Below are 72,089 nucleotides of genomic sequence, written 5' to 3'. Positions count from 1 at the left end.
ACTTAAAAGTAATCAAAATTCTAAGATAGTGAACAAAATAAATTCAATTAGTTTTCACACACTCACTTTCCTTTTCCCCGTCTTGTGTGTATCAATTTGTCGACGGTTTCTACTGTTCCTATCATCTACATCGTCGTCAACATCCACAAGAATAACACCATCTGTATAATCATCATCATTAAATTCCATATCTATATCATCCTCACCCTCGAAATTGTCATCATCATAATCATCCATATCCTCTTCATTTTCATCATCTGTACCAGCACCCGTGGTATGGAACTCGGGAGGTGGAGGACAATCCTCTGTTTCTGCCTTGTCCCGCTTCATCACAAGATGTCGAATGACTCTCTCATCTTTGTCAAGCATGCTCTTGAAATCATTAATCCATTTGGCTTCCAACTCAAAATTCATCAAAATGTAATGAGCTCGTGATGCTTTCTGAATCTTATATGCCAGTCTACGCATACCCCAATCACTGAATCTCCACAACCTCCCTTTCTTCTCTTTCAAAAATTCTGCATTTACAAATAAAAATTCACAAATTTCACGGTTATTTAGCCACCATATAGAAATAGAAATGTAAATCACCGTGAGAAAGTGCTGGTGATTGGTAAACCAAAAGCGCCTCCATTGGGAGGATTAATGGGGAGTAAGGGAGCAGAACTGTGGTTGCTACATCCTATCTTGCTCGGACTCTTCAAATATCTAGACAGGTGCGTGTTGGATACTCCGGAAGTAGTGCATTTTGAAGAACCCAACACGGGTGGGGCAAAATTTTTGGAGAGTCCAAGCAACATAGGCTACATCGTCCAGCAGATTGGAACCACTTCTGAGATACTAGATTCTGACATCATTTCACCATTCTCAGCTCTTCCGAAAAGGGCATGAGGTGTCATACAACAATAAACCCAGTGTAATCCCACAAGTGGGGAGCTTAAAAAAAAGACTTGGTAAACTCATTTGACAGCACACAGCAAAAAAACCGGATGTTTGATATATGAAAAGGGAAAGCTAACCTTGAACATTAGCATTCACACTCTCAACCTCATCTTCACGATCCTCATGAATCAGATACACCACTTCATAGTGTCGCACTGTACACAGAAGGAAGCCAATAAATAGTATAAACTATTAACCGAAACGAAAACAACAAGATCCATAACAATACTATTCTTCCTGCACTTTCAATTCCATTTAGTGAGTAAATCATCCTGTATAAGCAATATTAGCAAGAACTAATGAGACAAGGCATGCTACTTTAGTCAAAAACAATCTTAGCTCACGAATAGACACAAAATTTTCCTTAGTTCAATAAAACACAATCTAAACCTTTCCTTTGGCTTACTGCTAAGCCACACAGATGTTATTGTACAGATGACATGTTGCACAAAATCCGAAATACTAATTCACAACACATTTTTTATCCACTAGGAAATTTATGAGAATTCCAACATAATTATTTCAATCAACTAATCAACTACTTTTTTTTATGATCGTGCGGTACACGCCAGCTTTCGCACGCCTCGACTAATTCCACGGGATAACTGCCACCTCTCACCACTATATACCAAGTAGACCTCATGACTCTCAACCTCTTCATTGACCATTAGGCCATAACCTTAAGTGCTCAAGTACTTGGGATTAGTAATATAAGTCCTCTATGTTTGGGCACGTTTCATACAGATACTGGTCTTTGAAACTAGAAGGTTCTCCAAATCACACAGTTATCTCTACCAAAACCTAATGTAAGTATAACCATAACATTATTACAACTATTTGTTATCGCCTATATGAACCCTTTGATCCCACCATCCATTTTAGAAAAAGTAATATGCACAAAAAAAAAAGACAACATATCCAGCTACCATGTATAAAGTTTAGGGTTTCTCTATTCAAGATATGAAGCTCATAACATGATCCGTACTTACTCTGTTCCACATTCAGATCACTTTCCAACTGCAGATTTAGAGCCTCAAACAGTTCCTCTGCAAATTAGACTCAAAACGTTTAGTGACCTCAGCCTCTAAAGAATCCACGGAAAGTAAGACAGTATTGAGCAAATAATGGCTTACCCTCTTCAGCATCTGCAAACTCAGGTACAAGTCTACCATCTTCTTGGACCTTCCTCTGCAGAATTTAAACAGCAACTTGTCAAAGTAAAAAGTGTTCAAATTAAATCAGAACTCACACAAAAAATCAAAAGAAAATTGGACTTAAGAATGAAGAGCCTCAGAGATTGTTCAGAATTGGGGATAAACAAACAAAAATTACAAAATGGGTGTAAGCAAAAAGTACCTCTCTAAGGAGCACAGCTTCGGGAAAAGGACCAGTGGCTTCATCAGGTTTAGGAATAAAGCTGTGGGAGTCAGATTTCTTCTTCTTCTTGTTTGATGCTGAAACAATAACAGAGGGAATTCGGTTGTTCTTGTGGGGAAAATATAGGAAGAAAGAAGGGTGCCCACTTGCTGAAACTGAAGGATAACATTTACAAGAAGAGGAGGAAGAGGAGCTGAGCAACTTCCCGATATCAGGTGAAGAGGTAAGAAGGAGGGACTCCATTTTTGGTGAAGGAGCAGAGGGGATAGGATTTTGATTTTTGAGCTAAACTCTTACAAGGGTTTTTCCTCTCATTTATATCTATTTCATATTTCTATATTCACTTCCTTTCTTCTTTCTTTTTTTATTAAATCATTTTTTCTTTTAGGAGATTATGAAAATCAGTATGAATTAGGGTGTGTTTGGCGGGTAGGAAAATGTTTTTTATGGAAAATGAATGGATTTTAACTTATTTTCTTATATTTGATTGGTGAGTAGAAAATATTTTTTGCAAATTATTTTTTAGTGTTTGGTTTGTGAAAGAAAAACATTATAAAAAGAATATCTTTTTTTAGAAAGTTAAAAAAATATTTTTGACCCGAAACTAACCTCGATAATTGATCTATTACATGACCCGACAAGCGAACTATGACACACCCCTGACTACATGTCTGAAATTCGACCTTCGAGATATGATCATGACTTCGACCTAAGACACGACAATCAGATTGGGTCGGATATCTAATTCAAAACCTGACCTCAACATTCGACCTTAACACGATCTATCAATTTAATTCGACTTCAACACTCGATTCGAGACCAAAGATTTAACTTTCAAGTCAGAATTTCGACCCCAATTTTTGAATCTGGATCAAATCATACTCGACTCAGGCCCTAATTTTCACGCGTTCGTTGACAAAACCGCCGTAGGAATTCCTACTTTTCAATAGAGCGGAGGCGAACTGATCAACGAGAAAGAGGCCCTACTCACTACAAACGAATACACCACAAGATTGAACTGCACTCAAACTCAGATTAAAATTTTATGGGAAAAAAGATATATATACCCCCGAACTATCGAAAATGGTAAGTATATATCCTTCGTTATATTTTTAGTACATCAGTTCCCTTACTGTTCAAATTTTAGAACGTATATACCCTTTATAATAACGATAGTACACATGTCTTAATCCTATGAACCCGCTATTTATTATTTTTTTTCAAAATTTAAAAGCCCCACCCAACTTAATTTTAGAAGGGCTGACCCATCAGTGTCCTCCTAAACTTGGCACGATATTTCACTTAGATACCTTAACTAAAGAATTTTTATTTTTTGTATGTGTCACTTTAACACTTTTTGCACAACTAGAGTGTCGCGTAATTTTCACTGATTCAAAGCGTGTAACATCAAATTTCGTTTGATGTGGCGTCATCAACGGTAATATTACTCCACATCATCTATTTATATTGATTTTACCCCAATTGTACCCCAATTTCTCTGATCTTTTCCAATTTCTACCTTCTTTTTCAATTTCTCTCCTCTTCAGACTTTCTTTAATTCTTGGCCCATTAATACTTTCATGTCGAGCTTCTTCAATTCTTCCATCACATCTGTGTATGAAGATCGACATTGTAGGTGTGGTAATGAAGCACTATTAATGACTTCATGGACCCAATTAAATGCAGGGCGTAGAATTTTTATTTGTAGAATTTCAAAGGTAAAATTCTTGTTTTCGTTACTTTTTTAAAGTCAATTAGATGATTAATTGTGTTTGTCTAATTTTTTTTAATTTTTTTTTTATAGAAAATGAGTGGTTGTGACTATTTTCTTTGATATGAAGATCGACACCCTCCACAAGCAAACAGGGTAATGTTGGGATTGTTGAAGAAAGTCAATGCTTTTGATGAAAAATTAAAGCGAGTAAGAAATATATTTATTGTTGGTGTCGTTGCTACCGGGTTGCTAATGTTTGGACTATGAAAATTGAAGGTTAATTGTTACTGTTCTAGAGGTGTTCGGTCTAGTAGTATTTTGATATTGTATTTGGTGTTCGATCTAGTAGTATTTTGATGTTGTTGTTGCTATAAATTTTTGATTAATTGTGCATTTTGGATTCCATGTTCTAGTAGTATTTTGATGTTGTTGTTGCTGTAAAAATTGATTTTTGACTATATACAAATCTCATATTCGTTCTCACAATCTAACACTAAAAACAAATAACCAAATTACACAATTGATCATATTCCTCACAATGTAACACCCAAATTACACAATACGTCTAATGAGCTCAAAGTTAGCATTATCCTACATACCATTCAAGGCTACAACCTTTATAAAATTGTATCAAAATAACGTTCAAAAATAAATCTAGCATAAACAAAAGCTACATAAAACCTTCACAAAAGTATTTACTAATACCAAAACAAAGCTAGCATACTCCAAAAACATATAACAACATAATAAGGGCCCAAAATCAACCTATTCTAAGTTGGTTTTACTTCTTTTTGTTTGCCATTTGCTGCAATTGGAAAGTGGTGACAATATCCTAATTTTTCCATCTCAAGCCTCTAGGCTTAAAACTAGTGTCTATACCCGTTAAATTTGCATCCTTATGTCTTGAACCTGTTGGTAGAATCCTTTGACTTGAAGTCACAAACTATTTTTTTGAAGAAAACAATCAAACTTAATATATAAAGTTTCATTCATTTAAGAGATAATTAGTGACAAACTTACGTTTAGTATTTAGGTTTCACTTGCACTTGTGTAGATACCAAATCCAACATTACTTGCTCCACCTTTAGTTTGCCTCTTGGGTCCCCCTCTTGCAGAATCTTCTTTAGTTGCAACTTTTCCTCTTTTTTGTCCAACAATTTATCTTGTCCTTAGAGGTAGTTGTCTGATTATTCCTCTTGTAACATGATACTTGCATCCGCAACTAGTGGTGGTTGGCTTATTTTTGTCGTTTCCCTTGTCTTTTTAACTCTACTGGTATCATCATAAACTGTTGTTGAAGAAACATGATTGCTTGATGTTGTGCAGGTTAGTTGAATCTTGTTGGTCCAGGTTGGTAGGAGCTTGTCAGTTCAGGATGGCTACTTCCTAGTGAACTTTGACCAGCAGTAAATTGTGAATTGTGGCTAGTTGGTTGTGAAGTATGGACACAACCTAAATATCAACATAAATTTTGTTCATAACAATTCAACAAGAATTAAAAAAAACACAAACAAATAATAAATTATTTTACATTGCAATATTTCTTGTTGTGGCCTGGTTGTTTACACTTGGAACAAATATTTTTCACCCCTTGTTTGGACATCTTTCCATACTTCTTTCTTGGTTCATCTTTACTTTTTCTTTCATTTCTTGGAGGTCTACCAAACATTTATTTAGTTTAAGGAGACTCAATCCTTAGATTGTTAGTTTCAGACCACATCTTCATATTTGGAATTGGTTGAATGAAATGACTATAAGCCTTTAAGAAGGTATCCTTCTTATATCAATACTCCACAAGTGGTTCATGTTCCTGTTCAATATGGTACAAAGCAGAAATAACATGTTGGCATGGAATGCCTCTCAAATGATAAGTTCTACACCTAAAAACTCTATTAGTCAAGTTGACTATATGCCTATACTGCCCTTCTCCAATCTCAAACCCAACATCAGCATTCCAAAGCACAATGCATGCCCTAGATTTTTTCTTTATTCTTCTCCAACATAAGTTTAACCATAGGTGCAATATCAAATATCCAGGTGTCAGCAAACTTAACCATATCCACAGTTCTAGTCATTATCTCCTAATTTCTTCCAACATGGTTATTATAGATTTGTGTCTACATCATAAGATCCATGGTTAAAGGTTTTTCATATGTTATTTTCAACTGCATTGTATTTGGAATGTTCTTAAATAAATGCTCTAACCAATGATACTCTTGTATAATGCAATAAATATTCATTAATGCTTTCATTGCCAAGTTTTCTCATTTTATAAAGCTCCTCATTGTACTTCACTTCAAAAGTTTCCTTGGAAGATCTCCAAAATTATTTTCTCCTTTCCTCTCCCTTCCATGTTTTACTCCAATTAGACCTGATGTGTCTATGCACATTCTAACTACAGTATTTGGTTGCAGTTCAACAACAACTCCTTGAAGAACCTATAATAAAATACAATTATACACAATTCAAGCAAGAAAATACAGTTTACATATCTACAATAATTAAAGTAATAGACAATTAGTTACCTGTTGCATATTAGACATTACAGTATGACCCTGTCCAGTACCCAACTGCAGGTCCTCTTTCAAGTAGTTGATAAAGAAACTCCAGCTATGTTAAGTCTCTTTGTCCACAACTACCCAGGCTATAAAAAACATCTGATTGTTTCCATTCCTTTCAATTGCTACAATAAGTTAACCCTTACAAGCACCCTTTAAGAAAAACCCATCAAATCCTATTATTCTTCTACATCTTTCCTTCCACCCCTTATTCAATGCATCCAAGCATACATAGAAGTACACAAACAAATTCTTTCCAGGTACAATTTCTCTATCCATTCTTACCCAAACAGAACTACAAGGATTGGTTTGTTTTACAACTTCAGCATAATCACATAACCTTGCAAATTTCATATTCCAGTCGCCCATGTTTTCTCTAAGAATCATCATCTTTGCCTGTAACAAATTGTTCTACCCATATGCAGTCCTACCTCTTCCCTGCACAATTCTTGTATTTCCCAAAATCCTCAAAGATAGTTGTTTAGTTATTTTATTCTTAAATCTACTTGCTAGGAATTTTGTTGTATACATTTTGTTCTTATTAGATGGTAAATACTTGTGTATAGGGTGGTAATTCTTAATCATAAAGTTACCGGAATCCTATCAATAACACCATAGCACAACCATTTGCATTTTTCTTGGAATGTATATTTAGCTCTCACTCTATGAGCTTCATTAAGCCTTAACTTAATCTGATATTATTTTTTGTAAATTATCTTCCACACATTAAGCCTTAACTTAATTTGATATTTTTTTTCAACAACATGTTTAGCCAAAACATTTCTAAATTCCTTCGCTTTTTTAAAATCACTCCAAGTTCAAAAATAGCAACACAACATTCATCATTATACCTGACCTTTTTGCTCTTTCTTATGCCTGGTAGATCAACACCTTCAACAGCTTCTGCATCTAGCATATCACTGCTATCATCACTATCACACTTTGAGCTATCAATATACTTCTCATCTCTTCCCAATCTGTCAACATATCTATCCTTCTTATTTATTCCAATATCTTCAAAGCCTGTGTCCACACCAGTCTCACCTATTAGTACTTCTTCAGTTACTTTTTCTTCCTAAGATTAGGATTTCTTTTGTTTCTGCTTTAAACCCTAAGGAACTCAATTCTTGATCAACATCTGAAGCATCTTTATCAAGAATGTCATCTACATCTGAGTCACTACTAGGCAGATCCAATTCAGCTCTATTCTGATTTATATCACCTCCATTTAAATATGATTCATTTCCACACTTTTCTCAGTATTTATACCGACAGATTCTTTAACGGGGTTAGACCATGGTAAAACAGCAGATGGAGCAGGCAATTCTTCCAATTCATCAACTTCATGTACCACATACACATGAAACTCAACACTTGGTAAGTTTTGACAATTGAGTATTAGAAGTAAGTTGGACTAATTCATCACCATCTTCATAGTAAAATCCATTTACATTTGTATACCCAAGGTCTTTGGTGTAGGAAATAAACTCGACAAGACGAAAATGATCTTTATGTATGCCGACACCATGTACATCTACTTCTGGTTGGTAAGTGGGTTTAGGGTTAGAAACAACACCCCCCATGATGAAAACAGGTTAAAATATAGTTGTCCATATCTCGATATATAGGAGACCCCCAACAAAAGGAAATGCCCAAAAAGTCCCTTACTTTATCAGCACTAGTTAGGCTAAAACCTAGATTGATAATGAAAATAATGTGGAATCAACAAAAAAATACACCTTTTTCAAGAAAACAAAGGTAGAAAACAAAATATACCTTATTCAATTTCTCCAACATCGCACAGCTCGATACCTCGTCAATACAACCTTAAACCTGAAAATGGCAACACAAAATACAACAATGGTTATTACTAACAACGAAAGAAATGAAAAACAAAGAAATCCACGTGAAGGAAAGAGACACCTAGGGTTTTCATCGGAGAAGAAAGGCAGAATCTTATGAAAGAACGAAGATGAAAGAAAAAAGTGGAAGTATAATCAATTTAATTTGCATTTTACCCACATTTTAATTTATCTAATATTTTGAATAAAAATGACGTGTAAATAGGTTTTAGAGTTGGCATTATATAATTGATGAGTTAATCCATGAGTCTACAGGAGTCTGTGCAAAAAGCGTTGAAGTGACACATATAGTGTCATATCCTGAGAGTACCCCCCAGATGTAACCGGCGTGGGCGTCCTCGAAGAGGACTTAGACAAGCCCTTAGCGTTCATCATAACATATCATAGGTTAAATAATGCGGAAAATCAAAAACTTTTGCATATACTAAGTGAAGTATACTTGGACTTCTCACTTAGATGCTTACTTAGAATTCTCTCTTAGCAACATGATCAACATACATGCGATAATCTAATAAAACTGTCTCACATGAAAACCATCTAAAGAGTACGAATCTTGAACTTAGTCAATACAATGTCAATATGCCATTGTATCTCTAGAATCTACTACAATCTTCATAGATAGAATAATGAAAAGATAGCATCCCCAAACGTGAGGACCTACCAACACTTGAAGAAATAATTCAAAGCTTCTTCAATTGACCTTCTTAAACTTCAATGGCCATACGCTACGTAGATATATGAAGGATATGGGTTAGTACGCCACTTGTACTAAGTATGAGTATATGCACATAAAACATTCAAGACATGCATGAAAAAGGTCATTTCTTTATAAAGCATGCTAAGTCACATGAAATACTTTAATGCACATACAATAGAGCATATACAAGATAATGATCACAACAACATAAAGCATGATCATAACCAAAGACACATCATCATAAAGTCATATAAGCATTTCCTGTTCAATAGTTCATATCAACATAACATACACCACTTACCCGTAATATCATCCCAAGCCTACAAGTGCAATGCTCATGTGAAGCCCCATAACCCCACATAAACAAGTAAACAAGATAGGAGACCATGAGTAATATTTTGCTTCATACAACTTATGTCATAAGTAGTCATCATCACATTAGCAATATAGACCAACACATTTTCATTAACATAACCAACATCATATAAGAGCAACATCAAATAAGAGAAATATCATATATCATAAGAATAATCTCCTAGGACTTTCCTTAAAGTCAATTTATGAAATGTCTAGGTAGAGTCCCATACACCTACCTCTACTAAGTAGACTTCTCAAGTCACCCTAGTCAATATCCATTTACTTTAGTCTTTCATTTTACTTGAGGGAACAATCTCCTTAACTGACATTAGACCATGTGAGCTAAACATAGAATCCGGTGTCACGAAACCCCATACAGAAAAAAGGTGATCTACTTGCCAAGGTAGAACAAAAAACATGAACATAGCATTCTAGGTGGATCCACTAGCTAGTATTCCTATGGTGGAAACATAGTTAAGGAACTAGGAGATATTTTTTTTTGGTTACTGTAATTGTATTACCAAATTTTAAGATATGTACAAACTTGAAGCTTAGGACATGGACATACTCCCCAGTCTCAAAGCCCATCACCTTGTTCAGGTTCTATGCTAGAATTTCTACTAAGGATAAAAGTTTAGTTTATGCATTACACTAGCCAGACTAGGATTCATGCTACTTCTAATATGAATTTCCTAAATGATTTTTTTATAATTTCCACTATGCTCCTCTCCCTTTGCTGAAAAATTCTCTGATTCCTGCAGCTACTGTCATTCTATATATGTCATCTTGCATTGATTTCCTATTAGCATGCCTTGTAGCCCATTCTAACTCTTCATTCCACCCCACACTCCCTCTGGTAATGGACAACCATTGAATTAATCTTTGCCATATCATATTTGTCATATTGCATGCAAAAAATAGATGATGGTGTGTTTTAGATTTTGCTTTTCGCAAAGAACAAATTGTATCAGTGTTTATCCCCCATTTGTCTAGTTTGTCTTTTGTGTACAATCTCCTTTGTATAGATAAAATATAGGAGATATATTAGAGACCAATAATTTTGTATTGCATGGCATCCTCTATCTCATGAGATTCATTGTGAACCTACCTTCCAACTTGGGAAGGGACGCGTCTCATATCTAGTTCACTCGGTGCTAAGCTAAAGTCCCATTTTGAATAACCTTTAAGTTGTCATTTATCATCAATTTTATCATAGGCCATGAGAATAACTCTTTGTATAAAAATTATCATTATATCTTTAGGTTTTGGATGAGAATTTCTGTTCATCAATACCCTTCATTAGTCAGATTAACATATCATAGTCATATTGTGTAAGGCATACAAGAGAAACATCATCAACCTTGCATTATCATACCTTTACCATGATCTCACATTCAACATATACATAGCCCATCATATATGCATAGCAACATAATACATAGCCTATCATATATGCATAGCAACATAATACATACCTCAAATTCATAACAACATCAATTATGGGCCAACATCAGCATAATGGAGTAATCAAAACTTTAGAAGACTTACCTATTGCTTCAAGAATCTTCATCAAGAACTTACTCTCAATTCACCACAATTATCCAATAATGTAGTAAAATACACAATCATAACCAATTCCAACCATTCTAGTCATATACAAGACATATTCATAGCTAGGGTTAAGGGAAAGGGGTTCATTTGTGAGTTCAATCAAGCAATAGTTTCAATCTCAACATTACATGACATTAAATGAATGATATAACATAATAAAGTCCATTATTTAAGGAAAGAAAATGCTTACGAAATCCAACAATTCCATATAAATTTTTCAACAATACATACTTAATTAGTCATAGAAAATCATAATCTATCATAATTAGTCATAAACTTAGAGTTTGGAAGAAAACCCATTGGTAGAGTAAAAACCCTAGAAATTGAATTGTTTAGAAATAACTTTGAAAGAACCTCTAGGGAAAGGAATACCAAGAGTGAAGAATCCATACCTTAGTGAGGAATTGAAATGGAGTTCATATCCGGTAATAAGTCAATGTCAAAGTCAATTTCCCATTCAGGAGGAACACCAAGAAGGTCATCAAGATAAACCTCCGGAAACTTCCTCACTACGGGGACATACTCAATAGTAGGAGTTTCACATTCTAGATCTTTAACCCTCACCACACAACATAAACAACCCTTGGCTATAATCTTACAAGCCTTGAAGCAAGAAATGATTTTACCCCTTGGCATAGAATTTCCCATCGTTCACTCTAAAATAGGTTAATTTCGAAATTGAAACTTCACTACCCTCATTCTACAATCTATGGAAGAAAAACAAACATGAAGTCAATTTATACCCAAAATTATTTCAAAACCAAATATGTCAAGTTCTACCAAATCAACAAGAGTAACTCTATTATGCATAATTACAGGACATTTCCTATAGACTCTCTTTGCAATAACCGTGTCACCCATTGGGGTACAAACCGAAAAGGTTTCAATCAAAACATTAGGAAGTATATCAAACTTCCTAGATACCAAAGGTTTAACAAAATAAAGGGTAGAACCAAGATCATGTAAAGCATAAACATTAATAGAGAAGACTTGTAACATACCGGTAACTACATTGGGAGAGGTCTCTTGTTCACCCCTAGCCTTGAGTGCATAAAAGTGGTTCCTTTTTGGAGCTTCAAATCTACGACTGCTTGATTGAACTTGGCTATTCCCCTTTCCTTGAATTTTCACACAAGGACAATCTTTCACCATATGTCCACTTTTGCCACTCTCATAAAAACTATTCGTTCCAAGAAGGCATTCACCCACCACACTTTCCACAAATTAGTCTTTTTCTTGGTGAATCAACATTTCTCCCCTTTTGAGATTTATGATTAGACACTCTATAATTGCGAGTCCTGGAGAAATTTGAAGGAACTTGGTTTGAAAACCTCTTCTTGAACTTAGGCTTGTCTTTAATGTCAATCCTACTCTTAGAAGAACCACTTTCAAAAGAGCTTGCCTTCTTAGATTTTTTATTCTTCTTCCTTAGATGACTCTCCTCTACTTGTTGTGCATGAACCATCAACATAGAAAGATCCATGTTGTCATGAAGCATAACCAGATGACATTCTTCTTCAAGCTCTTCAGACACGACCGTTATATAACGACTCATTTCATCCCTATCAATTGAAACCAAAGTGGAAGCATCTTTGGACAACATAATGAACTTTAAGGAGTATATTATTTTGGAGAAAAAAATATTTCCTCTTTAGCTCAGCTTTAAAAATTAAATATTTATCTCAACTTTAGAACAATAATGTTGTTTCTCTATCTTCCATTTCATTTCATTTAAAATATAACTACCTATTTTACTCTCTAAATTAAGAACCTTTGTCTTCTTTTTATTTCTTTCTAATATTACAATTTTTCTTTTCTAATATATTTTTGTTGTATTGATATTTTTATTTTGTGTAACGACTGTTTTAATGGAATTGTGTCTCTATCTGAATGTTTTTATTTAACAATTCTATTATATTTTTTGTTCAGCCTTTGTATAGTACATCCACCTCGTATTCTACTTTTTTTTAATGTTATTATTCAAATTGTTGATGTTTGATATTATGTAACGACTGAAAACAATACAATCTATTCAAACATTTGTACTCATTACAACAATACAAAATGATACAATACATATACATTATGAAACGATATATAATAACCGTGGAAATCTCATGTAAGTATAAAGAAATGAAGGATGTATTGATGCAAAAAATGTTGAGTTACAAGCTCCTTATATAAGGAGAGAATTGTAAGATCCTAAATTAACTATACTTAGAGTCCTACTACAATACCTATTACTAATATAATAATAATAATAATAATAATAATAATAATAATAATAATAATAATAATAATAATAATAATGTAATTATAAATAATCTAATCCTAGTTATAATATAATTCTAGTCATAATCTAATCATAATCATAATCTAATCCTAGTCATAATATAATCATAATTAAATATAGCAGTCTAGTTCTAGTGCGACTTTAATTCTACAGAAATGCTATAAACTTGTCACACAGTTTCGTAGGACCTGTTCCGTTGAGATGTTCCAATTGTCAGCTTCCTTCTTCATCAAAACTTGTTGACACATCAGTCAGCTTTGTTGGACCTGTTCCTTTGACTTGTCCAATCGTCAGCTTCCTTCTTCTTCAACACTTCCCCTCAAGCTAGTGAGTAGAGGAACATTTACTCCTAGATTGCTTCGAATATCTAGCAAAAAAAACTATGAATACCCAAAAAATACTTAATTTTTTCAATGCTTCAATATGAATGTGATGTGAAGTCGTTGCTTGTGTAGTTTATCGGCATATTTATACGAGTAATTCCACCAGTAAAAACACTTAAGAACGATTTGATTATTCCTACCACAGATTTTACATGACTCAATATTATTCCTCTCCTTACTTTCACTTCGGGTAACTTTTACTTTTCAGAAAACGTTATCTATATTGAAAATTGTGGGACCCCTATTCCTGTCCAACAAGCTTGAAACCCGTTATTCTGAAGTTGATGTTATTGTTTCTTCCCTTGCCTTTTTGGGCAGATAAAACAATGTTATAGTTTTGTTGTGACATTTTATCTTCCTCTTTCCTTATATCAAAACTCGTGAGAAGACTAATAAATTGAATAAGGGTGGGATATGGTGTCTTACCTAAACCTCTAGAAAACTTAATTACATTCTTTACTTGAATATAAGCTCTTTCCAAGTATTATCACGTCTCCTTGGTAGTTGAGCAAGCCACAATTAGTTACATGATTTCTTCGGTCAAGATGTCTGAGATTCAACTCCTTTGCAACATATCTTTATCCTTCTAATCATCAATGGTGTCACTATATTTTGCATCCTTCTCTACCGCTATGAATTTCCCAGCAGTCTGTCCAGTGGAACAACTACTTTTACTTGGTTCATTCTCTGTGATCTTTATGAAGTAGTTTGATGAAATAAGTTTAATGGAGCAAGCGACAATGAGTTGGTGAGGCAAGGAGCTCGGCATATTTTTCGTAGAAGTTTTCACTACAACATTTTTTTTATCAACACTTAGAGTGCAGAAAGGCTTTAACCTCTGGTACCATGTAAATATCTCACGTATGTTTGGAGAAATCAAGGATGTATTGATGAAAATAATATTGAGTTACAAACTCCTTATATAAGGAGAGAATTGTAGAGTCCTAAGTTAACTATATTGAGTCCAATCGTCAGCTTTTTTCTCCATCAACACTTATTGTGGACACGCAGTTAGCTTCGTTGGACCTTTTCCTTTGATTTTTTTCAATTGTCAGCTTCCTCTTCTTCAATAACAACCATTAAAGAAGTGTTATTATATCCGAGTTCTTACTGTTAGTTTGTCATCCATCGTCACTTTGGAAGGGGTACTAAATTCTCTGTCTTTGAAATGATAAATAATGTTAACAACTTAGATGATAGAGTTCGAAACCTAACTCTTCGAGAATGATCGTGATAAATATTCTAAGATATTTAATTGTACTATAATTCCTTTACCTTATTCTCTACTAGCGAAGTAAACCGTGCTTCGCGCGATAAAATAGCATATATACTTTATAATAATTGAATTATATTCTTATGAATATATTTGGGTTTGATCAACATTAGTGATATTAATATAATTGATATTGTTTTTAGACATTCATGATGGAATGATGGAATATATTTCAATTTTTTCTATATAAGCACATGATAATTAATTTATTTAGAAATAGTTAGTAGATGAAGTACATATTTCATTAGCATATTCTTTTAGAATGGATAGATTAAAAGCATATACGCAAGAACTAAAATACATGAATCTCATAATGTAAATTAAAGAATTTTAATACTGATAAAAATAAATAAAAAAGAATCACATTTCCATTAAGACTCTCCTCCTTTTAAGTTTAATGCATTAAAAATAAACGTAGTCAATCAATCAAAAGAGACATCTATAATATCAGTAAGTAATGCTACCAATTAGAACAACTTAGCAACTAATTAATAAGATGACACTTAGAAATGTGAAAACTTATACTCTGAGTCACCGAATTTTATAAATAAACAAGGATGGGAAAAAGGTCATATTGATAATAGAATATATATATATATATAATATTATTGCTGTTTGTGAAATATTAGCAATATAAATAATATAAGACAACACATATATAGACAAGATATATGAGAGAGAATGCTTGCTTATATTTTTATTTTGTACTTTTTGATTGTACCTTAAATGAAATAATCATCACTATTTATAGTATAAAATGTATTTGAAAGTTACATGAATTAAATAGAGTTCATTTGGTTTGTACATGAACTTCACAAAAGGGTTATGAAAGACATCCACATCAATGCATTTATAACATTCCCCTTGAATATCCATAGATAATGTGTCTCATTAAAACCTTACTAGGAAATATCTAATGGGAAATGTCTTAATGAAGAAAAAAAGTACACGTATCTGGTAATGGCGCTGCCTCATTAAAAATCTTACTAGGAAAACCAAATGAGACAAAACTTTGGTTAAGGGAAAAAGAGTACAACACATATATTACTCCTCCTCATAAAAAATTTATTTGATTTCTTGGAGATGACACATTCCAATCATATATCTTAACTTCTCAAATGTTGATATTGACAATGTCTTAGTGAATAAATCTGCATGATTATTACTCGAATTAATCCGCTGAACATTTATCTCACTATTTTATTGAAGACCATGTGTCAGAAGAACTTAGGTGAAATATGTTTTTTCGGACTCCTTTGATATATCCTCTCTTTAATTGAGCTATGCAAGCGACATTATCTTCACACAATATTGCTGCAATCTTTGTATCACATAATTGCAATATGTGTTGAGTCATTGTTCTCAATCATACACACTCTCGATTGGCTTCATGAATGACTATTATCTGTACATGATTTGAAGAAGTAACAACTATTGTTTGCGTCATTGAATGTCATGATATAGTTGTACCTCCATATGTAAATAAATAACATATCTGAGATCTGACTTTATGTGGGTCAGACAAATAGTCAGCATTTGCATAACCAATCAATTTTGACTTGGATGTATTAGAATACAACAATCACATATCAATTGTTTCTTGAAGATATCTGAATATATGCTTAACACCTTTCCAATGTATTCTTGTTGCACATGAGTTATTCTCAGCAATAAACTTACTGCGGAACATATATCTACTCGGGTATTATTGGCAATGTACAGTAGTGCCCCAATTGCACTGAGATATGATGTTTCATCACCAAGAATGTAGCGATTCTTTCGGAGAGATGCTACCCCTTAACAAGAAAACTAATTTAATACTTACGACATTTAAATGAGATTAATGTGGGCATACTGATTATAATCTAGTTGAGGATTAGGTTCATAAAGAGTAATTTAGTTAAGGATGTGCATCTTGCCCACTAAATATTAATTGGATGTCAAAATTGATATGGTGCGGAATTCAACTTATGGTGGTACAACCCTTCCAAAATAATCTAAGCGAACAACTTACTAGATTTTCATGCATATATTATCCTCACATTGCAAAAGTGATATAAAAAGAATATTACCAACTTCCGAGTACCCAAATTAGGTAGTTCATGTTTCACCCAACCATTCCAAAAAAGTAGTAAATTTAATACATTACAAGACTTGAGTTTACATACCCCCAAAATGATCAAAACGTATAAGCATACTTATATTACAACCCATGGTGACATGATTAAATCATCCCTCAAAATTTCATATAAATATTCAACACATAGATCATGTACAAGTCTCAAGGTTTATACAAAATATACATGCCTATATGAAAATGTGATTTTCCTTAAGTCTCTCGGATCTCCATCTCTAACGGCTAGCTTCATGCATCCTCTCGAACATTTTCTACGATAAAAACAACTATCTCTAAGAAATAGTGGTACAAAAACTATAGGTTCGGAGCCCTCAAATTCACCAAGATACCTTACTTAAGCCATGGACAACATAATTGAACATAATAAATAACTCAATTAGACAATATATAAAGAGTATCAAAATCGATATTTAAAGATCCAAATATCAAGAACGCTCATAGCACCATTTCTCAAGAGATTCAATAGCAAGGCTTTCCAAATATATACATCGTGTCGTCACACCTAGAACAAACAAGTATCAAGAAGGGTTGATTCCCTATATCAAGTAGGTTCAAAAATCAATAATCAAGAGAACCAAGGTCCATATTAAAAATGACTTTCTAGTTCTTACTTAACATGAACAACTTCCATTCTTAAGATGGACTAAATATCCAGCATCAAGATGACAAATGATCTGAATCAAAAGGTATTTCAATAATGACAAAGTCACAACCACAAGAAAGACAAGGTCTCAACAAGTATGCAAAGTAATCAAACAATTCGTACAAGTGGGTGAGTTACACAACTGACTTTAATGTCTTAAAGGATAACAACACGACAATACAAAGTGACAAGAGGTAACCAAGGTACCAAGATATACTTTCAGGTATACCAGGAGGTAAAAATCGTACAAGTTTATACACAAACCCTAGTGTTTTAGCAAAGTAACAGTCTAACACCACATTAAGAGTTCAAACCGTTGACAAACCAATGTATGGTAAAACTTTGTAGCTCCAGTATGCATTGCATATGGTGAAGTATGAGATTCATTTTATATTTCTCTTTTCAACTTTTCATCATTTCGGACGAATAAACTATTTTAATACAGTAAACCACCATCCTCGATTAATGTAAAATCTAGATTTTCCCCATTTTAAACTTCCCTGGTCAATTTTTACCAGTTCCTCATCTTACTTTTGTGCTTCTTTCACTTGTTTAATTAGTATTGGATTTACTTGCAAATTAGCAATAACTAAACCATTTGAATGAAGTGTAAAACAAACTTTCATGGCTCTTAACTCAAGATACAAGGTCAAAGGACTCAAAGGAACTCTTGCAAATGATTTTCCACTTAAGGCATCATCAACCACATTAGCTTTACCTGGAAGATAATAAATCGTGCAGTCATAATCCTTGATGAGTTAAAGCCATATACGTTGTCTTAGGTTTAGCCCCTTCTGAGTACCCGAGTTCTTTAAGCTCTTGTGATCAATGAATATATGACATTTCTCTCCATACAAATAATGTCTCCATATTTTTAAAGCAAACAATACAACTGCAAGTTCAAGATCAGTTGTAGTATAATTCAATTCATATGGTTTTAATTTCCGAGAAGCATAAGAAATAAGCTTCCCTTCTTGCATCAACACACATCTTAGACCACTATGAGAAGTTTCACTATATACTACATATTTTTTCCCTTCAATTGGTAGAGTAAGTATATTCGCTTGAGTCAACAAGGATTTGAGAGCTTCCTAGCTTTCTTGGGATTTGTCATCCCATATAAACTTTACTTCCTTCTGCAAGAGCTTAGTCAAATGGGAGACGATAATGAAGAAACCTTTCACATATTTTCTATAGTATCCTGCTAATCCCACAAAAACTTCTTACCTCAGTTGGGATTTTTGGAGGTCTCCATTCAACAACTGCTTGTATCTTACTAGGATCCACCTTCACGCCTTCAATTGATATAACATGTCCCAGAAAATCAACTTTATCCAGCAAAAATTCACACTTAGAAAGTTTAGCATAAAGTTCTTTCTCCTTCAAAATTTGCAAAATAATCCGGAGGTGTTTATAATGGTGTTCATTACTTATGGAAAATATTAAAATATCATCTATAAAAACAACCACAAACTAATCAAGATAAGGCTTGGGTACTCAATTCATTAGATTCATGAATACCACATGAGCATTAATCAATCTGAATGGCATCACCGAAAATTCATAATGACCATATTGATTTCTAAAAGAAGTTTGAGGAATATCTTTCTCTCTAACACACACTTGATGATATCCAGACCTTAAGTCAATCTTCCAGAATTTTAGCACCCTTAAGTTGGTCAAAAAAATCATCGATCCTTGGTAGCGGATATCTCTTCTTGATTGTTATTCTCTTTAACTGTCTATAGTCAATACATAGTCTAAGAGTGTCGTCTAAAAGTGTCATCTTTCTTCTTTACGAATAAAATAGGGTCTCCCCAAGGAGAAACACTAGGTCGAATAAAACCTTTTTCAATAAGTTCTTGTAATTGAGGTTTCAATCCTCTCAACTTTGCTGGAGCCATTCTATAAGGGGTGATAAAAATAGGGGTAGATCCAGTAATAAGCATGATTGGAAATTCAACATCTATTTCCGGGGGCAATCTAGGAAGGTTTTCTTGGAAGACTTCTGGAAAATCACATGCAAAAGGTATGTCTTTGATACAAGGACTCTTTAACTGTTTATCAACTATGTGAGCAACGTATGCCCTAAAGCCTTGACGCATCAACTTTCTTGCCAAGGACACAAAATAATACTAGATTTCAATGATTTTTCACCTTGTATGATGATGTATGAACACATAGGATCTTTAAAAGTCACATTCCTTGACCTACAATCTATGAATGCATGATATTTATAAAGCTAATCCATCTCAATAATAACTTCAAAATCCATGAAGGGTATTTCAATCAAATCAACATGAAAGATTGGGTTTTGAATCACGAATAGACAATCATGATAAATTTGATTACACACAACTTGATAGCCCAAAGGACTCACAACCAGCACATCATAATTAAGTCTCACAGTTTCACATTCTCAGGAAGAACAAGTGATGAACAAATATAATAATTAGTAGAATAAGATCAAACAATGTAAACAAACATAAGCTAAATAAGTAAAATTTACCGACAACCATGTCTTGTCCATCTTGATCTCATCCCTCTGCCTCATAGCATAAGCGTGTGTAGTATTCCTTTGTCCACTAGCTTAATTAGCTCTATTTGTACTTGTTGTTGTGTGTTTTTAAGTCTTGCACCTTTATTAGTTTGAGGATGATTAACAGAAGGCTTATGAACCGAGCCTTCAAGGAATGAGCATTATTAGGATTAGGACAATTCTTTACTTTATTATCAAAGCTCCCACCATTAAAACATGCACCAAAGGCTCTCCTATAAGTACATAATGATTCTTTTCACGTTACGGACAAGTGGGAATGCTAGGCTTTCCTTGGCCATAATTTGGAGTGCTAGTTGTAGAAAAATTTGATTTGTTTTGATTCTGTTGAGATGGCATGTTATCACTACTAGCCTTAGAATTATCAAACATTCCCATTTTTTATGGACCTCCAAAATCAAGTCTAGGATTTTGGAATCTGTTTTCATTTCTACTAGCTTCTTTTTTATCAAGTCGTTCCCAAGTAAAAGCTACAGACAGTACCTTACAAAAGTTCTCATGTTGCAGGATTTCCACATTCTTCCTAATGGAATCATGTAAAACATCTTAAAATTTCATGCACTTGTCTTTTTCCTCTTTAATAATACCTCCAGCATAACGAGATGGCCTTAGAAACTTTTGTTCATATTCAGCAATAGATATGTCTCGTGGCCTTAGATTAAAAAACAGGAGTTTTTACCTTTGTTTTCGGAACACTTATCCACCAATCATAAGCATCATTTTGTAATAGTGAAATAGCATACTTAAATTTCACAACATCTGAACACTCCAACTGCTCAAACACCATCTCCATGTAATCTAGTCATTGTTTAGCATCAGTGGGATCAACAGTGACTTCAAACTCCACTCCACCCATTTTTCTCATTTTCTCAAAGTTAATCCCGTTGGGATCATGCATCAATTCAACTATGTGGTGGAAGAATTCAGCCATTGAAAAAAAGAAGTCGTGGCTTAAGTACCATGACTTATGTGAGGATGTGAACCAACTCTTACACGCTGATGGTTTCGCACTTTGGACCAACTAGTGTGGGGAACATACTCATGTTCTCCAACACCTTCCAGTGCATGAGGTTGGAAATCAGAAGTACCCGAACCTTCATGAGCAGCTTTCGTATGTCTGTTAGAAGAAGAGGCCATAACTTAATTCCTTCAAAAAGGAAGATCACATTGCATTAGGGACATGTACATGATACATGTGCACTCTACATGCAACAAAATTATAGGTTTGATTGTCCATCTTTTTGATATATATCAGGCATTGCATTCTCCGGATAATTCAAATCGAAGCAATTGGATGTCCAACTCGGGCCTATATGACATGACCGATTAATTATAAACCATAGAAGTGAAAAAATAATTTTAATAAAACCTTTTTTTAAAAACGAACAAGTAATTCACAGCAAAAGTCCTAGAACCACAAACCTGGACTCTGACACCAGCACTTGTAACGACCCTTTCAGAGAGTTACTACCACTTAATAAGAAACCTAATTTAATACCTGCGATATGTAAATGATATTAATGTAGGCATATTGATTATAATTTAGTTGAGGGATTAGGTTCATAACGATAATTTAGTTAAGGATGTGCATGTTGCCTATTTAAATATTTATTTGATGTCAAAATTGATATGACACGGAATTTCAAATTATGATCGAACAACCCTCCCAAAATTATCTAAGCAAATAACTTAGGAGATTTTCATGCATATACTATCCTCACACTACAAAAGTGATATAAAAAAATTACCAATTTCCAAGTACCCAAGTTAGGTGGTTCATGCTTCACCCAACCAGTCAAAACAAGTAGCAAATTTAATATATTACAAGACTTGGGTTTACATACCCCAAAAAGATCAAAAGTATAACCATACTTTTATTACAACCTATAATGACATGATTAAATCATCCCTCAAAATTTCACGTAAATATGCAACACATAGATCATTTACAAGTCCAAGGTTTATACAAAATATAGATGCCTATATGCAAATGTGATCTTTTTTATGGCTTTAAAAATCTCCAATGGACAGCTTCATGCATCCTCTCTAACATTCCCTATGATAGAAACAATTATCGCTAAGCATATAACTTAGTAGTGCAGAAACTATAGGTTCAGAATCCTCAGATTCACCAAGTTACCTTTCTTAAGTCATGGGCAACATAATTGAACATAATAAATAACTCAAGTAAACAATATATAAAGAATATCAAAAATCAATATTTAAAGATCCAAATGTCAAGAACGCTCATAATACCATTTTTCAAGAGATTCAATGACAAGGCTCACCCAATATATTCATCGTCGTCACACCAAGCACAACAAGGTATCAAGAAGTTCCGACGCCCTGTATCAAGGAGGGTCAAAGCCCAATAATCTAGAGAACCAAGAATCATATTAAAGTGACTTTATAGTTTGTACTTAACATGGAAAACTTCCATTCCTAAGACGGACTAAAAATCCAGCTTCAAGATGACAAATGATCCGAATAAGGAGCCACGCTAATAGTGACAAAGTAACAGCCACAAGGACAAGGTCCCAACAAGCATGCAAAGTGATCAAACAATTCGTACAAGTGGGGGAGTTACACCAGTGTCTTTAATGTCTGAAAAGATAACAACACAACAATACAAAGTCACAAGAGATAACCAAGGTACCAAGATATACTTTCAGGTATACCAGGAGGTAAAAATACTACAAGTACAAGTTTATACACAAGCCTCAATGCTTTAGCAAAGAAACAGTCCAACACCATTTCAAAAGTTCAAACCGTAGACCAATCAACTTGTTCACAAGTATATACAACCTTAAAAATACAATTAAATAACTTCTTTAATTCCTATTATTCTCAAAAGTGTCAAAGTAAAACAGGATTATCATCACGAGTAAGCTTAGCTTGTACATATACGACTAAGCTTCCAAAACAGTATTTCTGGTCAGCCTAGCACCTCATGTCGCAACCTAGATTTGAAAAGGAAAACGGCAAAGCTGGATTGTATATCTTTCATGAGATATGTAGGTACATATCTTAAGGTTGAAAAAAATCAAGAATCACCGCATAATATATTTTCTACAAAAAGATATCATCGTAACACTAACAGTTGTCCATAAAGAATTTTTAAATACGAAATCTGGACAGAACTTGTCCTATGTTGCATCCGATGTTTTTAAATCCATAACAACAAAATTAGAGTTTTACATAAGCATAAGAGGTATATATATGAAAAATATCTTTCCAAATCATATTTACTTAATGTAAACTAAGTTCTATTGAACGAGAGATAATTAAAATATCAAACACTTCTTAGCATAGAAATAGATTCTTCATCACTAACAAAGAGAAGTGTGTCTCAAATTTCAGCTTAAAAAGACCTTGTTTTTCTCTTGATTTTGAAGAAAAACTTTTTAGATAATTTTCTAACATTCCTATACTTCAGGTGAGACGAATTTCACTATAAGAGGTGTCAAAATATAGTCTCAAAAGTGTGGCTAGTGACATGTACAACTGTCACTAAAAGTGCTGCCCAAATTATTGTGTGGTGCCCAAAATGCATACATATACACCTATATGTATATACTTAATGCCAATACTTTCAATTTATATGTAATTCTGATTAGTCAAATTATGCAATACCCCATAAAATACCTTAAATTACTATCACAATTTATGTTTAGCAAGGTTGCAAATATCACAAAATTTCATGTTCCCCAAATGAGAATAAAACATATTGTAGTAATTAAGTAACGGTAAATTTATATGCGACTCTTGATTAATATTTTGGAGTGTTACAAAGAATTTCTTAATCCTTTTCTTGGGATTAGAATGGTTCATTATTTATACCTATAGATCTCACAACCATCAGGATACTCAATAGGTGTGATTTATCCATTGACATCACTTCAAAACCTTTTTAGTATATGTTGATTGACCGATAAATAATCCATTTGTCAAATGTTCAATCTGAAGGCCAAGACAAAAATTTGTCTTACCAAGATCTTTAATTTTAAATTCTTTTTTCAAACGCTCAACAACCTTTGAAAGCTCTTTAAGAGTTTTGATGATGTTCAAGTCATCAACATAAATAAATATTATTACAAATTCAGATTTTGACTTCCGTGTAAAAATACAAGAACAAATAGAGTCATTCTTATACTCTTTTTTTAGCTAGTATTCGCTAAGACAATTATATCACATTCGTGATGATTGTTTTAATTCATTTAAGAATTTCTGAAGCTTTGTTAAATAACTTCATTTTGAATGTTTATATGTTTAAGGAACTCTGTGTGTTTCAGGGATTTTCATAAAAATATTGTGGTCAAGTGACAACGTCCATTAAATGCACTTCAAGTTTTTAATAAGCTATCATATTTATTAGATACCTGAAGGTAATTGCATCTATCACAAGAGAATATGTCTCCTCATAATTAATGTCAGACCTTTGTGAAAATTCTTGTGTCACAAGTCGTGCTTCATATCTTACGACTTAACCTTTTTCATTGTGTTCTCACACAAAAATTCACTTTTACCCAACTGGATTGACAACAATAGGTGTTCAAACTATTGATCTAAAACATCACATTTTTCAAGTGAAGTCAATTATGTTTGAATTGCTTTCTTTCATTTTGACCAATTATTTCTCTATCTACATTCACTAACAGATCTTGGTTCTAAGTCCTCATTTTGTTGCATTATTTTAACTGCAACATTATATGTAAAAAATGTTATCCACCACGATATTATTTGATTTCACCTTCTTATCGTTAATACATAATTTACAGAGATTTCACGATTCTCATTATTTTCATGTATATGGACCTCCACTTTCGTGTCATCATTTATTATATCTCAAAAATCTTCATGAGAAATTGCCTCCATATTATCATCATCTCGATAATTTATTTCTTTCCTTTTCGGAGGATGTTTGTTCTTCGAACCAATTGGTCTATTACGTTTTACGCATGGTCCAGACTCATTTGCCTTAACATTTTATCCTATCGGGACATCAACCCAAACTTGAGCATTAGCAGTTGGATAAATGATTTTGTAATTGGCTAAAGGTTAGTAAATGTATCCGACAGTTGATTTGCAATATTATGTAAATAAATTATCTTTTGAACTTCTTTCTCACATTGATTTGTTTGAGGGTCTAAATGAGACAATGAAAGTAAATTTCAATCTATCTCATTTCTCAACTTCTTTTGTTCTTCCCCTACTGTTGGGTATACTGATTCATCAAAATGACAATTAACAAATTTTACCGTAAATAAATTTCCAATTCTTTGTTCTAAAATTTTATAATAGAACGAGATTCGTACCCAACATATATCCTCAATCTTATTTGGGGACCTATCTTTGTGCATTGTGACGAAGCAATTGGAACATATATCACACATCTAAAGATTCTAAGATGGAAAATGTTTGGCTCCTAACCAAAAACCAATCATGTAATGAGGAGATGTCATGATAAATGGTTGGTCTTATGTGCACAAGTGTCGTTGCATGCCCCCAAGTCGAAACATAGAACTTTGTCCCCATCAATAATGGTCCAGCTATCAATTGAAGACGTTTAAACAACGACTCTGCTAAACCATTTTGAGTATGAACATGTGCAACGGGATGTTCAACTGTTATTCCAGTGTGCTAACAATAATCATTAAATGCCTGAGATGTAAACTCACCAGTACTATCAAACGAATCGTTTTTATGACATAATCTGATGTAAACTTATTATTTGATCCAAGAACCTCGCAAAAATTATATTGCGAGTTAAGAATAAGCACAAATGAGACCATCTTGTAGATCCATCTATTAAGACAATATATATAATATTTTAATGGTCAACATGCATGGTGAATATGCCCACATATATCACCTTGAATCCGTTCTAGAAATGCGGGAGATTTCACTCCAACCTTAGTTGTTAATGGTTTGATAACCAAATTTCCTTGTGAACAAGCAACTGAAGAAAATTAATTTGATTGAACAACATTTTGATTTTTTAAAGTATGTCCGTGTGAATTCTCAATTATTCTACGCATCATATTATAATTGAAATGACCCAAAAGGTCATGCCAAATGATAAAATCATTAGAAACAGTAAACATTTTTCTTGCTACAACATGTGATTCAACCCTATCAATATTTGTATGGTACAATCCAGAAAAAAGCGCAGATAATTTTTCATGCACAATTTTCTTCTCTGTATTAATCATAGTAGTATAATGTATTTCAACTTTTCTTTATTTGCAGTTTCAACATGATATCCATTTTGACGAATAACCTCGAAACTTAACAAGTTTCTTTGAGATTTACTGTAATAAAATGCATTATTAATTTCCAATAATGTTCCTCTAGAAGTAACAAGGCCTCTCTTCGTGATCCCTCAATCAACTTTGTACTATCGGATATTGTATTAACATATGTCTTTTTCATAATCAAATGAGAGAAATATTTATTTTATTTTAGTATTGTATGAGTTGAGGCACTGTCCAGAAGACACATATTTTAATTACTCATCTTGGATCCAACTGAAGATTGGAAATTTTATTTATCTTTATGAAAATAAAAGTACATAATAAAAAGTACAAAACTTAACAAAAGAAAATTTAAGTACATGAACTTTAAGTAAGACATTAAAAATACATAACACCATTATGCATTTTCAGTTCAATTATAAATCTTCATTTGCGTTCCCAAATAAGTTTTCAGCTTCGAGATGAGCCATATCATCAAGCCCATCAAAAGCATCATTTTTCAATGCTAAATTTGCCTCAATATTCTCATCATATTTCTTAGAAGACCCTGCTTGAGCCTCATCATTGAGAGTCAAATGTTACTCTACTAAAGCATTAGAAGAGGAGGTGCCACCTTTCTGTCCTTTTCTTTAAAGGAATTTTCATAAAGTCTGGCAAAATGCTCAGGTAACCAACATTCATTTTTTTCGTGACCGATGGCCAAAACAATAAAAGTGATCGGTCTTGCCTTTTGAAGGATTATCTTGAGAATCAATATTTTTCTCCAATTTGTTATGATCGTCACTTTGACGATTTTTATGTCGTCTTTTGGATTTTTCACGCCCACACACATTATCATGGATTCAATTATAGTTTTATAATCTTGAAAGTATAAGTGCATTCACTCATAACAATCCCTTGAAGATACCGTCGCCTTGAGGTGGTGATAACTCCCTTTCAAACCTACCGACAATTCAAGTGGGTCTTTCAATGTTAAGTATTCAACCTTTAGGTTTTCATCAAGATAACGACGAAGGAAAATCATAGATCACTTTATTCTGACTTGATGATTTACTTCCTTCGATTATACTATCACCAAGACCCTTGCGGTAGGTGAATTTCAGCAGCAAGTACTCAAAACAAATAGGTCTTTCAGAAATGTCAAGTACCACAAATTTAAACTTTGACAAATTCGACAAATGAAAACTATCATAAAATGGTTGAGTTAATACCATGATGTTGATTTCTCTATAATAAAAGATAAATTAATGTTTCAAATGATTAGGAATTAAAATAAAGTATATTATATATATGAACATGAAATGTTACAAAAGCATGTAAACTCATAAAAATGAAACGGTAAACTTAATATATTTTCTAATTATTTAACAATATTCATTACTAGTTTCAATAGTTATAAATGCCAAAGTTTTGTAATATTTTCAAGTGATATTTAGTATAATACTATTATTCTTTATGACACACAAATCTATATCTATCTATATATATAATAAAGGAGAAACATAGAGAAGGTATGATCTCCATTTGCATTTATTATTTTCCTCCATTTTTTTTACCTTTTTTATAAAATTTAAATTAATGATTTTACTGTAAAAATAAATTACTAAATTTATGATAAATAAATATTTTACTAACTGAAGAAACATTTACAACAAAGACTCTTCATATGTCTACAAGGAGTAACTCACACCACTCTAATTTCTACTCTTACAAAATTATTCCTTTTTTAATCTTCTTTTAACTATTATTATAACTTGGAAATATTTTTTATACTTGAGTATTTTTCTGATATTATTTAATTTTTTTAAAATATTTTTTATAAGAAGTAATTATTTATGACTTATACCTCTTTAATATTGATCCTCCTAGAACCTTCTTTTTCTTTTTTTTAATAACTCCAAATAGTTGATTTTCTTCTCCTCATGACTAAACTAATATTAATTTTACGTAATGAATGAGTAATTACAACAAAAATTACTTCTATTACGTTATCACTTCAATTCATTCCAATAGTCACTTTTTCTGAATTACCTTCATTACTCTTACACTTTTTCTCTATCCATTTTCTATAATTTCAATGAATATTAAATGTGGTATTCATTTAGAATATAAATGTTCAATCTTCATTTGTAGAGAAAAGACATAAAGTCAGCATTAAAGTTATTTCAAATTTTTGAAAAAATACCTTAATTTTACAATCGTCTTATTATTCACTAAACAATTATAAATAAATATTATTATACTATTTTTCTTTCACTTTTTTACATAGAGAGTGTTGTGCACTCTCTCAAATAGAGTCGACAACCTAAAATAACCAATATAGTTTTATTTTTTCAACTATTTTAGTATAAAATATATTCTTATTTTTCTTATTATTCTAATTTCATTTCTTTTTTATTTATTTTCTTTCTTCCTTCTTCAAAAGTTCATTGTTATCTTCATCGAAGCTTCTTCGATGTCACTATTTTTTTCACAACTTCATCTTCCTTATTTTGCTAGTATTAGTTTTGCTCTCTTTAATTTAAAAACATTATCTAAATATTTTCTTACATTTCGAACAATTTGATAAACTCATTAGATTTCAAGATGATTAGCAAGTATCATATAGTTTTTTTAATCTGATTTCAAGTAAGTTCTTTCAATTTCGGGGATATTCATTGATTCTTTTAAATTACCATTTGTAATTTTGAAGTTATATGAGAATGAGTAGTTAATTATACCTTAAAAATTTTAAATTTTACTATATAATTAATTTTGTTATCAATAATTGAGAAAATGGTCAAATGACCCCCTAATCTATAGTCGAATTGTCAACTACACGCTTATACTTTACGCGATTTCTATTACCCCCTTAAATTATTTTAAAACAGAATATAAACATCCCTAAAAATGGATAACCATATCCTTTCCATGTAGTGTGCACCACACGTTACCAGCTGTCAAATATCACATATAAAAAAAATAAAGAAAAAACATAATTATATTTATTTTCTTTATTATCTTCTCCTCTTCACTTTGTCCTAAGTCATGCTTCAATAATTTTCATTGTAACTCCTCAAAACCTTTATCTCTTTCCACCCCATTCCTCTCTAATCACTCCTCACCCCACCCCCACTCCCACCTTCTATAACCCACAAATCAAGTATCAATATTCATCAGCAACATTGCAATAACTACTTTATTAACTATTTAAATCTCCATTTTCACCTCTCACACTCAAACTTTACAATTGTAACTCCAATTTCAAGCTTGAAGTCTCGCTAATCGTCTTAGAATTGAGGGGACTAGGTCATTTTATTTATTTTTTAAATAATGGAAGATTTATGATTTTTACATTTAAAAAAATCATTAAATAATTGGAATTGAGTAGAATCAATTAATTATTGTTGCTCAACTTCGTGAAATTTTAATTATGTGTAGGTTAAATTTCCTCATCGGACGTTAATAAGAACTAAAAACAAGATTTGGAGGTTGATAATTTTTGCCTGAGCAAGAAAAGTAATGACTTTAATTTATTTCTTTACTATATAAATAATGGGATAATGCAAAAGTACGCCCCTCAACCTATGCTCAAAATCTCATAGACACATACTATAATAAAGTCCTATTACCCCCTCAACTTATTTTATTAATAATTTTATACCCCTTTTCGATCTACGTGACACTATCTTGTGGGTCCAACGCTGGTTGATTTTTTTTTTCAAATTAGTTTCATGTAGGCCAAAAAGGGGTAGAAAATTACTTATAAAATAAGTTTAGGGAGGGGGGGGGGGGAGGTTATAGGACCTTAGTATAGTACAAGTGTGTCTCTGGAATTTCGCGCTTAGGTTGAAGGGGTACTTGTGCATTTTCTCTATAAATAATAGTTTTTATGATTATTTGATGATTTTGATGGTTAATGGATGTGAGTTATTTAGTGAGATAAATTATGAAGAAGTATTAGAAGATGGGTGAGGGAATGAAACTGCTATGATGATATTGGTTCAACAATGATAATGGAGATTTATAGGTAGGGTTTGTGTTGATGAGAGACGGGGGGGGGGGGGGGGTGGATAATAAAGAAAAAAGAATTAAAGACAAAAGTTGAAAACTGATATTTAACAAAAAGTTTAAAATATTTTAAAGTATTTTCTTATCAGTTCTTTGTCTTTCACATGCCTTAGAGAGTGTACTCTATGTGTCATGTCAGCACTTAACCGGTACATTTATTTCGCTTTAAAATAGTTTTAGGGGGTAATAAGACACCCATAAAATACAAGTGTATAGTCGAGAATTCAACTATAAGTTAGGGAGAATTTTACCATTTTATCTCAATAATTCAATAAAGTCTGAGAATTCAACTATAGGTTAGGGAGAATTTGATCATTTTCTCTCAATAATTCAATAAAGTCTAAGAAATAGTATGAATTTTATTAAGAATTTGACCATAGAAGAAAAAGAAAATGAAAAGAAAAAAATGGAGTGGGGTTCAACTTGACGTGGGGAAGGGGTGAGGGTGGGAAGTGAAGAAAAAGAAAGAAAATGAAGGGATGGATCACCTGAAAGTGGAAGGTGTAAGATGAAGTGAAATTTAAGATGAAATCAAAGTTAAAATAAATTAAAAAGTAAGAGAGAGAGAAATCAAGAAAAAACTTAACCTGATTTCTTTTTTTGCATTTTTTTATTAAATTAACATGTGTCATCTAATGATTGATGTGTGAAAACACTTGATTCTTAAAATTTAGGGCTAATTAAAAATTAACCTAATAATATCTGTTAAAAATTATTTAATGGATAATAGAACGGTTACAAAGTTAAGATGTCTTTTTGAGAATCCGATATAACTTCAGTTGTAACTTTATGTCTTTTCTCTTATTTTATTTGTATATATAAATCAAACGAGACAATACTCATCTATATTGTACTGTTTTGCAAAAGTTTTGTTTTACTTTTGATAGCACTTGGTTTTTTTAGATTTTTCAATTACGATTTCTTTTTAGTCCTTTAACATTTTTTTCATGAATAAAATTTGTTATCCTTCTCAACATGTAGCATCTTATTGTTTAACTTCTCAAATCACCTAAATTCACATAAATGCAACCACACTTACACAGGGAAATTCTCTTTGATATCCTACTCTTGATTCCTCTTCTTCATTTTTCATTTTATGTGAATTAAATTGGTTAGCTCCATGTAAAAGTACATGACCTAATGTATATTTTGTATTAAAGTAATAATTTTTATTGAGGTGTGGCTTTCTTCGTTTATAGTTCTCATTGTTTTCCGTTTAATATGGTTAGAAATTTTATATCATATCTTATAGTGTCACTATGTCTTTGTATGTGTATAGGATATGATTAAGAACTCATTGCTCTGGCTTTGGATTTGGCTTCACTTTTTTAAAACATACATTTTATCTTTATAACATTTCTTCTAAGTGTTGTTCGAGAAAATATGAGATCACATAATTCAATTAGCCCATAATTGTGCACCTGGTTAAAATCTAAATTATAGTTCTCTTTATGTCCTTGAGTTTTTCTCTAAAGTACACTAGGTTGAGCAAGAGATATGAGCTTTTTTTTGTAATGTGGTTGAAGTATTGATTTATATATATAATTCTCAATTTTATAATAGAGTTTTTTTCTATATAAATTAAGACATAAAAATATTATATAACAAAAAATTGGCACAGTAATAATATAAAAAAAAACTAAATATCATTTCATATTGCGGGTCTATGAAGGATAGAATATATTCAGACATAATCAAAATCTTATCGGTAGACATGTTATTTTCAATAGATCCGTTCAAGAAAATATAAATTCAAATTGGAATAGAGACAATAATATAAATGAATACGGTCATGAAAAAATATTACAACAACCTGATAAATTATCCTAAACAATAGTAATAATTTCAAGCTACAACGATAATGAAGGTGTAAAAAACAAAATCCAATCATTTTTTAAATGTCGAGATATAACACCTCTCTTATATGTTGCATAAACTTAGGAATGTGTTCATCTTGTTAAATAATTTAGTTAACTTCATATATTTATTGTTGTTTTACGTGATCGCGCTAAGACGGATTAGCTTACTAGTACTTATCATAAAAGAGAGAATATACTTACGAGTATTTTAACTAGCATGCTATCATATCATTTAGTAATTAATTTAGAGTTATAAGTTAGTAGCATATAAATAACATAATAATATAAATCAGAAATGTATTGATTATTATGTCTAGTAAAGTACCGTAATAATAGTTAAAACAAGTTATATATGTAGTAATTAACTTGCAAATGAAAGACTTATGTATGTAATATTCCAGATGTTACAAACATGTAAATGTATACCTGACTCGGAAAGAAAATTGATTAACTTTTAGGGGGAAAAATAATTCTGAATTAAGTAGGTCTTAATTGGTTAGAGACTCATGCTGATAACGTGTTGTGAAATATTAACAATGTTAGAAATATAAATAATATAAGAAAATAAATATATACAAAAAATATATGGGAGAGAATGCTTTCTTATTTTTTCTTTTGTATTTTTCGATTGTATCTTTCATAAGATAATCATCGCTATTTATAGTATAAAATGTTTTTGAAAGTTATATGAATTTTATAGAGTTCATTTATTTTGTACATGAACTTCACAAAAGAGTTACCGAAGACATTCACATTAATGCATTTATTGACAATTGCAGATTAGTTAAAAAGGCATTGTATCATACTGAAACTATTCAAAATTTATATAATAAGGTTTGTATTAAATTCTATAATTTAACTAATGAGAAAGAAGTTACTTAGATGACTTAAGTTAGTTATAACTAATTGTTAGGAAAATCTATTAGATTAGTTAGTTGTTGATAGTTTAACTAATTGTCAGGTGTACATATAGTTAAGTTGTAGAGTCTATATAAAGTAGAAGATATGTTAGTTTTTTTATTCTCTTAATTCATTGTATTAATTCTCTGTTGAAGACATTTTTAGATGGTTCTCTTCTAGAGTTTTTTCATCCTACTCAAGTATTTCAATTCAATTTCTAGATATGGTATCAGAGCAATCGGCCATGGATATAGTTTGAATCGAAGCGTACTAAAGTGTAACTGAAGTTGTTGTTGCGTTCAACAATGGTTGTTGCAGTTGGCAATGAACTGCCAGAGAAACTTAGCCACAATCATCCTCTTTTTATAAAGTATTGCAGACACATCTAGAGTTATATTGATCTCTATTCAGCTTACAGGATTCGAAAACTATTCTGTATGGAGCAGGTCGATGAGAATATCTATACTTGGAAGAAAAAAGTTGGGGCTAATCTATGGAAAGTTCCATAAGGATGGATTTGGTCCTAATTTGACTGGTTTATTGGAGAGATGCAATGCAATTGTCCATTCATGGATCATGAATTGTATTTACAAGGAGTTATTGAATGGAAGTTTTTACTCTACAGATGTTTTCTCTGTATGGCGATATCTAAAGGAAAGATTTGACAAAACGGATGAGTCACATATCTTTCAATTACATAGGGAAATTGTTACCTTGGTGCAAGGTACAAGTACTATATCAGAGTACTTTACAAAATTGTGATTATGTTGGGCAGAATTTGATTGCATCGCGCCTTTTCCTAGTTGTAATTGCACAGAATCGAAAGGTTTTGTTGAGTTTGTGAAGCAGCAAAAGTTAGTACAGTTTTTACTAGGTCTTATGAAACTTATGAACAGGCTCGAAGTCACATCCTGATGTTAGTTCCTTTTCCACCAATCAATTAGGCTTAATCAATGAAGATTGAAAGAAATAGCCAACGAATCATAGCATATTCTGCTAGCACAGTTGCAAATCTGGAAATTGCAGCTCTTATGACTTCTCGTCAAGTTTCTAGAAAGTTTAAGAGGGATTGGAATGCTTAGTGTGATCATTGCAAGATGATAGGTCATACTAAAGCAAGTTGTTATCGATTGATTGTATATCCTCCTAATTTTAACTTCAAGAAGAAGACTGGCCAGTCTAATGGTCCTTATGAAAAAGAAGGAGAGAGTCAAAATCATGCACACAATGTGAGGGATGAGAAAAGTCAACCACACAATGATGGAGCACAGGCCTGAGCGACTAATGTGATTTTTCATAATGATCTATGTTGTGCGGAATTTGATATAATACGAGAAAATATAAACGCGAAAAATAAGACAACAGATTTACGTGGTTCACCAATAAATTGGCTACGTCCACGGGAAGAGGGGGAGCAGTTTTATTATGGAGAGGCAAGAACAGAATTACAGAATAGGGTTTGCCATAACGTCTATATATAGTGCTAAACTAAGCCCTAACAGGCTTGGACCCAAAATACAGAATTGACAGATAATTAAGGGCCCAATACAACAACATTCATGGCATTCAACAAATCTCCACCTTGACTTGAATTCTCCAAACAGATTCTTCAGACGCACTATGATAGTGCCAGGCCTCCCCCTCTTCCTCAGAATTGCCCCGCAGGGCAATTAACAGCTTCTGATGTTGAGCAAGTCCAAACAGTGTTGAAACTTGCTCTGTGGAACCGGCTTTGTGAACATATCAGCAGGATTATCAGCAGTTTCTACTTTCTTCACCTTGATTCTCTTCTCACTTCTCAGAAAATGATACCTCACGTCAATATGCTTGGTTCTCTCATGATGGACTTGATCCTTGGCTAGACAAATTGCGCTCAAACTGTCACAATACACCGTAGCCTGATCATGATGCAGACCAAGATCACTAACTAGCCCTTTCAGCCAAATTCCTTCTTTTACAGCCTCTGTCAAGGCCATGTACTCCGCTTCCGTAGTAGACAAAGTCACTGTAGGTTGCAAAGTTGCCTTCCAACTGACGACTGATCCTCCAAGGGTAAACACATAGCCAGTCATCGATCTTCTTGTGTCAACATCTCCAGCATAGTCAGAATCAGAATAGCCAGTAACCAAGCACTGAGTATCACCTCCATAAATGAGACCAACGTCAGATGTACCTCTAAGGTACCGGAAAATTCTCTTCACAGCCTGCCAATGTTCTTTCCCTGGTTGTCCCATGAATCTGCTTACTACACTGACTGCATGTGCTAAATCTGGCCTTGTACAGACCATAGCATACATCAAACTTCCTACGGCACTGGCATAAGGGACTCGTGACATATACTCCTTCTCTTCTTCTGACTGTGGAGCAAACATGGCAGTGAGATGGATATTGGCAGCACTGGGGTATCAATAGGCTTAGATGAAGACATGCCAAACCTCGCCAAGACCTTCTGAATGTAGCTTCTCTGTGACAAGAAAAGTTTCCTTCTCTCTCTGTCTCTAATGATCTCCATCCCTAGAATCTTCCGAGCGGCTCCCAGATCCTTCATCTCAAACTCAATACTAAGTAAACCCTTCAGCTTCTGAATGTCATACTTCTTCTTTGCAGCTATCAACATATCATCTACATAAAGCACCATATAGATGAATGAATCATCCTTGAGCCTATTATAGTAGACACAACAATCATATGAGCTCCGAGTATAGCCCAACTTCACCATATAGCTGTCAAACCTTTTGTACCACTGCCTTGGAGACTGCTTAAGTCCATATAAGGACTTCTTCAACTTGCAGACGTGATTTTCCTTCCCTGGAACTTGGAAACCATCCGGCTGAGTCATGTATATCTCTTCCTCCAACTCTCCATGTAGAAACGCTGTCTTCACATCAAGTTGTTCAAGCTCCACATTCTGATGTGTAATTATCGCTAGTAACACTCGGATGGAAGTATGTCTGACCACTGGTGAGAAGATCTCATTGTAGTCCACTCCCTCTCTTTGGTTGAAACCTCTGGCAACAACCCTGGCTTTATACTTGACTCCTTCTGCTGGTGATATCCCTTCCTTCTTCTTGAAAACCCATTTGCAAGTAATAATCTTTCTCCCCGAAGGCTGTATGACCAGATCCCATGTCTGATTCTTGTGTAGGGACTCCATCTCATCTCCCATAGCAGCAAACCATTTTTCAGAATCAGGACTTAAAATGGCTTCTTTGTAAGTAGACGGCTCAGATGTATCTACCTCTTCAGCAACCTGCAGTGCATAACCTACCATGTCCTCAAAACCATACCTCGTAGGTGGCCGAACTCCAACCCTCCTTGGCCGATCTTGAGCTATACTCTGATGGATATCTGATGGCATAGATTCTGGAATATCAGTTTCTGTCTGTGGCTTTTGATCCTCCTCTTTAGGTTCTTTCAAATCTCTCGTTCTGAATGACTTGAAACTCCACCTGTTTATCAAGACTCCAAGTTTCTGACGTAGTTGTAGGCTTCACAATGGTTCTAAACAGAGAACTTTCATCAAAGACAACGTTCCTGCTCATAATAAACCTCTTTTCTGCTGGAGACCAGATTCTGAAACCTTTCACTCCATCTCTGTAGCCCACAAATACTCCCTTTTTAGCTCTTGGTTCTAACTTACCTTCACTGACGTGGTAGAAAGCCGTACAACCAAAAGCTTTCAAATTTGAATAATCAGCAGCTTTTCCTGACCACATCTCCATAGGTGTCTTGCACTATATGCCTGTATGTGGTCCGCGGTTAACCAAGTAGCAAGTTGTACTAACCGCTTCTGCCCAGAATCTTCTATCTAGCCCAGCATTAGAGAGCAGGCACCTTGCTCTCTCCAGAAGTGTTTGATTCATCCGCTCAGCTACACCGTTCTGCTGTGGTGTATTTCTGACTGTACGATGTCGAGCAATCCCTTCATTCTTACAGAATTGATCAAATTCAGACCAGCAGAATTCCAGCCCATTATCAGTTCACAACCTCTTGATCTTCTTCCCTGTTTGATTTTCCATCAAAATTTTCCACTCCTTGAACTTCTGAAAAGCTTCACTTTTATGCTTCATCATGTACACCCAAGTCATCCTTGAGTAGTCATCAATAATGGACACAAAAAATCTGCAGCCTCCCAAAGACTCAACACGGCATGGACCCCAGCAATCAGAATGGATGTAATCAAGTGTGCCTTTTGTTCTGTGAATGGCCTTTGGAAACTTGTTACGATGTAGTTTTCCAAAGACACAATGTTCACAAAACTCTACGCTCTTAACCTTATGACCAGCAAGAAGATCCTCCTTTGACATAATTTGCATCCCTCTTTCACCCATATGACCAAGTCTCATGTGCCATAACTTAGTCATATCCTTCTGGTGAACTTCTGACGATACAACATGGGCTGAACCTGTAACCGTGGCACCTTGTAGAAAATACAAAGTACCACGCATGACACCTTTCAGAATCAGATTTGAACCCTTCCAGACCCGCAAGACTCCATCTTTTCCTGACCAGCTGAATCCCTTGTTGTCCAAAAGACTGAGAGATATCAAATTTTTCGTCATCAATGGAACGTGCCTGACCTCGTTCAATGTGCAAAAGCTACCGTCATGTGTCCTTATCTTGATCGAGCCTGTCCCAACCACCTTACAGACAGAACTATTAGCCATCGAGATGATGCCTCCGTCTACCTGCTCATAAGTCGTGAACCACTCTCTCCTAGGACAGATGTGATAGGATGCCCCAGAATCAAGAACCCACACATGTGAGTGATGAGTGTGCTCATCCACAACTAGGGCAATGTCTTCTTCAGAATTGGTGTCTTCTTCAGCAACAGCAGCAGAAACTGATTGTTTTTCCGATTGCTTCTTATTCTTTGGACAATCAAATTTCCAATGTCCCTTCTCCTTGCAGTAATTACAAACATCATCCGGCTTTGCACCCTTCGACATCGGCTTATTTTTCTTTTCGCGTTTTCCTTCCCTTTCCGCTACTGGTGAACAGACTGGAAGGTTGTATGTCCGTACTTGTACCGTTAGCCTTATGCCATAATTCCCTGCTATGAAGGGTCGATCTGACTTCTTCCAGCGACACAGTATCTTTCCCAACAATGAACAATTGAACAAAATTCTCAAACGCCATTGGGAGAGATACTAACAGAATCAGGGCAGCATCTTCATCCTCGATCTTCACATCGATATTACGCAATTCTAATAACAAAGTATTCAATTGCTCTAAATGTTCCCTGAGTTGTGTACCTTCAGTCATTCGTAAACCGAATAGACGTTGTTTCAGAAGCAGCTTGTTGGTTAGAGATTTTGTCATGTACAAACTCTCCAGCTTCAACCACAGACCAGCTGCAGTCTCTTCATCCGAGACCTCCGTGATGACGTCATCCGCGAGACACAGCATGATCGTTGAGTGCGCCTTTTCCTCCAGAATCGCCATCTCAGGAGTAACGACGGCGTTCTTGTCATTCGACAACGGCGCCCAGAAGCCTTGCTATTTCAACAAAGCCCGCATCTTAATCTGCCATAAACTGAAACTGTTCCTCCCTGTGAATTTGTCAATTTTCACGTTCAAAGCAGACATCTCGAATTCTCCAAGAACACCGATTAACCGAGAGGCTCTGATACCAATTTGTTGTGCGGAATTTGATATAATACGAGAAAATATAAACGCAAAAAACAAGACAACAGATTTACGTGGTTCACCAATAAATTGGCTACGTCCACTGGAAGAGGGGGAGCGGTTTTATTATGGAGAGGCAAGAACAGAATTACAGAATAGGGTTTTCCATAGCGTCTATATATAGTGCTAAACTAAACCCTAACAGGCTTTGACCCAAAATACAGAATTGACAGATAATTAAGGGCCCAATACAACAACATTCAAGGCATTCAACAATCTAGGTCCTATTAATTATTCTAGAGCTGACAATTTCCCTTGTAATTGGAATAGGTGTTCAGGATCCCCCATTCCTCCACACCAACACTCTCAAATGATGCAACAATTACCACACTACAATCAGTACAGGATTGGAATGCACAGATGATATACCAGAATCTTACTCTTCATTCAAACATGTGCGGAATATCTGACTCAGCCACATGGGAGTTAACATTTCTGTTTCACATCTATTTGAGTGAAACCTCATAGATAAAGTATTTATCTCTTATGCATGTAATAGTGAAAAGGAATGGATAATAGACATTGGTGCATCCAACCACATAACTTATCACAAAGAGTCGTTAAGTTCTAAGAAGCATGTTACTGCTTATAATAAATAAGTATATCTACCAGATGGTGGGACTGTAGAGGTATCACATATTGGTAGTTGTGATTTTCTAGATGGAGTATATGTGAAAGATGTTTTATACATTCCAGATTTCAGATATAATATACTTTCAGTATCCAAAATAACTAAGGAGCTTCAACGCTCAATTCAATTTTCCCCCGACTATTTTGTGTTCCAGGACCTCTCAAGTGGAGAAGTTCTGGAGATTGGTGAAGAAAAAGGTTGCCTCTACTTGATGAATCACAAAAAGGAATGGTCGCTACCAAGAATAAATTGGACATCCTTCTTTGGCACAAAAGGATGGGTCATTCCTCTGTAGGAATTATGACTCATTTGTTTAATATTGACTCTATTGAATATAAAAGGGTTTTAGATAAATGTAATGTATGTCCAGTAGCTCGACAAACCAGCTTACCCTTTCCTAATAGTGAGAATAGATCTTCTTGTATTTTTTATTTGTTGCATTTGGATGTATGGGACCATTCCATGTTCCACTTGATAGTTGTAAAATGTTATTGACTATTGTGGATGATCATTCTCGTATGACTTGGATATATTTGCTGAAATTAAAATGTGATGTGGTAGTAGTGTTAAGAAATTTCTTTCAGCTAGTCAATACACAATTTGAAGAAAGTGTCAAAACATTGAGAGCAGACAATGGAATTGAATTTGTAAATTCTAATTGCCATGATATATCCACATATTTTGGTATCATACATCAAATATCATGTTTATACACCCCACAACATGTGGTAGAGAGAAAATACAGGTATATTGTAGAACTAGACAGGGCAATCAAATTCTAGGGTTCTATACCTATCAAATATAGGGTTCATTGTCTGCTTGAGGTTCTTTACATGATAAATAGGTTGTCATCTACATAACTCCACAAAAAGTCTCCTTTTGAATTTTTTCATGGTGTTAAAGGGTCCTTAGCAGACCTCAAAACCATGGGTTGTCTGTGCTATGCCAAATGCTTGCCTCCTTGTGATAAATTTGAGGCCAAAGTTGTTCCTGCAGTACACATGGGTTATTCAGATGTTACAAAAAGGTTTATGCATTGTATAATCTACTTACTCACAACTTTTTCATTTCTAAGGATGTTAATTTCAGAGAGGATTCTTTTCCTTTCCAAAATACATCATCCTCACCTATTGTATTCCTACACACATCTGCATATTCTTTTTATGATTAATACATTGACAACTCACAATTGCCTACTCAGCCTGATGATGGTCCTGTTGTTCATCTATCTATTGTGGCTGATGATATTAATATTCCTAATATGCGACCTCTGAAACAACCATACAAAGCTAGGAAGAAACCTACATGGATGAATGATTTTGTAACAAATGTTGCTTTTACATCATTCTTCATTCTTTATGTTAGTGCTTGCAATATGATATTATGTTCTCACAATACCAGTCCTATTTGTGTGTTTTCTCTAGTGTTATTGAGCTTCAATCCTATAGGAGACTTGCTCGGACCCTAAGTGGATTTCAGCTATGCAAGAATATATCCAAGCACACGAGGAAAATAACACATGGCTTATAGTACCTTAGCTCCTCACAAGAAACCCATTGGTTGTAAATGAGTTTATAAGGTGAAATTTGAGGGTGATGGTACATTAGAAAGATACAAGGAAAGATTGGTTGCAAAGGGATACAATAAAATGGAAGGCCTTGATTATCAAGATACCTTCTTACCTTTTGTGAAGATGGTCACAGTCAGAAGTGTTTTATCAATAGTTGCAGCCTCTCATTGGCATATACATGAGATGGATGTGTATATGCCTTTTTACAAGGAGATTTGAGTGACGATATTTACATGTCTTTGTATGATGGATTTTCTAGCCAAGGGATGACTTCAGGGATGGTATGTAGGCTGGTAAAATCATTGTATGGGTTGAAATAGACAAGTAGACAATGCAATGTTAAACTGACAAATGCATTAATTGATTTTGGTATATGTGGATGATATGTTTGTAGTTGATAATGATTTGGTGTTAATAGAGCAGACCAAACAAGAGTTATATGCTAGATTCAAGATTAAGGATCTTGGCATTCTTAGATATTTCTTAGGTATAAAGTTCAGTAGATCAGATTAAGGTATACTACTGAACCAAAGAAAGATGCTTTGGAATTGATTGAGGAGATGGGACTATGTGCTAAACTATCTTGCACACCACTGGATAACAACTTGAAGTTAACAACCACATTGCTAGATGAAGTCATGAATGTTACAAATGATTATGTGTTGACAGACAAAGGTCCATATCAAAGACTAATTGGAAGACTATTATATTTGTCATTAACCAAGCTTGATATTGGGTTTGCAGTACAAACTCAGTTTTCGCAATGTCCTAAGAAATCAACATGGAGGCAGTCCTCAAGGTGGTGAGATACATAAAAACAGAACCTGGAATAGGAGTTTTGATGAGCAGCAAGAAAGAAAAGGATTTAATTGCCTTCTGTGATGCAAATATTGGCAGCATGCCCAAATCCAAGAACATCAGTGACATGATTCATAATCAAGCATGGGGAGTCTTTGATTTCATGGAAGTCGAAGAAATAAATAACCGTGTGAACAACTTCAGCGGAACCAGGGTATAGAAACATGACTTTCACTATATCAGAATTGTCGTCGTTGTTGTTGTTGTTGTTCACGAATAAAACCTCTCCTTATACGATTTCTAAATGCTCCCAAAATAAGTAACATATGAAAAAATATAATTATTTCTTTCATCACAAAATAAAAGATATGTGAATAAATATAAAATCTTAAAGAATATTCTTGAAGTTCCTCGCACTTTCTAACAAAGTTTTTCTTTCTCTTTGACAAGAGAAATTTCTTTAATATAAGAACTCTTTGTTTAGTATAAATTAGTTGATTTTTTTTATCTTTTTTGTTGAATTTATAGAGACCCAATGGACTTATCATAATGATAGGAGAAATTGATTTTCGGAACATGATTTTGAAGATTCTGGATAAAATAATTAAAAAGAAAAGGAAATTGAATTAATCATCCAAAAACGGATATAATTATGAAGACATATTTTATTTTTACTAGGATAGTCATTCTAGCAATAATATATATCGATATAAAGGAGGAATATAGAGGAGGTGATGTGGCACATCTCTATGATCTACACTCATTTTTTAATTATTTTTATTCTTTTACTTGACATTTTTTCTTATTTTTTAATTATTATTTTCTTACAAAATCATCTTCTTGACTTATACCTCTTCAATTATATAAATTTTATTCTTAAATTAGTATTAATAATATTCATAACTCCCAAATCTTTGAAATTCATAACCTCTTAAGTCTTTCATATCCATAACTTCTAATTATTTAATGTGGAAGGTTACATTAACACTAAAAAATTATACTAAAATTGTGTGTTATTTTGTAGTCATTTTTTGTTAGAGAATTAGTGGAAGACATGTTACGGTATTTGTACGCTTTGAGGTGCATTATCTTTTTCAAATATTATTTCATATATTACTTTTAATTAGCAAGTAAGGCTTATATGTCAGCATATTTTTATTTTTTCTAAATAAAATTTTTTTTTGTTATCTTTGAGATTCATTTTACGGCTAATAATGTATTTTTTATTAGTTTTCTTGACTCTTGGATATAGGATGAAATGATAACATCAAGAGATGGAGACTAATGGATTTTGAGCTATATATATTGATTATTCTTTATTTTTTATTTAAAGTTTCATTATTAAAACGTTATTAATACAAATACTAAATTAATCTCATATTGTACAATAAAAATAATTAAAACATGTGATGATTGTGTGATGACTAGGATAATTACTGGTAATTGTGGATAATGATTAATAATAGTATTGATTAACTATATAGTCATAAATAATAACTATTAATAGCAATCTGATTTACTCATTGCCGAAAAATTATACTAAGAATATAATTAAGAAATTACAAAGAAGCAGAAAAGAACGGTCAAATTTCAAGTTTACATAAATATATATAAATTATACTAAAAAAATCTCAAATTAAAAAAAATTATCATAATTTTCATTTTAGTTGTTCTAATACTACCCAATATTACCTTCTCTTTTTCTTTATGAAATTTAATTTTAATATTTAACTTTATGAAGTTCACGTATATTGATTTCTTAATGATTTTCATATTAAATCTAAATGTTTTTTATAGCTTTTCTTATATAAAAATTATGTGATTAACAAAAAATATCTTTTATTAAAGTAATTATTGATATTAGTATGTAATTTTATTTTAATTTTTTTCATAACAGTAATAACATTAAGCCTGCGCTATTTATCAAGAATCCAATTGCAGATTTTCTTTTGATTTAATTTACAAACAGATGTTGTCGTGAGTAGTAGATTTATAGTTATTTGAATATATTGTGTGAAAAATAAATACATGATCACTTAATTAAGAGTCCATACAAATTTCTACATCTGTTAAGTGGCTGCAGTAATTTTCTGAATACCTGCGCATTCTCTCGAATTTTGTCCGAATACTTCATAGATATGGAGAGCGACTAAAGTAGATAAAACAGCTGGGTTTACAAACGGTGCTCTTATGCGAAAGGCTTTTGTTTTGTTAATAGTAAAAAATAAAATGAATTATTACAATTCAATCCAAGAATTTTTTTTGACTAATATCCCCAATGATTAAGATTAGAAGTCTTCATTTAAGTGTTAACCAATTACATGCAAATAAATAAGGCCTATATTTGTTTCCCCCCAAGACAAGAATCAGGAGCTGGTGTAGGAAAAAAAAAAGAAAAGGTGTAAGCTTGGAAATATGTATTTTCCAGAAACATAGATTTTGCAATAAGCCTTGTGGTAGTTGATTTTGACAAAAAAAAAAAAAAAATAGGCTTGTATTGTATTTAAGAAGCCATAATAGTAACAAAAGGAAAGTTTAGCTCTTCCAAGTTTGTCGATCATACTATTCATGTACATGTCGAATGATAACGTAAAACTATATGTACAAGTCAGGCAACTTGGGGATGTTTCGCTGCACAATTTGATGTTTTTATGAACGAGAAAAGTGCAAGATCTTCGAGGAGCTTGTTCAAGTCTGTAAATATCATCATGCTTTGTCCTGATCATGAATATACCGACCCTGCAAACCAACACATTCTGGACAAGTATTCTAGATCAAGATATCCAACAGTTTTAAGAATGAAATTGAAAAGATTGCAACGTCAAGAATTTCCTTCATAATTTCTTACTTTGTTAAATGCAGTAAAACAGTAGGCGGAGAAGCAAAACCATACGATCACAGGTAAACAAAAAAACAATTTGGGAGTCATTATGTCCAAATATAACAGAGACCATTAATCAGTAGCTCTTTCTGTTACTGTATAACCAAAAAATCCCACCCCTATACAGCCTCGCCTTTTGTCTGCACCTAACAGACATCACATATTGTACTCTTACCACTAGACCAAAGTCTCGAGCAAGATCACCAAATCAGCAGCTCTATGTTAATAACATCACAAAGTAAGTTAGCTACTTGAAAAGAAACAAGAATCACATCATACCCTTTTAGCAGCAATCCATTCTCCATCTAGCCAGTTTTGACGGGGCCTCAAATCAGAATGCTGAAATTCCAAGATCTCATTTGTTGTTCGAAAGTAGACCATATAATTTGAACCTATGAGGACTTTGCACACTTGACCAGCCCACCATCCACCATTATGCCAAGCATCAACTTCATCAAGTGGCCTGAATTGATCAGCTTGTTGGATTACTGGGGGAGAAGGCCTTATAAAAAGAGCATCTACTTCTTCAGTCAGAAGGTCAGTTTCATCATCAGTTTCTAGAGTCTGGTATTGTAGCAAATACTTCCTATTTCCTAGAGGTCTCACAATCGTAGCAGGGTACCATGAACCCTGGTAACCTTCTTCATCACTCCTCACCTCCACCTTTGCTCCAACACAAAAATTTGTATGACTGGCTACTCCACCCTTCCGTCTCTTTAAGTTCAGTTTGGGCTTCAGTTGGAGTTTAGATTTTTTCTGCATGTCAGGTGAATCACATAGGTATGAAGTACCAAATAATCTCAACCATAAAGCTTTTGAAGAATAAATCAAATAGTAATTTTCAAAGAAGAAGGTTGTCATACCATGAATGCAATGACCCATTTCCCATCTATCCACTCTTGATGGGGTCTCAAAGTGAAATGGTCAAACACCAGCTCCTCATTTGTCGTCCAAAAATAAACCATGTACTTTAAGCCGTCAAGGATTTTGCATATAAGACCAACCCACCATCCCTCATTATACCATGCGTCAACTTCTTCAACCATTTTAAATCTGTCAATTCTTTGAATTATAGGAGGGCAGGGCCTAATGTCAGAAGCATGTGCCTTTTCTTTAAGGGGCTCAGATTCGTCTTCAGTTCGTAGTGTCAGGTATTCCACCAAAAACTTATGCTCACAAATGGAATCAACAATTACTGCAGTGTACCAGGAGCCCTGGTATCCTTCTTCATCACTTCTCACTTCTCCCTCATCCCTTTGCTGAACTTTGGCTTCGATGTCCTTCCACTACACTTTATCCTGATTTTCAGCTCCTTTGACTTCAGTGTCATGTCAGATGAACTTCTATCAAACTTAAAGAAATTGAGGGAACAGAGGAGGATGTACAAAGAAAAAGAAGATTGTTATGAAGGCTCGAGGCAAAAAGCCAACAAGTACGAGGAAGAGATTACAGGAACATACCTCTCTGGCAGTAAGCCATTTCTCTCTGACCCATTCTTGACGAGGCCTTAGCATAGAATGCTCAAACACAAATTCATCCTCTGTGTTCATCAAACAAACTGTATACTTTAAACCACCAAGAACTTCTGTTATATGACCTTCCCACCATCCATCATTCAACCAAGCATCTACTCTATCATGATGTTCATATTGATGAAATGATCGTATTTCAGGTGGACAAGGTCTGATGTATGAAGCATCAACCTCTTCTTTGAGAAATTGAGTTCCGTTCACGGTTTTCAGTTTCTCGTATTCAACCAAAAACTTGTCATAGCCAACAGATTCAACAATAGCTGCAGTATGCCATGAACCATAGCAACCTTCTATATCACGTTTCACCTCCACAGACATCCCTTCGCTAAATACATCCTTCCAAGACCGGCTACACATTATCCTGAGTTTGACCCCTCTTGACTTCAGCTCTACCTCTGGTCTGTTTTTCTGCATGCAATAATTTTGTGTTTTTGATAAGTTTCTGCATCACAATAATTTTAACTAGGTAGTATACATGAAAAAGGAGATAAACTTTAGACTACGATACATCAAATGAATTTTAACTTGGTAGTATACAGGAAAAGTATACTCCACCAAGTGAATATTCAGCTAAGTACCCTATAAAATGTAATGCATGGTCTGATACAACTTCCTGTATAATTATATAAGCAAATGCCAAATAAGCGTAATTAGAAGGAATGCATTCTCAACTACACATCTTTTGTTTATTTGTTAACAAAAAAGTGTAATAGGAGGAAGACTTTAAATATACGAAGACAAGAAGAGAAATTTACAGGTAGATATGTCAATTCAATTTCCCCTGGCACATAAATCTTGAAAGAAATATCAACTATATTTGATGGTTAAAGATTCACTAACATATGCATAATCAAATAACAAAAGTGAATGATTTGATTCATTTCATATATATTTCACCAATAGCATCGTCCTCGGAACAAAGAATAGTCAAGGAATGTAAGAGAAAAAAAACTGCCATGCCTTAACTACAGCCATTAGAATTGCAATATTTCTGCCAAATTGACAATTTTTCCTCTTGCTATACTGTCAAACAATCAAGAGATTTTCATTGAACTATCAATTAAAATTCGGATCAAAATGCAAGGCTTTCCAAATTCAATTGAAAACAAAAATACCAGTAGAATTGTCAGCTACACATCTCTCTCGAGTTCGTACAACGTAATCCTTGGGAAATTCATGCATCAAGGAATAAAACAGTAATAACAGACCAACAAGGGATTTTAGTAAACCGATAAGAATCAATTTTTCTACTGCACATTCATCTGGAATATACACATTTGTTAGCTTAGACCATCCACAGCTCCCATTTTATAAGAGATAAAACTTTGGGAGAAAAAGAAGGTAAGCAGCCAACTTAAACATAAAGCAGTCTATTAATCCCCATTTTGATTTCAGTATATGTATATAAACTCCTAAAACCAACATGCAATGAAGTCTATATAGTACTTTTTCTCCCCAAATTTGCATGCTACTCTTAAATTTGACCAAATTGGACTAAAGTAATGTATATTTTACCTGGGGCATTTGTTGGAAGTCAAGAGGAGGAAGCCAAGAACCATCATCCCAGACTCGATAAACCCTTAAATCCCATTGTTCCGCTTTAACAATTTCTTCCTCTACACCATCAAGTGAAACGAAATACATAGAATTCTTCAATATATCAGTCACCTTCCCTTTTCTCCACCCTTTTTGTTCGTAAAGAACTTCGACATTGTCACCAACCTTGAAGTACCTGTGAAGCTCCGGTGGAGGTGCAGGACGTACATCACCGGCGTTTACGTACTCCCTCCGGCTTCCAGAAGGTTCCTCGGCGGAAAGGGTCTGGAACTCAACGTAAATTTGACCATTTCTGGTTTTCTTACATGGGGTTGATCGGATTACGATAGAGGGTAACCAGATGGTAAAAGGGTTGGTTTTTAGCACTTCTACGTCATCTCCTTTGTTGAAGCATTGTTGGGCTGTATGCAGTGGCATGTGGAAAACCCTAGAGTGAGCGTGAGAATGAGAAGGGGTTACTTACTGTGAGAGTAGAAATTGTAGGAAGCAGAGGGAGAGGGATAAGGAATAGGAATAGGAATAGGAGAGAGAGCTGTTTGGTGCTTTATGGTGTAGGTACACTTTTCATGAGAATGCTTCAAATTGAAAAATGTGGAGGTCTGACACGTATACTTTTTCATCTTTTTTTCTTTTGGGATAGGATCGGGTGGGGTTAATGTCATGTGTAGCTACTCTCATTTCGAACATGGGACATGAAATTATGAAATTATGATTTGATGAATTTCAACTTTTCATTAACCACACTAAGCGTAATGAGTCGTTACAAAATAACTGATAAGGTTATTTGGTTGTATAGCTGAAATAATGATTTGAAATCATATGATGTAAAGTTGAATTTTTGTTTGAATATATAATTTAAATTTTTGATTTATATTTTTTTGCTCATAAACATAAATACATCATAAATTATTAAAATGATCTCAATTCTTCATAAAATTTTGAAGAAATTAAGCAAATATCTCATAAACTTAAATTAATTATAACATATAGTCGTTATATTGATACTTGTGTGTGTGGGTGTGGGTGTAATATCGTTAAATTTTCTTGTTCATAATCTACTTATTAGTCAATGATACTACACAAGTATATATTTCTATTCTATTATTATTTTATGTTTTTATAGAAATGTGAAATTGAGGACAATGAAGGGTATTATAGTCATTTCATATATATTTCATTTAAAATTTTACAAATTCTATTTTTAAATTTATCACAAATATTTTTTCAAGTGGCTAAACTTCCTCCACAAGTTACATGATTTTTCTAGAAATAATAAATTATAAGATTCTTGTAGAACTAAGTTTATGACACAAATAAATAGACACTAATCATTCTTCATTTCATTCACTCCACAATTCTCTCTCCTCTCATGTATTTTATCAATGAATTTTTCGCTCTTTTATTTCTTATTTGTATCCTAAAAATGCTACACACTCTGATATAAATCTCTGACTAGGAAGGCCAACAATGTAGTTTCTTTAAACATTAAGAACTTTATTTCATTAATTCCCTACATAATAGCCTTACTTTTGTAAACTAATTATAAGACAAAATTTAAATTCATTATTACTTGGTGAATGCATCACTTTTGGGATGTGTTCATATATCATATTTTCAACATAATTTAATTTTTTCGCACTTTTTAAACACCCTAATGAACATATTAATGGACCAGTTAACATGTTAAATTCAATGTCAATCACACTTATTTTTTTTTCAAAAGGCCTCATTCATAAGGAATGCAACTAGTGAGCAAGCATTTCAAGAACAAAATTTTCAACAATTTTGAAGCATGTTATTTTATTTCATTTGGGTCTTTAGACTTTTCAATTTCATGATGTTGTTTTTTGTTTCTGGATTGTAAAAATATTTTTGAATTGTCTAATTTACTTATTTCTCTTTTTATGTATAATTCTAAAACTTCATGTAACATATATATTATTAGATAATTTATTGAGAAGAATATATTTATTTATTACTATTATTTTATCATCGATTAAAATTATTTTAAGCAAGTTATATAAATTATTTATATAACTATATCAAGTTAAATATATATATATATATATATATATATATACACACACACACACACACACACACACACATATACTGGGATTAACAAGACCCTCTTGCATAATGAGATTTAGTTATTTTCTGTTAGGATAAACACTATCTAGTCTGAGACATTATTTTTTATTTTCTTCTCGAATAAACATTTACTAGTTTGAGATGCTATTTTTTATTTTCTCCTAGGATAGTCAGTTCCTACTTAGAGATGTTTTTTTATTTTTCTTCTAGGATAAACACTTCCTAGTCTGAGATCGTTATTTTTATTTTTTCTAAGGATGAAAAATTTCCTAGTATGAGATGAGTGTCATGATAAGTTGCAACTTCTTGATAAATATGAGTGGTACAAGTGTTGTATTATTACTCTTAGGTGAGAGCAATTAAGTGTAACTAAGTCTTAGCAAGAGCATTGAGAGGTGTGCACAAAATTGTATATAATCAGATGAGGTTCTTATTAAGTTTATGATTTTTCAAGTATGCCGACACAGTATATTTGAGCTTTCAATATGGAATAGGCTGATGCAAGCATTATTTTTCCCTTAAGAGTTAGATTAAACGACTTTATAAGAAATGCGGATACCAATTATAGAAAATCTTTTATTGAAGTCCGAAGATATAATGAAAAGTATCTCAGAAAGAAGACTTAGAAGGAATATTTGTGCATGCGCTTGGAGAGTTCAGTAACAATAAGATTAACATTTTTCGAGTAAGTAAAACAAATATAGGCTAGCTTAGTAATGAAGGATAGATCCTAAGGCTAGGAACGGGATGTACATGTACCATTCCAGTTCATCCCGGTTCGATTGCCTACGAGAAGGAATGGGACATCCCGAATCGGAACACAAAATGAAATGAAACCGATGTTTTATATCGGTGTACCGGTACCGATTTATTCTCATTTATTTCGATTTCACTCCTGTCTGGTCCGATTTTAATTAATTAATTTATATTATATATTTATAAATTATAATTTAATTTTTATAGCAAATAATAAATACTAACCAAGTAACCCAGCTATCCCCTATTAGTATTACATTCGTGATTTAGTTGAAACAGAACCCTTCGTAGAAGGTGGTTGTGCAAGCTATGCACTCTACTAGTAGTTGTGAATTGAAATTGTAATTTATGATACAAATTTAATTAAATTAAATTGATATTTTTTTAATTTGTGTAATTATTGTATCCTTATTTTTATTTAATTTTTTAAAAGTATAAATTTAATTATTTAAATTACAAATTATAAGTATTACTTATAAATTATAACATATTAATAAATAATAAGCAATAACTTATAAACTTCAAAAGATTTAAATCTTGAAAACTTAAGTAGACTTAACTTACAAACTTAATAAGTAAAATTTTTATAAAAAGTATCTTTAAAATAACTTAAGTAAACAATTACATTATAAATTTAAAAAATATTAATTTAAACTTAGAAAGATAAAAAAATATTTATATTTTCGTAATTCAAAAAAATTATTTTTTGAAATAACTAGATGTGTTATCCCGTTTATCTCATCCTGTTTCATTTCAATCCGTTTCAATTCCATCCCGGTATATAGTGGGACCAGACGGAATCGAGTATCCATCCCGGTGATTCCGATCCGGTTCATCCCGGTACCGGTCAACTCGTCCCGTTCTGATCGGACACACCGATTCGTTCCGGTCCGATGGTCCCATTCCGGTCATTGTCATCCAAAGCTTTAAAGTAACAACTTCAGACCTAAATGGGAGATGATAAGATAAGAAACCAAGTCAAGTATTGAGAATTAGAAAGTGATGTGCCAGAAAGAGTTAAAGTGATATATCGATCCATTCGTACTCAAGTTTATTCCTCAAAATTCAGTTGTTACAACATCAGGTTGATGCCTCTAATATCAAAATTTTGTTCATGACTTATGGTCATACACTACTTTGTTGGTCATACACTACTTTTTGTTGACTCTCATTTCTATTTGTTTTGGAATGAACTCCTTAAACACTGTATCATCATAACTATGATGTCTATCATTACTTTTGTTTTTTATTTTTGTACTTTCACTTCTTTATTTCTTAGGAGAGATGTCGATTTACCCCATTAGAAAACATAACTATCCGCGATATTACTATTTGAAGCTCTCTCTTGAGTGAAAACATGTTCCATATCTACTGATGGAACTATCATGACACAATTGGGCACAATTTTTGAAGATACAAGAGTTTGGAAGTGATGTAACACTACTCCTCCTCTCGCGTCCTGTTTTTCTAACTCTTTGCATAAAAATTTTGGCTCCGCCAATGCTCACATCTAAGTGTTTAAAAAGTATCTGTTAAGGGCTTCAAAATGAGGAACAAAACAAACAAAACAAGCAATGTTTGTTGCATTAGCAAATTAGTCAATTTTGTATGTGCAACATAAAATTTAAGACTGCCCATACTAGACTTGTGTGACTTTCTAAACAAAAGAGCAACATAAGTTAGACATATAAATGTTCTTTGATAAATTTGATTGAATAAAAAAACGTCAAAGTAATCATTTATGAATAAAATAAAGTAATCATAGTAACATCAACTAGTCATTTAATTTATTAATAAAATAGACTAATAATAGTAAATAAATTGTAAATGACCTTGAGTTGACAAAATGAAATATAATACATACTTGATTAAAAATCGTATTTTGAAGTAAGTAATTTTGTAATATTACTTTTCTCAAATAATAAATATACTTAAAGTTGATATATGATTAGTATGTATAGATAATTAATACTAAAAACATATATTTTGGTATTTTACCAAATGAAATAGCAAAATAACATCGAAAGTCAATGAGAGAGATGTTAGGACAACAATTATATATGTTGTTCAATAAATTTTAAAATGTGAGGTGGTCAGTTTGACAACCTATTCAGGGAAGCAATAAACTGAAATATGATGTAAGAGTGCAAATTACCTTACTACACATTCTTTTTAATCATATTTTCTATTATTCCCTCCTATCATGAAAACTTATTAAAATTCTTTTTTTCCTCAAAACTTCTCATTTTTTTTGGATACATTAGTTTTCCAATCTAACTCCACAATTTCTCTTCCTATTTTAACTCAAACAATCACATAAATCACCTCCATCGATTCATTTTTGAGTTTCAAATCTCTTCTCTCTCTAGTCAATTAATTTCAACTTACTTAATAAGTATTTCTTCTTCTTCTTGAGAAAATAGTCAAAAGATCCCCTAATCTATTAGTCAATTCTCAACCACACACTTATATTTAATGGGGGCCCTATTACCCCCCTAGACATTTTTAAAATGGAATATATTGCCCCTTAAAATACTATACCCAGATTTGTGGTGGTGTGTTGAACGCGCGGTGCCACACAATTATATGGTACTTTTCCATATAAAAATATTATTATTCTTTTTATTTATTCGATTTCCCTTCTATATTTTTCTTTTACTCTCAGCTGGTTTCTTCTTTCCTTTTTCCTTTCTCTTTCCTTTTCTTCTACTAAAAATTTTCTTCCATTGAAGATCAAATCCAAGTTTCAGTTGTAACCTCAAAAAATTTAATTTCTTAATCTAAGCTGCCTATTTTCTTATACAACTATTTCAACATGTAATATTTGGAGCATTTTTAAAAATAATTTTTGGATTTCATACCATCGGATAGTCATCGACTTCAAAAACTTCAATATCTTTATTTGGAGAAATAATTTTATCATAGATATCCATCGCCAATAGAAATTTTGACGGAGTTGTAGATCTTATATATGAATATAAACTTTTTTTCCGATAAAAATAATTACATAGCCAATCTTGAATATCTAGGTTTGGTATTTAATGGATTTTCTCTAGTGAAAATATTGCCAGAGTTTGAGAAGACTAAAAAAAGTTCAATGAGATCTGAATTTAATTAGTGAAATCCTTGATAGTTCGAACCTTCAAAGCTTGAGTAAAGTGACTTGACGTACAATCATCTAAAACGAGAAATTTCATTTGGGTTGTTCATGTTAAAAATTTGTGTTGATATACTTTTATAGTAATCAACTTTTGGATCTGATTCGAACTTGAGTTTCTTCAATTTGTGTCTTGTTGTAGTTGAACTAATAAAAATTTAGTTATAAAAGATACTATTTTTGACCTTGATGCTCTGTTAGTTTTATTTGCTTAATTAGTGTCACGACCCAAATCGGCCGCGACTGGCACCCACACTTACCCTCCTATGTGAGCAAACCAACCAATTTAAACCTTAACATTTCAATATAATATCAACAGAAAGTAATGCGGAAGACTTAAACTCATTAATAAAAACCAATTCAATAACTTCTAAAAACTCAACAACTATTATTATCCCCAAAATCTGGAAGTCATCATCACAAGAACATCTACTTCAAATTACTAAAGCTAAGAGTATCTAGAAGCTAAAATACATAAAAAGCTAGTCCATGCCGGAACTTCAAGGCATCAAGACATGAAGAGGAAGATCCAGTCCAAGCTAGAAGCATTAGCTCACCCTGAAATCTGGAGTGATGAAGACTGGCTAGAGTTGCGGTTGAGTTGAAGACGATGGCACGTTTGCTGCACTCCACAAATAGCAAAGAAGAAAACATAAAAGTAGGGGGGTCAGTACAAACACGGGTACTGAGTAGGTATCATCGGCCAAATCAAAATAGAAAACAGTATATATCAGATAACATCATAAAATCAACTAATATCCTTAGCATGCATCATTTACAGTTACCATAACCCTTGGTTACAACACCAAGCACATCAATGAGGACTCACGCCTCCTCATCATACTCATTTGGAAATTAGGTTCATTAGATTGAATATATTATCATCTTTCAAGATTCATTATCTTTATTCCCCTCGTGTCGGTACGTGACACTCCGCTCCTCATATACTATCCTAGTGTCGGAACGTGACACTCCGATCCTCATTCTATCCTGGTACCGGAACGTGGCACCCGATCCATATTCTATCCTGGTACCGGAACGTGGCACCTGATCCATATACTATCCTGGTGTCGGAACGTGACACTCCGATCCTCATATACTATCCTGGTACCGGAACGTGGCACCCGATCCATATACTATCCTGGTACCGGAACGTGGCACCCGATCCCCTAATCTCACTACTTTCGTTCATCAAGCCTTCTTTTACACTAAGGCATCATCATTAACAATGTAGATTAGGGTTTCTTTTTCAAGATTTAAGATTCAATAGCTTCATCATGCTTATTTCATCACAATTATATAACCACAACATGCAAACACACAATTAAGCATATAGAAGGGTTTACAACACTACCCAATACATATCATTCGCTATTAAGAGTTTACTACGAATAGTGTAGAAACCATAACCTACCTCCACCGAAGAATTTTGATCAAGCAAGAAATTTCCCAAGCCTTTTTTTGTTTTCTCGTTTCTCCTCTTTCTCGTTCGATCCCCTCTCTCTCTTTCTGTTCTTTTCTTTTTCTTATTCAAACCCTCTTTCTTTTACCCTAATTAGCATATAATTAAGTATAAAAGAATGGTGAATTAACCCACTAATTAACTTAAGGTTACCTCTTTTAGCCCCCAAGTAATTAGACTTATTAATATTAACCCACTAACTTTATAATTAAAGCAGGAATAGTCCAAAACGCCCCTTAAATTACTTAACAGAAATCCTACCCAGCCTGGGATTACGCAGCCTGTGACGGGCCGTCGTGCCTGCGATGGTCCGTCCTGCTGGGTCGTCACAGAGTTCAGAGACTGAAATTTACTGAAGAATCTGTGACGGCCCTTCACGCCTGTGACGGTCCGTCCTGCCATTCCGTCACGAAGTTCAGAGAGTCGATTTCAGGATCCATTTTTCAGAATTTCTAAGTGTTTTGAAATGAGACCCCCTCGACGGTCCGTCGTGCCCATGACGGTCCGTCGCGGGTTCCGTTATCTCAGCCTATTTTTCAAGAAATAAAATCTGCTGCTCAAAACGACTAAACAGGTCGTTACAATAGATACCAATTTACCCATCGTTCGTCCCCGAACGATCACAAGAAGGAAAACAAGGGCGAGAAGGAGTACCTGAATTTGTAAACAGATGTGGGTATCTTTCTTGCTTGTCCGCCTCTTTCTCCCAAGTGGCTTCTTCAACGGGTCGATTCTTCCATTGACCTTTGATGGATGCAATCTCCCTTGACCTCAACTTGCGAACTTCTCTATCTAAAATAGCCACAGGCTCCTCCTCATAAGACAAATTTTTATCAAGCAGCACTGAATCCCAATGAATGATGTAGTTTCCATCCCCATGGTATCTTTTCAACATAGACACATGAAATACCGGATGCACTCCGGACAGCCCTGGAGGCAAGGCTAACTCATAAGCCACCTCCCCTACTCGCTTAAGTATTTCAAAGGGACCAATATACCTTGGGCTTAATTTTCCCCTTTTTCCAAAACGCATCACCCCTTTCATGGGTGAAACCTTCAGCAAGACTTGTTCACCCTCCATGAACTCCAAGTCTCTAACCTTTCGATCTGCATATTCCTTTTGCCTACTTTGCGCCGCTAACAGCTTTTCTTAAATAAATTTCACTTTATCTAACGATTCTCTCAGAAGGTCAGTACCCCAAGGTCTAACCTCAAATGCATCAAACCACCCAATGGGAGACCTACATCTTCTCCCATATAGTGCCTCAAATGGGACCATATCAATGCTTGAGTGATAGCTATTGTTGTAGGAGAACTCTGCTAAGGGTAAGAAGCTATCCCAATGTCCTCCAAATTCTATCACACATGCACGAAGCATATCCTCCAACACTTGAATTGTTCGCTCAGACTGACCATCGGTCTGAGGATGGAACGCAGTACTAAGGTCCAACCTAGTACCCAATTCCGCATGCAATGTTTTCCAAAACATAGAAGTAAACTGTGTACCTCTATCTGATATAATGGAAAGTGGAACTCCATGCAATTGAACAATTTCTGAGATATAGATTTTGGCCAATTTCTCTGCATTATAAGTCACCTTGACCGGAATGAAGTGGGCAGACTTCCCATGCTCCCTGCCTTTCTACTTAAGGCGTCTGCCACAACATTAGCCTTTCCCGGATGATACAAGATAGTGATGTCATAGTCCTTCAGTAGTTCCATCCATCTCCTCTGTCTCAAGTTCAAATCTTTCTGAGTAAAGACGTATTGTAGGCTACAATGATCCGTGTAGATTTCACACTTAACCCCATATAAATAATGTCTCCATTGCTTTAAGGCAAACACTACCGCAGCCAATTCCAAATCATGGGTCGAATAATTACGTTCGTGCACCTTTAATTGCCTCGAAGCATAAGCAATTACGTTCTTCTCTTGCATTAGCACTGCACCCAAACTCGAATAGGATGCATCACAATAGACAATGAAATTCTTACCTTCCACTAGCAGGGTAAGGATTGGTGCAGTAGTCAACAAGGTCTTGAGCTTCTGAAAGCTTTCTTCACATTCATCCGACCATACAAATGGAACATTCTGCTTAGTCAAGTTCGTCAATTGGGAAGCAATGGAAGAGAATCCCTTGACAAATCGACAGTAATAGCTAGCTAAACCAACAAAGCTCCTTATTTCTGAGACATTAGTAGGTCTTACCCAATTCTTCACAGTCTCAATCTTAGAAGGATCTACCATCACCCCATCCTTCGAAACCACATGCCCCAAGAAGGACACTGCATCTAGCCAAAACTCACACTTGGAGAATTTGGCATAAAGCTTTTTCTCCCTCAACATTTCCAATACCATTCTCAAATGCTCTTCATGTTCCTTCTTGCTCTTTGAGTATACCAATATATCATCAATAAATACTATCACAAAGAGATCCAGATATGGCTTAAAAATCCTGTTCATTAAGCTCATGAAAGCAGCAGGGGCATTCGTAAGACCAAAAGACATCACTACAAATTCGTAATGCCCATACCTGGTCCGAGAAGCAGTCTTTGGCACATCCGTTGCCCGTATCTTCAATTGATGATAACCGGACCTCAAGTCAATCTTAGAGAAGACACAAGCACCTTGTAACTGATCGAACAAGTCATCAATGCGAGGAATGGGATACTTGTTCTTAATAGTTACCTTGTTCAACTGTCTGTAGTCTATGCACATCCTAAAACTCCCATTCTTTTTCTTCACAAATAATACCAGAGCACCCCAAGGAGATGCACTTGGTCTAATAAAGCCTTTGCTTAGCAACTCTTGAAGTTGTGCCTTTAACTCTCTTAACTCCGCGGGAGCCATTCTATAAGGGGGTATAGAAATGGGGCGAGTACCCGGTTCAAGATCAATGCAGAAGTCGATGTCTCTATCCGGTGGCATACCCAGAAGGTCTACGGGAAACACATCTAAAAACTCATGAACTATCGAGACCGACTCAATTGGAGGTACTTGGGTAGTATCATCCCTGAGATGTGCCAAGAACGCTAAACAACCCTTACTAACTATTTTCTTAGCACGAAGAAAGGAGATGATACGAACCGGATTGGAAGTGTAGTCACCCTCCCACACTAACGGATCTGTCCCAGGCTTGGCTAACGTCACAGTTTTAGCATTACAATCCAAGATCGCAAAATTCAGAGAAAGCCAAGTCATACCCAGAATTACATCAAAGTCGACCATTTCTAAGATAACCAAGTCTACATAAGTATTGCTCTCCATAAAAGTCACAGGACAAGACCTATACACCTTTTCAACTATCACAGACTCATCCACCGGAGTAGAAACACGAATAGGCATGTCAAGCAATTCACAATGTAAATTAAGACCATTAGCAAATGCGGAAGATACATATGAAAATGTAGAGCCAGGGTCAAATAATACAGAAGCCATACAATCACAAACCAAAAGATTACCTGTGATAACAGCATCTGATGTCTCCGCTTCTGACCGCCCGGGGAAAGCATAACGATGGACCCTCTCACCTGTCTGTCCGTTGCCCCTACCATGTTGTGATATAGTGGCTCCAGTTTGCCCATCACCCCGACCGTTTTGGTGACCACCATTACCTCGACCACCGCGTCCTCCAAAATGACGACCTCTTCCATAACTACCTCTACCTCTAACATTTGGAGGTCTGTAACTCTGTTTTGGACAATACCTCTTAATGTGTCCAGTCTCCCCACATCCATAACAGTCTCTGGATTCAAGCATAGGTCTCTCAGAGAAGTGTTGACTGGTCTGAGGTGGACCCCCAACTACAGTCTGTAGTGAAGACTGAATTGGTCGGACTGAGTAACCTCCTGAACCCTGTCCTCTAGAGTAAGAACCATTAAACTCACCTCCCTTTCGAAACCTTTTTGATGTAGTTGCCATGGTGAAGTCATCTGGCTTCACTCCCTCTACCTCTATCACGAAGTCTACCACTTCTTGAAAAGATTTCGCTGTAGCCGCTACCTGTAAGGCTGAAATCTGCAACTCTGATCTCAACCCCTTCACAAAACGGTGAATCCGCTCTTGTGGACTGAAACATAGTTGGGTGGCATACCGGGATAATGCACGAAACTTAGCCTCATATACAGTAACCGACATCCTACCTTGCTCTAAGCTCAAAAAATCATCTCTTTTCCTATCCCTCAAAGTCCGGGGGATATACTTCTCCATAAACAAGCTAGAGAATGATGCCCAAGTCATAGGTGGTGCCTCTATTGGTTGGCACTCAACATGTGACCGCCACCACATTTTGGCGTTCCCTTGAAACTGATAAGTCACAAACTCAACACCAAACCGTTCTACTATACCCATCTTGTGTAGTAGCTCATGACAGTTAACCAGAAAATCGTAGGCATCCTCAGATTCAGCACCAATGAAGACTGGAGGTTTCAATTTCCAGAACTTACTGAAAAGTTCATGCTGATCATTTGTCATTATCGGCCCTGTAGTCAGACGAGGAAACGTGCCTATTTCCAATGAGGCATCCATGCGGGGAGCCATAGTAGCCGCATGTTGTACCTCCGGAGCCTGAGGTGCTGGTGCAGAAAACACTGGAGGCACTTGGCCTTGATCAGATAGCCCGCTAAGATAAGCAAGAACTTGATTGATCATCTCTGGGGTAGGTTGGGGTGGTAATTCCTCATTCTGTACTTGTTCATTTTCCCCATCCTCCCCTTCACTTGCTACTTCTTCAGTCGGTGGAGGAGTCACCGCCCTAGTATTAGATGGGCTAGGGGCTCATCCTCTTCCTCTAGAGGACGTCCTCCCACGACCTCTACCACGGCCTCTTGCCACTTCTCTTCCTCGAGCTACAGCCCCAGTGGCTGGCTCAGAAGCTTCTTGTCTTGCCGATGTTGATGTTGGCGCGGTTGTTGCTCTAGTTCTAACCATCTGCGAAATAGAGTGAAGATGGTCAGATACCAATTTGTATCACCTAGATACCAATTGGACCCAAGTAATAGCACGAAAGAAAGAAAGAAAGAATGGAATTTTCCTAAAGTCTTATAGCCTCTCAAAGAAAAGTAAAGGCGTCCCCCTACCGTTCCTTAAGACTCTACTAGACTCGTTCTTGTGTGATGAGACCAACGAACCTAATGCTCTGATACCAAGTTTGTCACGACCCAAATCGGCCGCGACTGGCACCCACACTTACCCTCCTATGTGAGTGAACCAACCAATTTTAACCTTAACATTTTAATATAATATCAACAGAAAGTAATGCGGAAGACTTAAACTCATTAATATAAACCAATTCAATAACTTCTAAAAACTCAACAACTATTATTATCCCCAAAATCTGGAAGTCATCATCACAAGAACATCTACTTCAAGTTACTAAAGCTAAGAGTATCTAGAAGCTAAAATACATAAAAAGCTAGTCCATGCCAGAACTTCAAGGCATCAAGACATGAAGAGGAAGATCCAGTCCAAGCTAGAAGCATTAGCTCGCCCTGAAATCCGGAGTGATGAAGACTGGCTAGAGTTACGGTTGAGTTGAAGACGATGGCACGTTTGCTGCACTCCACAAATAGCAAAGAAGAAAACATAAAAGTAGAGGGGTCAGTACAAACACGGGTACTGAGTAGGTATCATCGGCCAAATCAAAATAGAAAACAGTATATATCAGATAACATCATAAAATCAACTAATATCCTTAGCATGCAGCATTTACAGTTACCATAACCCTTGGTTACAACACCAAGCACATCAATGAGGACTCACGCCTCCTCATCATACTCATTTGGGAATTAGGTTCATTAGATTGAATATATTATCATCTTTCAAGATTCATTATCTTTATTCCCCTCGTATCGGTACGTGACACTCCGCTCCTCATATACTATCCTGGTGTCAGAACGTGACACTCCGATCCTCATTCTATCCTGGTACCGGAACGTGGCACCCGATCCATATTCTATCATGGTACCGAAACGTGGCACCCGATCCATATACTATCCTGGTGTCGGAACGTGACACTCCAATCCTCATATACTATCCTGGTACCGGAACGTGGCACCCAATCCATATACTATCGTTGTACCGGAACGTGGCACCCGATCCCCTAATCTCACTACTTTTGTTCATCAAGCCTTCTTTTACACTAAGGCATCATCATTAACAATGTAGATTAGGGTTTATTTTTCAAGATTTAAGATTCAATAGCTTCATCATGCTTATTTCATCACAATTATATAACCACAACATGCAAACACACAATTAAGCATATAGAAGGGTTTACAACACTACCCAATACATATCATTCGCTATTAAGAGTTTACTACGAATAGTGTAAAAACCATAACCTACCTCCACCGAAGAATTTTGATCAAGCAAGAAATTTCCCAAGCCTTTTTCGTTTTCTCGTTTCTCCTCTTTCTCGTTCGATCTCCTCTCTCTCTTTCTGTTCTTTTCTTTTTCTTATTCAAACCCTCTTTCTTTTACCCTAATTAGCATATAATTTAGTATAAAAGAATGGTGAATTAACCCACTAATTAACTTAAGGTTACCTCTTTTAGCCCCCAAGTAATTAGACTTATTAACATTAACCCACTAACTTTATAATTAAAGCAGGAATAGTCCAAAAAAGCCCCTTAAATTACTTAACACAAATCCGACCCAGCCTGGAATTACGCAGCCTGTGACGGGCCGTCGTGCCTGCGACGGTCCGTCCTGCTGGGTCGTCACAGAGTTCAGAGACTGAAATTTATTGAAGAATCTGTGACGGCCCATCACGCCTGTGACGGTCCGTCCTGCCATTTCGTCACGAAGTTCAGAGAGCCGATTTCATGACCCATTTTTCAGAATTTCTAAGTGTTTTGAAACGAGACCCCCTCGACGGTCCGTCGTGCCCATGACGGTCCGTCGTGGGTTCCGTCATCTCAGCCTGTTTTTCAAGAAATAAAATTTGCTGCTCAAAACCACTAAACAGGTCGTTTCAATTAGGTTTCTCTATATTGCTTAATTCCATGTTCTTGTGCTTGAACTTATGAATACTTACCTATGGGGAAGGGTTGATTTTTAATTTAATCTTGTGTTCTTATATTCTTTTTTTGTTGCAAAAAGTTATTCTTTTTGAGAAAAATCACGAGGAGATTGCGTCACTAGTAATAATTACTATTAGTGTGATATTTTCACACCTTTTTAGGCAACCTAAATCTAGTGGAGTGTTGAAGAAATAGAGAAAGAAAATAAAATAAAAAAGAAAAATAGAGTAAAAGTAAATTGTAGTATAAATAACATTAAAAGATCAAAAAATAATATGAAAAAAGAAAAGTAAGAATGTTTGCCTCTCACTCTCTTTGAGAAAGTGAATTACACTTTCTTTGCCAACTCAACATTAGAGAACAAATAATTCTACTACAAAATAGTTCAAGGGTATAATAGGACTCTCCTAAAGTATAAGTGTTTAGTTGAGAATTGATTAATAGATTGGGGGTTTGTTTGGTCATTTTCTCTCTTCTTCTTCTCCAATTTTTAGTTCGCCATTTTTTTTAATTTTGTTATTTTCATTTGCAAATTTCTGATACATATGAATGATGATCCATTTTTAGTATTGAAATATATGCAATTAGTCTCATCTAATGTAGACCATGTTCTTAATTAAGATGATGAAGATTTTGAAATCGGCTGTGAAAAATGCTAAAAAAAAAGAAGAGAAAAAGATCAAGTTGATGGTATGGTAAGGGATTTGGATTGAGATCCATGGGTGACACCATTATTGAATGTGGAAAAAAGCTCGAGTGTTGATACAGAGTAAAGGACAAAGTGTATAATGATTTCTTCGTCATTTTTTTGCTTTCAACATATCAAATTTTTTATTTTTAATTTTTTTGTTGTTTTATTTTTCTAATACATATGGATTCTGGTCTATCATTTAATATTGGGTCTTACCCAGTTAGTTTAACAAACATAAGATCTTGTCCCTCGTGTTTGTGATTCAAAATCGATGAAGGATGCATTTCAAATTCTAAATTACCCATTGAGAAAGCTTCCAAAAAAGGTGAGTAAAACATATTACTAGACATCCTTCTTTACCCGAGGTTCATATTTTTAATGTATTTAGTTGTTGTTTTTTATTCCTAAATTGATGTATAATTTCTTCATTTCAACTTTATGATACATTACAATCTTATCATGTATAACGTATCGTATTCAAATATTAATTTTCATACATAACCCTAACCACAATTATAACATCTCAAATATGAGAAAAATGAAAAAAATCCAATTTTAGGTTGAAAGTGTGACCAACGGGTCCCACCTACGGTTGGTAAGTGAACATACATACCATAGGTGACGTCCGTAGGTGAGAAGGAAAATGAAGTAAATTCTTTAGGACTAACGACTACCATGTATGAGCAGTAGGTAGACCTACAAATCGAACATGAGCCCCTTCTTTTGAAGGTCCGAATTCAAGTCTTTGAACCTCGCCTATGGTCGACCGGGACGGTTCGTAGTAGCACCTATGGAGCGTAGGCCTGAACCATTAGTGGAGGTTCGATAATTTTAACTTAAGGATTCTGGATCTTTTCCTACAAAATTTAATCCAATACTAAGTCATTTTACCCTTTATACCAAACCTTATATAAACATTTTAAGCCCTAAATTTACCAATTAAACCCATTCTCCTAAATTCTCAAAATATTATCGAAGTTCTTTCCCAACATTTCTCTCTCCAAATCTTGCAGAAAGAATCTAGGGGTTCAATATCAAATCTCCAATCACCATTAATTGTAGGCTTTTGACATTATGATATGATAGTATTCACCTACGGAGTTCCTGCCTTCATTGGGTTTCTAAATTCTCCAATTTTATATGTTAGAATTCTTTGATTGAAGTTAGAGTTTTCTTCTATCTCATGAGTTCCTTTCAATCATGATTCAATTAATTGTTTTATGTATTTTTATACACAAAGTGAGATAGTTGCATGTTTTTAAGTTGAATTCACTTTAATCAAGCATGATCTATGATTTCTAGATTTTGATCAAATAATGAAGCTTCTGAATTATGAAAGATGAATTTATGAAGATATGCCTACTTCTTTATGAAATTGATGAAAATAATTTAAGATTTCTTCGAGAGTAAAGCATCAATTTTTTTTTTGTCAAATGATTTTTCACATAATATTCAAATATGCATGTGAAAGGATTTCTCATATAATATTCAAGCATGAATGTGAAAGGATTTTCTCACATAGAAGATTCATAAGGTAGAAAGGTTTTCTCAACTAATATGAATCAAGATTAAGGAACTATTGTAAGCTTAGATCAACTACTTGATTGTGACTTTCCATGGATGATGAGAAGAATAATATTAATGACTATGTTGTGTGATTTTGGCTTTGCACCAAGAGGATATCGAGATGGAAGCTCTCATGTAGTTGAGGCCTAGTTTCTAGTACTAATCTCCCTATCTCATAACTACATGGCACCATACGTTTGTCTTAGATAGATATTAACTAGTGGATCCACCTAAGCTAGAAATTTATGGTTCGTATCTTGGAAAGTAAGGACATATCTTTTCAGTGTGTGATAGACAATGAATTCCATGTTAGAGCTCACATGGTCTATATCGGTTAAAGGCAAACTTCCCACAATAATGAACTACGATTACTTCTAGAAATATCTCAAATATAATTTAAAGATTTTTAGCTTGCATTGACCATAATTTTGACTTATGTCTTCTAACATGTTATTTTATGATAAACCTTTGTCATTGCATGTTGTATAAAATCTTGTTTAGCATGATTTCATAACTCTTATGCACTGCTATCATACCAGTATATTCATATACTAATGCATAGTTGTGCCTACACTGTTTTACCAATGTAGGGTTAGACGCTTCCATTCCGCATACTCGTGGCTAATGATCCCATATATGCATTAAAGATTAGTGAGTACTCGTGTTCGAAAAATCGAGAGTCTTTTATTGCTTTCATCTTTTTATATTTTAGATTTTGTATGTGATGAATGAATTACGTCCCAATCACTTTCTTATGATGTAATCGATGGCTTTGAGACTTATGTTAAACTTTTGTATTTTTCTTTTATCAAACTCTTTATTTTTCAAAAATGCCTTTTATGAACTCTTTAAATTCTTGTATCTTATATGATGTATGTTAGGTGGCTTGTATAGGATAATTTGGCGTCCTATACGCCTTTTTATGAGTAAGGTATACTTTGGATCATGACAAACTTGATATCCAAAGCACTACTATTAGAAATGTCCTAGGGAGTCTCCAAGTCACGTCAAGTAGAGTCTTGGTTAATGAGTGTGAAGCACACCACTTTTATGAGTAATAAGTTATAAGTTGATCAGGAAATTCTACTTATTTCATTAGTCTTAAGTCATTTGATATGATATAACTTTATATATCTTTCTTTTAATCCCTATCCGATACTTTTAAGGATATGGCACCTCGAGAAAAAACATGATAGGAGGAATGTAAATGAGAATATGGAATGAGAAGCTTCTCCTTAAGCTCCCCAAGTTCGGGAAAACCCTTTTGTCGAACAAGTGACTAATGTGGAGTTTAGGGCTACTTTTCATGTATTGGCCAAAGCCATGAAGGCTTAAGCTAATACGGAGACTTCCCAGTGATCTACCCTATTTTCCTCCTGAAAGGAAAATAGACTTTGGCATTGACCTTCACCCAATGTGCATTCTATCTTTATTCCCCATTACGGAATGATTGTGGTAGAACTTAAGGAATTGAAGGAGTAGTTGAAAGATTTGTTGGATAATGGTTTCATCCAACCGAGTATCTCTCAATGGGTACTCCAATATTATTTGTTTGTTAGAGGATAGTTCACTTTGCATGTACATCGACTATTGTCAGTTGAACAAGCTTACTATTAACAATAAGTATCCTCTACCAATGATAGATAACTTGTTTGATCAACTTCAAGGAGAAAATTATTTTTCTAAGATCAACCTCTGCTCGAGTTATCACCAATTGAGGGTGAAGGAAGACGACATTCCAAAGTTGGCTTTTCTTATTCAATATGGTCGCTATGAGTTTTTTGTGATGTCATTCGGGTTCACTAATGCTCTAGCTGTATTCATGGATTTGATGTATATTGTGTTTTAACAATACCTTGACTTGTTCATGATCGTGTTTATTGATGATACCTGATCTATTCAAGGAGTGAAGATGAACATACCTATCATTTAAGAATTGTGTTGTAAGTCCTGAAGAACCAACAATTTTTTGCAAAGTTTAGTAAGTGCGAGTTTTGGTTAAGATTTGTGGCTTTTCTTTGTCACATTGTTTCTAGAAAGGGTATTGAGGTAGATCCTAAGAAGACAAATGTGGTTAAGAGTTGTCCTAGACCTTTATCCCTTTGGATATTAGAAGTTTCTTGGGTTTATTTGTGGAAGGGGTTTTTTTGATTTCCTCTCCGTTGATAGCATTGACCTAAAAAAGTTAAATTCTTATGGTCGTAATCTCGTAAAAAGAGTTTTCAGGAGTTGAAGGATAGACTATCCTCCGCTCTTGTGCTGACTTTACTTGAAGGAATCAATGGTTAGTTGTTTATTGTGATGCTTCAAGAACTGGGTTAGGATGTGTCCTTATGAAAAATGGAAGTCATTTCCTATGCTTAAACACAACTTAAGATCACGAAAAGAACTATCCTAGCCATAATCTACAATTAGCGGTAGTTATTTTTTCCTTAATGATTTGGAGGCATTACTTATATGGTGTTCATGTTAATGTCATTACGGACCACAAATTTTTCAATATGTGTTTAGAGTTACTAAGAGCTAACGATATGAGTGTCCTCTAGCACCCCCACAAAGTGAACGTAGTAGAGGATGCTCTTAGTCTGCTATCAATAGGTAGTGTTGCTCATGTTAAGAAAGATAAGAGAGAGTTGATTTGTGATGTTCATAGATTGTCCCAGTTGCGTGTTCGGTTGGTTGACACCACCAAATGTGGTGTTATGGTTCACAATGGTTTAGACTCGCCCTTGGTGTCGGAAGTGAAAGCGAAGCAAGGCGTTGACCCGATCTTGATTGAGTTTAAGGCAGTGTTGCTTAAGAAGTCAGTTGAGGCTTCCTGCCAAGGGGGAGATGGAGTTGTTAGATATCAAGGTCATTTGTGTGTTCCCAATATAGATGACTTGATAGAGAACATTATCATAATGCAATAGTTTTTGATATTCCATTCAACCTAGAGCCCCCAAAATATAGTGTAATCTATTTGTGAAATGGGATAAAGAAGGATACTATAGAAATTGTGCTAAGTGTCCAAATTATGAACAAGTGAAAGTTGAGTATCGAAGGAGATTTGTCCCAAGATATAAGTATTCGTACTTGGAAGTGGGAAGATTTGAATATTAACTTCATAAATGGTTTATTCCGCACCGGTGATAACATGACCCAATTTAGGTTATAGTAGACCGTTTGATGAAATCGACTCATTTTATTCCAATCTAGGTTTATTATTCAATGGAATACTATGCTAAGTTGTATCTAGGGGATATAATTAGGTTGGATAGAGTTCCCCTATCGATTATCTCTGATCATGGTACCCAATTCACTTCTCAATTTTGGACATCTTTCTAACAAAGGCTTGATACCCGTGTTAAGCTTAGTATGGTCTTTCATCATTAAATTGATGGGAAAGCGTACCATATTATCCAGAATTCAGAAGATATGTTGAGAGTTTTGTAAACTTCAAGGTAATTAGGATGATTATTTTTCTTTAATTGAATTGGCATATAATAGCTATTACTCAAGCATTGGTATGACTCCATTTGAGTCTCTATGTGGTAGGAGTGTAGATTTCCTATACATTGGTTTGAAGTTGGTGAAGTTGCTTTGACAGGTTTTGAGTTGGTACATGAGGCTATAGATAAAGTTTGACTTAATAGAGAATGGTTGAAACAACTTAACGTCGACAAAATCCTATAGCTATGTTAGAAGAAGAGATTTTGAGTTTGATTGTAGATGATTAAGTCTATCTGAAAATTTCACCCATGAATGGTGTGATGAGATTTTGAAATAAAGGGAAACTTAGTCCCTGTTATGTCGTCCTATATCAAATTTTGAGTGTATGGGTAAAGTTGTTTATGAACTTGATATACCTAATGACTTGGCATCAGTGCATCCGATTTTCCATGTCTCCTTCTTGAAGAAATGTGTTGGTGATCTGACGTCTATAGTAGTATTGGAGAGACTTGGTATAAAAGATAGTCTTTCTTATGAAAAAGTTTCGGTTGCAATTTTAGATAGGCAAGTTTAGAAGTTTGGAAGAATAAGTTGATTCCGTAAAGGTTCTTTGGAGAAATCAGTTAGTTGAGAATTCTAATTGGGAGGCCGAGGCCCATATGATGTATTGTGATCCTTGTAACGACCCAACCGCTGTTATTTTGGAAAAACAAAACTTCAGAAAAGTACTGGGCCACTGTTCCACCAGGGCGACGGCGCCACAACGGGATAGGCGAGACAGAATGTAAATAAGGTGAAACCTTATTTTCTCCTTCTTCCAGAAACACCTAAATTAGACGTAAAACACCCTAAAAACCCACCAAAAGCTTCTCTAGGCGGGGAAAAAAGAGGAGGAGATTCCTAGAGTAAAGAGATTGAAACGTTGTGGATTCTTGTCCAATTTCATCGTCTTGTCATTCGGAAACCGGAATAGGAGTTGTAATTCCGTGCAGTAGCTTGGCACACATAGGTTTATTTATTGAGTAGTTATAAATATGTTATTCGCCACGTAGTATATTGAATTTGATGATAGAATTTATCTGTAGGATTTTTGTGCACCGAAAAAGGGTTGATTATGCATATATTCCTAAATGTGTATCAGTCGTACACCGTGGACAAAAAGATCATATTTTCGTAAGTTAGGGTTGTGCGATGTAATTTGTTCTTGCCTCATTATAATACATGTGTGTATGCAAATTTTACATTATTGATCACACTAAGTGTAAATGAGGATAAATGAATGATGAATGCCATGAATCATGAATTGATTTTCTGATTTGAGAATATACTTGCAATTGTGATTGTGGGTTGTAGAATAGATTGGATGTTACGCTCCGACACAGTAACTGTATTACAACCCAGAAGTACCCCGTAGATGTAACATGACATACTTTAATGCGAAAGGGTCTTATACAATACCTTAGCATATCACAACATACGATCATACAAAAGTAGGGAAAATTTAGAACTTTTACAATCGAAGTCATACTATTAACTAGAAAGCAAAAGTCTTTGTTCTATACTTTGTCTCAAACCATATAAATACATTTTTAGAATAAACTCTTGGGACACAACCCATACAATAGTCTTAATATATAAAGAAATGACATAAAACAAATAATGGGTTTGTCCTTGGATCTACGAGGACTCACTAAGATCATCAACTCTTCTTGCAACTTCTAGAAAGCAATCTCCAATAGTAGCACTCAATCTCAAAATCCTACATTTGATTAGAATGTAGGCAAAGTATGAGTTAGTAAAAAATGTACCAATTATGAAAGCTACCACGACATCATAAGAGCATCCCAAAATGATTATTCAACATAAGATATAAGGATAAGAGATAATAACATAATAATATCATAATCCCAATATAAGAATCATATCATCATAAATAAACATAAGACATAGGTAATGAGCATAAAAAATACTTCATAATCATAATAGGAATAATACATAAATGTACCCTTTAACTAGGCTTCATTTCACATTTATGCCCTTCAACTTTGGATATGGACAAGTAGACACTTAAATTTGTATAAACTTGAGCAAGTAAACACATGAGTCCTATGTGGCACAGTATACATAGGACACTACGAAGGACAAAAAATGACATGTAGGATGTCATGTAGGACATGTGTGTCTATTTGTTCAACTCTATACAAGTTTAAATGTCTACTTGTGCATATCCAAAGTTGAAGGGTATAAATGTAATTTGAATCCAAGTTAAAGGGTATGTTTATGTATCATGCTATCATAATAAGCCAAATCTTTACCATAATAGAACCATTCTCAAGTAACCTCAAAAGCATACAAGTGCAAAGCATGAAAAACATCCCATAATACCATCCAAGCCAAGTATCCCTTTTTGGTCCTATTAATCTAAGCATCATATGATCATAATTTAACATAAGACAACATCATATGATCATAATTTAACATAAGACATAGATAATAAGCATAGGATATAAGTCATAATTATAATAAGCCAATTGTTCAACATAAGCATAATTGACTCATAGTCATCTCTACCAGAATAGAACCATTCTCAAGGAACCTCAAAATCATAAAAGTGCAAAGAATTAATAGCATCTTATAATATCACCCAATACAAGTATCTTTTTTTGTTCCTCTTAATCATAGTCTATATACCAGTTTAAGTGTTTAAGCTTTTCAACCATAAGAGAACCATACTACTAAGTAACCTTAAAGCACACTTGTGAAATGTATGAAAGGTATCCCATACTACCCTCCACATTAAGCATAACCTTGAAGTCATTTAGTCATACTCACCCTCCTTTAGTCTTTCACCTTTACTCAACTATAGCAAGGAAGGAACTTATGGTACAATCCTATCAAAAATTCTTCTTTAATAACCCTAGATAATACTTGTGTAGTGCATGAATAGTACATCGTAATACTACTCATGTTAAGTACCACTTTTAAGTACTCATACTAAAACTTCTTGAATTGGAACCTAGTTCCTCTCTTTAGCTTTGGAACACTATGAGGTACCCTCCTAGCATCTCTGAGTTCTTTATTAGCTTGAACAAGATACTACTTTTAGCATGTCTAGGTTCATTATTCACATGGACCCTATGAGAACTACCTTAAGCATGTCTAAGTCCATTTATACTCTTGAAAAATGAGGTACTTCATTAAGTATGTTTTAGTTCAATATTGCTTAAAACACCATGAGATGCTTTTTCAAGCATGTCTTAGATCATTAGATATGAAGATTGCTACTAGAAATCTTAACTCATCTATGTGAAAGCTTTCATCTCATGAGACCTAACTTTGAGAAAACATTCACTTTTCTACAAAAGAGTTTGTCTTTGACTGTGATAGTCCTCACATCAACTAGGTGTTATTCTACTTTCTACTTGGAGCCCAGACCCTATATTACGTGACACTCTTTCTCATTGTCAATGTCCATTTGGAGCCAAGCATACACCCCAAGGTTTAATTGTGTAGTCTTTCTTATGACTTATATAAGATGGAATGATGTTCTTGACCATGTTCAAATGATTCTATCACTTCTATCTATCAACTAATTTTAAGGTAGATTAGGTTAGTATATGACTTTCACCACAATTTTACATATTAGACTTTACTCTCAAATCCTTAATATCAATAGTTCATCACATTACCTTCACTCTAAATCCCTACTATTATGATCACAAGCCTTACTCTCAAGCTTCTTTTCTTAATCTATTCTTTATGCCTATGTTTCAAGGTATTATGATTAC

The 72,089-nt window shown here is 34.2% G+C and overlaps 3 protein-coding genes across 3 annotated transcripts in view; all 3 read right to left on the bottom strand.

The window, feature by feature from the left end:
* Positions 1-2,606, bottom strand: part of LOC101245198 (ribosomal protein S6-like protein) — a 2,645-nt gene extending 39 nt beyond the window's left edge. Inside the window, 5 exon segments of the mRNA NM_001346830.1 lie at positions 1-518; positions 1,020-1,097; positions 1,932-1,988; positions 2,076-2,130; positions 2,299-2,606. The exon segment at positions 1-518 is cut by the window's left edge and continues 39 nt beyond it. Of these exon segments, the coding sequence (NP_001333759.1) occupies positions 55-518; positions 1,020-1,097; positions 1,932-1,988; positions 2,076-2,130; positions 2,299-2,562 (918 nt within the window). The 5' untranslated portion in view covers positions 2,563-2,606 and the 3' untranslated portion in view covers positions 1-54.
* Positions 2,607-44,632: 42,026 nt separating this feature from the next.
* LOC101259364 (protein AGENET DOMAIN (AGD)-CONTAINING P1-like) lies at positions 44,633-46,223 on the bottom strand. The gene is made up of 3 exons (XM_010320920.4): positions 45,899-46,223; positions 45,315-45,791; positions 44,633-44,893 (listed from the first exon to the last, which is right to left on the bottom strand). Exons 1-3 carry the CDS (start codon positions 46,079-46,081, stop codon positions 44,861-44,863), a joined length of 693 nt encoding a protein of 230 aa, XP_010319222.1. The 5' UTR covers positions 46,082-46,223; the 3' UTR covers positions 44,633-44,860.
* On the bottom strand, positions 45,899-48,689 carry LOC101259666 (protein AGENET DOMAIN (AGD)-CONTAINING P1-like). Its single transcript, XM_004229052.5, has 3 exons — positions 48,083-48,689; positions 46,496-46,975; positions 45,899-46,386 (listed from the first exon to the last, which is right to left on the bottom strand). The coding sequence occupies exons 1-3, from the start codon at positions 48,539-48,541 to the stop codon at positions 46,273-46,275; spliced, it is 1,053 nt and encodes a 350-aa protein (XP_004229100.2). The 5' UTR covers positions 48,542-48,689; the 3' UTR covers positions 45,899-46,272.
* Positions 48,690-72,089: the final 23,400 nt, after the last annotated feature.

Source organism: Solanum lycopersicum, chromosome 1 (genome assembly GCF_036512215.1).
Source record: "Solanum lycopersicum chromosome 1, SLM_r2.1".
NCBI classification, from domain to species: domain Eukaryota; kingdom Viridiplantae; phylum Streptophyta; class Magnoliopsida; order Solanales; family Solanaceae; genus Solanum; species Solanum lycopersicum.
Note: the sequence above shows the minus strand (reverse complement) of the source record. Positions and strands in the feature narration are given on the sequence as shown.

What these genes read in the sequence shown, in the direction of transcription:
- LOC101259364 (XM_010320920.4), bottom strand. Translation starts at nt 46,081, where the DNA reads ATGGTTGAAGAAGTTGACGCATGGTATAATGAGGGATGGTGGGTTGGT. An exon ending in AATGGGTCATTGCATTCATG is followed by an intron (nt 45,792 to 45,898) that starts GTATGACAACCT and finishes CCTGACATGCAG; the next exon opens with AAAAAATCTAAACTCCAACT. An exon ending in AATGGATTGCTGCTAAAAGG is followed by an intron (nt 44,894 to 45,314) that starts GTATGATGTGAT and finishes GTTGGTTTGCAG; the next exon opens with GGTCGGTATATTCATGATCA.
- LOC101259666 (XM_004229052.5), bottom strand. Translation starts at nt 48,541, where the DNA reads ATGCCACTGCATACAGCCCAACAATGCTTCAACAAAGGAGATGACGTA. An exon ending in ACTTCCAACAAATGCCCCAG is followed by an intron (nt 46,976 to 48,082) that starts GTAAAATATACA and finishes TATTGCATGCAG; the next exon opens with AAAAACAGACCAGAGGTAGA. An exon ending in AATGGCTTACTGCCAGAGAG is followed by an intron (nt 46,387 to 46,495) that starts GTATGTTCCTGT and finishes AATTTCTTTAAG; the next exon opens with TTTGATAGAAGTTCATCTGA.